The sequence below is a fragment of the Ursus maritimus genome, unplaced genomic scaffold, assembly GCF_017311325.1.
Source record: "Ursus maritimus isolate PB19 unplaced genomic scaffold, ASM1731132v1 scaffold_14, whole genome shotgun sequence".
Classification (NCBI taxonomy): Eukaryota; Metazoa; Chordata; class Mammalia; order Carnivora; family Ursidae; genus Ursus; species Ursus maritimus.
Genome location: NW_024423786.1, coordinates 52,296,932 through 52,358,989, shown reverse-complemented (window position 1 = coordinate 52,358,989; position 62,058 = coordinate 52,296,932). Strand labels below are relative to the sequence as shown.

General features: G+C 51.8%; 2 protein-coding genes across 2 annotated transcripts; one reads left to right on the top strand and one right to left on the bottom strand.

The window, feature by feature from the left end:
* The first annotated feature begins 3,472 nt into the window (after positions 1-3,472).
* Positions 3,473-4,723, top strand: ACTL9 (actin like 9). The gene has a single exon (XM_008711298.2). The coding sequence runs from the start codon at positions 3,473-3,475 to the stop codon at positions 4,721-4,723; it is 1,251 nt and encodes a 416-aa protein (XP_008709520.2).
* Positions 4,724-22,599: 17,876 nt separating this feature from the next.
* Positions 22,600-40,172, bottom strand: NFILZ (NFIL3 like basic leucine zipper). The gene is made up of 3 exons (XM_040629450.1): positions 40,075-40,172; positions 24,255-24,348; positions 22,600-23,926 (listed from the first exon to the last, which is right to left on the bottom strand). Exon 3 carries the CDS (start codon positions 23,910-23,912, stop codon positions 23,052-23,054), a length of 861 nt encoding a protein of 286 aa, XP_040485384.1. The 5' UTR covers positions 23,913-23,926; positions 24,255-24,348; positions 40,075-40,172; the 3' UTR covers positions 22,600-23,051.
* Positions 40,173-62,058: the final 21,886 nt, after the last annotated feature.

The following is a 62,058-nucleotide window of genomic DNA, read 5'->3' as shown; positions in this document are numbered from 1 at the left end:
AAAGAAAGAAAGAAAGAAAGAAAGAAAGAAAGAAAGAAAGAAAAGGAATTTGAGAATGTTGAAGACCCAGACCAATGGACCTCCACTTGCTTCACATTAAGATCTCCCGGGAGATTTAAACAATCACCCCTGCTTAGTCTCCATCTGCAGAGCTTCTGATTCAAGTCTCAGGTGCAGCCAGAACCAGGATTCTTTTTTAAGTTCCTCGGGTGCTCCTAAACTGCAACCAAGATTGTGAACCCCTGAGCCAAGGACGTAGCAGAAAGCCTGAGAAGCTGGTGGTCTTGGATGCCCTTACAACGTGACTCCCTGCGACCACAGACGCAGGTGGAAGGCGGCGCCTCCCACGCAGGTTTCAGATAAGCCCAGTGCACAGATCTGCTATCTGGATGACATGTGTGCCAAAAAATGCCCTCTCAAGAGAAATGGCCATCTAAATCCCTGATTCCACTGCAGAGCTGTTCAGATGTTTCCATACTGGTTGCCCATACACACAACTGAAGTGCGCAATACCTGCAATTTGCGTAAACCTCACAAAGGGTGATGTACCCGCCACTGACCTAAACACTTCACAGATACCTCGTCCATCCACCTAGCTGCCCTTTGAAGTCAGTACTATTATTACCTCTAACTAGCTGATGGGGAAGCTGAGGCACAGAGAGATTTAGCAGTTGGCCTCACTATAAAGTGGGGGAGCCAAGGTTTAGACCCCAGCAGCTGGGTCTAGATCTGTGCTCTTGACTACGTCATCGCCTTTCTGCCTCTAACCACGATGCTCTCTGTCCTGTTTGCTGCGGTGGCCAGGAATGGAGCATCAGTCAGAGGAACCTGAGGCCAACAGGTCCCAGTCTCCATTTCTACTGTTTTGGATAGATCTTAGACCTCCCAGTTTTCCAGACCCACACTCAGTCACTGCAGTATCTCGAAGATCTGGGCTCAAATCCTGCTTTTGTGTCATCCCAGCTGTGTGACTTTGGGCAAATGACTTCACCTCTCTGAGCCTTTATTTCCCCCACTGGAAAACAATGAGCATAATAACATAAAGATGCAGTGAGAATTTACCTGACACCCCTATTCCAAGCTATCATCTACCATCCCTCTCATTTGCCATGTTGCTTCTTTAAAAGGGGGGAAATGTTAATTTTTGTCTTAAATGGCTGTAACCTGAATTCACCAAAATACTCTTTCAGGGGGCCAAGAGTCCATCCTGCAGATGTGTTAAATGAGGGGGGATAATGGAAAGAGCCTCCCCTTCTGCACATGGCTACATCACTAGCAGTACCAAAGGCTGGGCTCCGAACACTGTCTATTCAATTCTTTATGTAACAGTTCATCTGAACTAAACATGTCTTTCTAACATGCTGATGCTTCAAACTCTATCACAACCTCACACTCATTGCAACAGCTATAATTAAAAAGAAAAAAGGGGGGAAAGGCAAAAACAAGTGTTAAGAATGTGGAGGAATCGGAACCCTCTATATTGCTAGTGGGAATATGAAATGGTGCAACCATTATGGAAAAGAACATGATGGTCCCTCAAAATATTCTGACACACGCTTCAACATGGAAGAACTTTGAAGACGTTATGCTCAGTGAAATAAGCCAGTCACAGTAGGACAAATACAGTAGGATACCACTTCTAGGAGGTCCCTAGAAGAGTCCCGTCCACAGAGACAGAAAGTAGATGGTGGGAACCAGGGGCTGGGGGACGGGGTGGGGAGCTGGTGTTTCACGGGGACAGAATTCATTTCTTGCACGCACATCATCCAAAACAGGGTGCATTTGAGAGGAAGGAATTGTCTGAACTCAGGACAGCAGGTTCCACAACGGATCGGGAGAGTTGCCTCAAAATTCACTTCTGGTGGTGTTAAGTATCACCTGTTAGTTAAAACAAATAAATTAAATGTGTGTGTGTGTGGTGATAGAAATTGCCAGCACTAGTGCTGAATATGTCACAGGAATATGGAAGTAAGTAGGCTTCATTTCCCAGGTGTGTCCAGATTTAATCCTGGCCAGAGTTTTTAACCAATTAATTAATTAATTAATTTTGTGTGCAATCTCATTCTTGTTTTTGGAAGTGTTCATTTACTCAGCTATTTACGAGAGTCCATGAACTTCCCCACCCCACCTTTATTGAGATGTAATTGACATTTAACATTGTGTGAGTTTAAGGTGTACAATGTGTTGATTTGATATACCTATATATTGTAAAACGATTACCATTAAAAATAGAATAACCAGGGGGGCCTGGGTGACTCAGTGGGTTACGCATCTGCCTTCGGGGTCCTGAGATCAAGCCCCAAGTTCGGCTCCCTGCTCAGCAGGGAATCTGCTTCTCCCTCTTCCCCTCCCCCTCCTCATGTTTCTCTCTCAAATAAATAAATAAAATCTTTTTTAAAAATAGAATTACCATATGATCTGGCAATCCCAATTCTGGGTATATACCCAAGAGAATTGAAAGCAGGAACTTGAAGAGTTATTTGCACAACCAGGTGCATGGCAGCATTAGTCACAATAGCTAAAACGTGGAAGCAATCCAAGTGTCCCTTGACAGATGAATGGGTAAGCAAACTGTGGTATATACACACAATGGAATATTATTTAGCCTTAAAAAGGAAGGAAATTCCCTAGTTCTGCCTGTCCCTCTTATCTTACTGAAAGCTCCTTTTTGGATCCCACAAAGCCCCGGCCCACCAAGGGGAAGCAGAAGAAATCCCCAGAGGGAAGGCGGACACCCCTTTCATCACCACCACCGTGTGGTAGAGAGAAGGAAGGGAAATCAGAGAAGGCTTTCAAGGAGAGGTGGTGTCTTGCCCAGATTTGAAGAAGCAAATTCCTGCTCTGTGGGAATGGGGCAGGGAGACCGTTCCAGCTATCCGGAAGAGCAGAAGGGTCAAAGAGCACTAGAGGGATGTCTGTGTCTCTCCTTGCCCCGCCCCCCACCCCAGGCAGGCTTCTGTTTCCCTTTAGTAAACCAGGAAAGCCACACCAGCTAGGTGACCACCTTCCGATTAATATTCTAAGGGTTAATATTTTAAATTAATTTTAAGATTAAATTCTAAGGAGGGCTGTGACTAGCTCTCCCTTACTGCACTATGAAGAGCTTCAAAAGGAAGCACCAAGAGAAGGATTCTTGGGTCTTACTGGGCTCTGGGTCAGGGAGCTGGATCAGAGGTCTCTCCTCAGGCACCCTCTAGCCTCCTCCTCCAAATTTGCCACTTTGGGGGAATCCAGAATAGATGAGTATTTGGGCGCTTTCTGGGGCAGGGAGGAGCTCATCCTCATCCCCTCCCCTGCATTGTGAAATCTTCTGAAGGGGACAGCAGGCAGGGTGATGTCACAGACCACTGGCCAGGCCCCTCTCCCTGCCTCTGCCTGCCCCTGGCCGGCCTCGGTCCTTTCTCCTCACACCCCTGCACCCCAGAGGAAAGCGGTCAGCCTCGCCAAGCAGCTTACCCAGCTGCGTGCAGCCATGGATGCAAATCGGTCCAGTTGCGCAAAGCCCCAGCCCTCCCCAAAGGCCTCCAGGCCTGGCGTGAACCCCAACTCAATCCTGGTGAACAAGACCCTGCAGCAGGAGCCCCCCAGCATGGTGGGCGACAGGTTGCCACCAAAGACCGGCGCGGTGGTCATCGACATGGGCACGGGCACCTGTAAGGTGGGCTTCGCGGGGCAGGCCCGGCCCACCTACACCGTGGCCACCATCGTGGGCTGCCAGCCCAAGAAGCCGGCCACCAGTGGGCAGCCGGTGCTGGAAACTTTCATTGGCGAGGCCGCCCGCACACGCCCAGAGCTGACCCTGGTGCAGCCGGTGCGGAACGGCATCGTGGTGGACTGGGACGCGGCCGAGCTCATCTGGCGCCACCTGCTGGAGCACGACCTCCGCGTGGCCACTCGGGACCACCCGCTGCTGTTCTCCGACCCGCCCTTCAGCCCCACCACCAACCGGGAGAAGCTGGTGGAGGTGGCCTTCGAATCGCTGTGCTCCCCTGCCATGTACGTGGCTTCCCAGTCGGTGCTGTCCGTCTATGCGCACGGGAGGATCAGTGGGCTGGTGGTGGACACCGGCCACGGGGTCACCTACACGGTGCCCGTCTTTCAGGGCTACAACCTGCCCCACGCCACGGAGCGCCTGGACCTGGCGGGCACGCACCTGACCGCCTTCCTGGCAGAGATGCTGCTCGGCTCGGGCTTGACGCTGGGCCAGCAGGACCTGGACACGGTAGAGAACATCAAACACCGCTACTGCTACGTGGCCGCCGACTTCCTCAAGGAGCAGGCCCGGCCGGAGCAGGAGTACCAGCAGACCCTGAAGCTGCCCGACGGGCGGACGGTCACGTTGGGCAAGGAGCTGTTCCAGTGCCCGGAGCTGCTGTTCAGCCCCCCCGAGATGCCGGGGCTGGTGCCTGTGGGTGTCCCCACTATGGCCAGACAGAGCCTTCACAAGGTGCCCCTGGAGGTGCGGGCCGACGTGGCCCAGAACGTGCTGCTCTGCGGGGGCTCCTCGCTCTTCCAGGGGTTCGAGGGCCGCTTCCGGGCCGAGCTGCTGCGCAGTCTGCCCCCCGAGGCCCACGTGGTGGTGGCGGCGCAACCCACCAGAAACTTCTCGGTGTGGATCGGGGGCTCCATCCTGGCCTCGTTGCGCGCCTTCCAGTCCTGCTGGGTCCTGCGGGAGCAGTATGAGGAGCAGGGGCCCCACATAGTGTACCGCAAGTGCTACTGACCCCGGGCGGCGGCGTGGGGGCGGGCAGTAAAGCTTCTGGTACCCTGTCGGCTCTGTCCTGCCTTACGCCAGGGCCCAGCCCTGTCCACTCCTGGACTCACCACCCAGACTCGCTTTGGGTTCTGACCCCACCAAAACCTACCTCCCAGACATCCTGATTCTGCCCTGCCCTGACTCACCTCCCAGGATCCAACCCCAGAGACACCCAGCTCCAACTCCCAAAACCCACCTTCCCCACGATCAACCCACAACACACCACCCTGTCCTACCGCTGTCAAATCCACCTCCCATGATCCCTCCCCAAAAGCACTCTCAGGCTGGGACCTCTTGCCAAGGCCACCTGCAAGACATCCCCAGATTCTCATCCCCTAATCTCACCTCAGTGATCTAAACCTCCCCCAAGTTTCCCCACGGCTCTAAGCCCCCAGTGCACTCCCTCACTGTCCCTCAAGAACCCTTGCCCATCTCCATGACTGCTCCTCCCCAAGGAACTTGCACCAGGTGCTCCAACCCTCCTTCCCAGAAGCTCTCCATGAGTGCTCCAACCCCTAAGTGCACCCTCAGAATCTTCCCCTATTTCTAATCCCCCTAAACATACCCCCAAGAGCCACTTGCCAAGACACCCCTAGTTCAAGTACCCCAAATCCATCCCCTCAGTGGTTTCCCCTGTCTGCTTATCCAAAGTTCTCCTATACCCTGATATTCTGAGCATCTCCCCACAAGCGCCAAAACTTCATATCAGCCACAAAGACCCAGGTTGTGATCCTCAAGGGTCTCCCCTAAATGGCCCATTAAAGGATCCTCCAGTGCCAAAAGCCCATCTCCCAAATTCCACCGTCCCCCATAACTCTGCTGTCCCTGTATGATTTGTTCTCCTAGATTCATCCCTTCCATCCCACACCCACGCCCTATACATACCCCCCACAAAGAACAGTATGTTTGAATCCCCAGGCCCCCAGGACAGCCCCACTGCCCTCAGCTCACCTCCTTGCTCTGTGTCTTCTGCATGGCCTGCCTTACAATGCACCTCCTGTCCCCTTTCCTCAGCCCTTCAAACCCTCCCAGGAAGGTTCCAGTCCCCAGGACCATCCCATGATCCTCACCCCACTAATCCCTAGGCCCTCTCCTGTGTCCTGACCCCCCAACTCCCTTCCCAAAAACACTCTTCTAGGGTTCCCCCATGATGGACACCCAGGACATTCTACCCCAGTGTTTTCAGACTCCCCAGAAATCCACCCCCATAATCAGCCCCCCCCCAGGGCCCCATCCCATTAGTTGAGACACCAATAGCCAGTGACATTCCTGAGGGCTGCCCAGCCTACCATGACCCCGGGACAGATACCCCAGATGGGGGCTCAACCTGGACACTGGTTCCCTCCTGCCCCCCACACAGGTCCCCACGGAGGCTGGACATTCTCCCCACAAGGCATCCTGGGTCCTCTCTCCTTCCTCCAACCTTGTCCTTGGCTACCCTGAGCCCCTGCTGGAGGGGCTCTGCCTTCACACCATCCAGCACAACCTAAAGAATGCCAGGAACCCCAGCCTGCAGCCTGGACACGTCCTCCCAGCTTATCAGTGAAACAGGCACAAGCTGCCAGAGCTCGTCTGTGTCCACACTGGGTCCTCGTCTCCCTCCGTCCAAGGAAACATTCATTCATACACCCAATCGGTCAGTATTTACTGAGCTTCTCTGTCTCTGTCTCCCTGAGTCTCTCTAACTCTATTCTTGGTTTTTATTTGCTCACTTGGATACCGCTCTCTCTCTCTCTCCCTCTCTCCCTCTCTTTCCCCTCCCTTGTTCCCTCCCTCCTCTGTCTGACTCACCTGCCAGCACTCTTCTTATGCAGGAATTTTCAGGAGGGGGAACTCATTTATTTGTGGGGCACTGAGACCACCACCCCCTCTCCATCCCAGCATCTGCCATCAGACAATGCAGGTCAGCAAGAGCCCTAGTTATCCCCACCCACCGTGTCCCACTGTGTCCTGGAGACTAGACAGGGGCTCCGGTCCCATTCCTGGCCAGTGAGTGGTCCTCAGCTGTGGGGACGGCCCCCTAGTCAATCCAGGATCTCCAGATCCCAAACATTCGGTGTTGGAGCCCCTTGCCTCACCTCCTCGCCAGGCAGGTAGCCTCAACCGGTAGCCTAGGCAAGAACCCCCAGGAGGTTACAGGTAGTGAGGCGGAACCTCTCACTTTTCCCACAAGGGGGCACCACCTCCAAGCTCGAGGCACTGCGAATGCCATCACATTTAGAATCGCAAAGACTGCAGCAAGCCAGTCCTCCCCAGACCTCAAGCGAGACCCACCCCACACAGTGGTGTCAGGGCACTGCCAGCCACACTCATAGAAGGGATGTGGGACAGGCTGGGTCTCTGATGGTACAGGAAGTGAGGAGGATGCAGACAACCCCCCCACACTTCTGGGCTGCTGGGTGGACTCTCATTTAGATCAGGCTGAGGTCCCCCAACCTTCCCTGATGCAGAAATTTCCTCTACAACCCTTGTGACATGTGCCCCTCCCTTTTGCATACTCCCAGGGACAGGGAGCACACTACCTCAAGCCTATTGTTAGAAATCTCACCTCCTCCCTGGAGTTGTAGGTAAACCTCTGCACTCTCTCCCTGGCACCCCTGCCCCCCAGCGGAGCGCTGAGAGCACCAGAGACCCCTCCCCGTGCCCACACACATCCCTGGAGTCCGCTCTTCCGTGTGGATCAGGGGCCCCATCCTGGCACAGGCTGTGTGCATTCCTGTCCTGGGTCCTGTGACAGCAATACAAGGAGCTGGGCCTCCATGACATGTACTGCAAAAGTAGGGTTTAAGGAGACATGTGTGTACCAAGTTGACACGAGGGGGACCTGTGATGGTTAATTTTGTGTGTCAAATTGGCTGGGCAATGGTACCCAGATGTTCGATTAAACACCATTCTAGATGTTGCTATGAAGGTATTTTTTAAAGATTTATTCATTTATTTGAGAGAGGGGTGGGAGAGAGAAACTCAAGCAGACTCCACCTGAGAGTGGAGCCCGACGCAGGGCTCTATTCCACAGCCCTGAGATCACGAGCTGAGCCTAAATCAAGAGTCAGATGCTTAACCGACTGAGCCACCCAGGTGCCCCAGTGGAGGTATCTTTTTAGATGAGATTAAGATTTAAATCATAGACTTTGAGTAAAACATCATCCCCGCAGTGAGCCTCATCTATTCAGTTCAAGGCCTTCAGAGAACAAAACTAACCTCCCCCAAGAAAGAAGGAATTTTGCCAGAGGACTAACTTCAGGTTCAAACTGCAACTCTTCCTGGGCGTCCAGCCTTCCAGCCTAGCCTACAGATTCTGTGTCAACTTCCACAATCCCGTGGCCAATTCCTTAAAATAAATCTTTCACTTCATATGCATCTTCTTGGTTCTGTTTCTCTGGAGAACCCCAAGATACATGCCAAGCCCCCTTCCTACCTCAGGACTTTTGCACTTGCTATGCCCTGTACTCAGAGTGTTCCTTCTCACTTCCCATCTGATCAAAGGTAGCCCCTTTCTCAATACGACGCAAGGCCCAGAAGCCATAAAAGGAATGATTAAAGCAGTTGACTTCATGTAAACATCAAAAAAAAAATCTGCCAAGTGAAAATCACCCTGAACAAAGTCAAGACAAATGACAATTTTTTTTTAGGAAAACAAATGATACACAATTTTTAAATGAGAAATGGAGAAAGCTACAATTCATAACACAAAGGGAAAATGTCTGTAATATGTCAAGAGCTCTTGGAAAGAATCAAGAAGAAAAATGCTACAACAGTTAGCAAAGGATATGAACCTTTAGCTCACAGAGAAAGAAAGGCAAATGGTCCTTTGACCCAAGAGAAGAGACACAGTCTCATAAGGGAAATGAACATGAAAACTATACTGTGATACAATTTTTAACCCATCAGATTGGCAAAGATCAAAAGGCTCGAGAACGCCCATGTTGGCGAGGCTGTGGGGAAACTGGCATCCTCTTACCTCGATGATGAGGAAGGAAGCTGGCACAATTCCAATGCAGGACAAGTCTCAGTAACTACCTAAATGACAAATGCCACACCTTCTGGCCCAACTATGGCCCTTCCAAGAATTTCTCCTTCAGAGACAATCACGCGTGTGCAAAATGAGGTGAATGCAGTTATCCCTTGTGCGTTGCAACGCTTAATGGTGGCAAAACGTGGGAAACAACATTTTGTGTTTCTGGTATCGTGTGGCCATCTAGTACAGGTTAAATAAATCACCCTCGAACATAGAGGAATACTGCCCGACTGTCAAAAAGGAACCCCAGCGAGCTATGTTCACTGACACGAGGTGATTACCAACATCTATTTTGAGTGAAAAAAAGGCCCCAAAGGCTATGTTACTACCATGTATGGAAAAAAAAAAAAAACAAGAATAAATGAGTATGTAGAGATTTGCTTGAAAATACGCGGAATATCTCTGGAAGATTTCATGAGGAACCTGCATGGTGTTTGCTTCTAGAAAAGACTTTTCCAATGTCCCATCCTAAGGGGCAATCACTTTTAGACATTTTTTCCTAACTGTCCCCCATGAAAGCTTAACAGCACAGATCAACTCTGTATCTGTTTGCATTTCTAAGTGTATCTATGCCTTATACACGAAAACACATTCCCCCCCCCACACCCCCAACTAAATTTTACCTCCTTGGGGGCAATATCACCTCCACTTAGGGTTGATGCTCGTGGGAGGGTAACCTGGGCATCAAGACCAGAAGGGGACTTCCCACTGCCCCCCCTTTGGAAGTATTAGAACTTTGAATCATGTGATTATTTTTTAAAAATATGAATGTTTCCTCTAAGGTCCTCTGGCATCCACCCAGAAATCTCCAGCAATGATCATCTGATTTGTTTGATCCTTGTTAAAAGGTGGCATCACCCCCTGGGGCATAAGTTCCAGGTCCCCTCGTGTGTCATGCACCCAGCATTCAATCGAGTCCAAGAGATACCTGTTGAATGACCGAACAAAGGAGCCAGGATTTCAGCTGAGCTTACAGGAATCCTACATAGGGGTCCCTCCCTCTCATTCTCTGGCATTGGAGTCAGACAGACATAATTCCAGTCACGCCTCCTCACATACTATATGACCATGGACTAGTGACCTGACGTTTCTGAGCCTCACTCAACATACCGGTGAAATGAAGTGATTATCAGTGCTCACTTCAGCGGGGAGCTTTATAAGGATTACGCACGACGAAGGTGCTCTAGGAACTATGGGAGGACACTTCTGAAATTGCCGTTGTCTTTGGGGCTGCAGGGTGGGGGTGTTTCACATTTACTCTAGGTATTAACGTATCGTTAGAAAGTTCTACAGTATGAATGCCTCCATAAAAATAATTTCTTAAAACCATTTCGAGTAATGCATAAAATGAACTTAACATGCTCAGTACACAGTAGGGGCCAAATAGATGGCTGCTGTTTCAACTAGAGTGTGCCAAAGACAGACCCCAAGTCCTCCATCCAGTGAGCCAGCTGGCCACCGAGGACCCAGAGACCCTCCTCCAAGGGTTTGAGCAAAAAGAGGATCCACCCAGTCACTGCCAGGGCCTCACCCCGGGTCTGCTCTTTGGGGTCCAGACCCTCTGCTCTTTGGGGGACCCAGGGGAGGATGTATTTGGAGGAGGTGGGGTCATCCCACCAGGCAAAGTACAGACCGGGCGGGATCAGGGTGAGGCCGGCGAGGGACACAGGGCCGAAAGGCAGCATCAGTGCTTGTCTGTGTTTTAAAACGTGACAGCTTTGTTCATCAGGGTATTATTTGGCATGAATTTTTTTTTTAAAATATTGCATTGAAGGGCGCCTGGGTGGCTGAGTCACTTAAGCGTCCAACTCTCGGTTTCAACTCAGGTCATGATCTCCAGGTCATGGGACCAAGCCCCATGGCAGCCTCCACACTCAGCATGGAGTCTGCTTGAGATTCTCCCCTGCTCCCCCTGTCCCTCCCCCTGCTTGTGCACTCTCTCACTCTCTCTCTCTCTAAAATAAAATAAATAAAATCTTTTTTAAAAATTGCATTGAGGGGTGCCTGGGTGGCTCAGTTGGTTAAGTGCCTGCCTTTGGCTCAGGTCATGATCCCAGTGTCCTGGGATCGAGCCCCATGTCGGGCTCTCTGCTCAGCGGGGAGCCTGCTTCTCCCTCTGCCTGCTGCTCCCCCTGCTTGTGCGCTCTCTCTGTCAAATAAAAAAATAAAATCTTTTAAAAAATTAAAATAAATAAAAATAAAAATTGCATTGATGCCAGGGGCTGGGGGAGGGAGGAATGGAGAGTGACTTAAGGGGTATGGTTTATTTTGGGGTGATGGAATGTTCTGGAACTAGATAGTAGTGATGGTTGCACAGCCTTGAATGTACTGACTGCCACGAACCAGTACATTTTCAAAAGGTGAACCTTGGGGTATGGGAGACAATCTCAATGTAAAACACTGCTTCTAACGATGTTTACCTTATAAGACCTAGGGATCTAGCATGCAGCATATGAATCCAGAGAGCAATATCGTATCATAATCACCACACTTTCTGAGAGACTAGAAAACCACTGAAAAGAAATGATAATTATAGAACCCAAGGGAGGAGCTAATTCAGACTACAATAGCAATCATATTACAATATATAAATATATCAAATATGGTATGCCTTGAATTTACACAATGTTATATGTCAAACACGGGTCAATTAAAATAAGAAACATTATGTACTTTGATTACTGAGATTTCGGGTGCCCCCTTAAATTTTGCTCAGACGAATGCCTCACTTGCCATGTCCTAATCCCAGCCTTGTGGATGGAGACACCATGGAGGTGGTGAGGGGCTGAGAATGCCTGTCGGCTTGCGTGAGGCTGGCCCAGGAAGGAGAGACCGGAAGATCGGGCTCCTGAAGACCGCGGCCGCAGAGCCTGCTTCCCACGGAAACCAGGAAATCACACACACCCCTGCCCCCACCCACACTGGGGCACCTGCAGCTGCTGGGCCCACCCTCACCCTGGCACAGAAGAATTAAACCCAGCGCTGGGGGAGGAAAAGTGTAATTCCCAATAGACAGGGATTTCTGGCTTGAGCAGAACTTTTCATACACACTCACACCTATAACCTCACCCTCACCTGTCACCTGGGGCATCCTGAAACTTTGCACGGACAGATGGGGCTGCCAGATGTGGGGAAGAAAAGGGAAGGAGGGCTGGGCTGGGTGACAGGGTTCAAGATAAGTTGCTAATTGATTCCCCCAAAATGCAACTGATGCCTGGCTAACCAAGCCACTGGACGGTGAGTGGAGAAGGTGCAGCCAGCCCAACTGGTTGGCTGCTACCCCAAAAGGGGCTCATCTTACCTCCTGGGCCTTTCTCTCCACCCCCTTTTCCCCAGCCCCATGCCTCCCACATAGGCCAGTTTGCCACCCTCTCCACCCCATGGGCACCCAACATCCCCACCTTCCCCTTCAAGTCTGCCTTCCTACCTCAAACCTCAGGACTCTCTTCTGCCAGAAGCAAATCTAACCATGTCCCTCTCCTGCTCAATACCCTTTGCTGGTTCCCCAGAGCCCTGGAGCTAAAGGATTTTCCCAGAACCCCACTGACAGCTGGACCAAAGCCCTGCTAACCCCGTAGGGCCCCCCACTGCACTCCCCAATGCATTCCATTCCCGCATGCCTCAGCACTTCCCCACCCACCTCAGGGCCTTTGCACGAGCTGTCCCCTCCACCCAGAACACTTTCTTTCCTCCTCTTCCCTTAGTTGATGCCTATCCCCGCTTCAGATCTCACCTCTGGGAAACCCTGTGTGACCACTCAGGTGGGTCAGGCCCACCAGCACCAGGCTTCAGTCCAACCTAACATTTATCAGGCTTTTACATTCTATCTGCATGTGTGACCCAACCATGTTGGCCTCTCCCAGCAGACTATGATTCCAGGAAGTAACTGGAACTGGCAATGCAGTAGGTCCTCAGCCACACTTACCTGCTGGTGATATCAGAACTTTCTGCCCAGCAGAAAAAACAGACAATAAGTGCAAACAGAAAGAAGAATTTCAGTTGGTGAAAAATGCCCTGAAGGAAATGCACCAGGGCGGTGTGACTGGTGATCACAGGGGATCTGAGAAGATGAGGGAAGAGCATTCCAGGCAGAGGGAACCACAAGGGTAAACGCCTGGAGGCAGGACCAGCTCAGTGTGTTTGAGGAGCACAGTAGAGTGAGTGAGGGGGAGAGAGGAGGAGGTGAGAGCAGGGAGGGGATGGGGCACGTGGTGAGGGCCTTAGAGGCTATGACAATATTGAACTTTACCCAAACTTTGTGACCTTAGAAAACAGAGGAGGTTAGGGAATCCCCCCACCCTTTGTGTTCCGGGAAACTGCCTACTGCAAGGAACACCCTCCCATATGACTTAGATCAGACTCCGGATGCTCCCTGTGATGGTTCATTTTATGTGTCAACAGGGTGCCCAGATACGGCCAAACATGATTCCAGGGGTGTCTGTGAGGCGAGGGTGTTTGGGGTTGAGAGCGACATTTAAATCAGTAGGATGCATAAAGCAGATTGCCCTCCTGAATATGGGTGGGCCTCATCCAATCGGTTGAGGGTGTGAATAGACAAAACAATGACCCTCCTCAGAATAAGAGAGACTTCTACCTGCCTGATAGCCCTCAGACTGGCTTACTGGCTTTGGTTCAGCCTTCGGACTCGAACTGAGACCCAGCTCCCCCTGAGTCTCAAGCCTGCTGATTCACCCTGCAGACCTCAAGTCTTGACAGCCTCCATAATCACATGAACTAACTCCTTATAATAAAGATATATACCAGGCTATAGATATCTCTCTAGATAGACATAGAAATCGATGCTTATCTGTCTATAGATCTATCTAGATAGTTATCTGTAGCCTGGCATACATATATCTATCTATATCTACTTATAGATTTCTAATAGATAAAATATATATATACACACACGGAGACATTAAAGACATATAATGTATAAAGATACCTGTAAATATCTATAGATCTAGATATATCTCTATACATCTATAGGTATGTGTATTATATAAATATTATACAGATTACAGATCTATGTAGGGATAGATACCTATCCAGCTGTAGATATATGGAGAGATAGAACAATGGAACCACAGACAGACACGTACATACATACAACATCTTATGGCATCCCATTGTTCCTGTCTCTCTGGAGAATCCCAATGCAAATGTCCTTGTTTATCTATGACAAGGTTTATCTATGACAAATTCCTACTTTGCCTCAGAAGTGATCAGCCGAAGTGCTTGTCCCCTCTGATCCATCAGAACACGATGCTTGTTAACCAAACTTTAGTTCAGCCCCTTTCCTTCCCCCAGGGCCCTGAGTTTAGGTGCTCCTCACCCAAGCCAGCAGACAGGCCTTCCAGAGAATAGGCTGGCCCCAGGGGGACACCCTCTGATCCGTCTCCCAACAAGCGGTCTCTCCATCCCACCTTCCCACACCTGGTTCTTGCCGGCCTTGTTCGCTCCTCTCTATAAAAGAAAACTGCTTTGTGCCGAAGTCTTGAGAGGCTTGCAGACCTCGTGGTCAGAGAGCTCACTCCCTTTCCTCTCCCTTGTCCTTTTGAACAAAGGCTCTTCTGCCCAAGCCCAGATGTGTGTTTCATTCACAGCTGCAGAGAAGGCCTTGGATTTTCTTTCTTTTTTTTTTTTTTAAGATTTTATTTATTCATTCGACAGAGATAGAGACAGCCAGAGAGAGAGGGAACACAAGCAGAGGGAGTGGGAGAGGAAGAAGCAGGCTCATAGTGGAAGAGCCTGACGTGGGGCTCGATCCCATAACGCCGGGATCACGCCCTGAACCGAAGGCAGACGCTTAACCGCTGTGCCACCCAGGCGCCCCTGGATTTTCTTTCTAGGAGCCATAGGGAGCCATGGGAGGACTGAGAGCAGGGACAAGACACATCAGGGCCACCTGAGGAGGTGCGAGCTGGTGGCCAAGTTGGGAAGTCGGCAGATTCAAGCTGCATTTTGGGGACGAGTGGGCAGCCTGACTTAGAGGGAGGTCTCTGGAGGTCCCAAAACCTCCAAGAGTGTCACAGTTCGTGGCTGTAACAGCCAAGGAAGGTTACTCAGCATCCAGGGGAGTAAAGTAAGCTTGGGATGGAGGGTGCAGAGTGAGGGTTCCCAGGAAAGTCTTTCAACAGGAAGGCTTAGAAACACAGAGCATCAGACTGGGGAAACTGAGGCACAGGGCCATGCCACGACCATTAGAGGCCAGTCAACACATCCATGGCAGAGCCAAGATTCCAACCCAAGTTCCCTGCCTCCCAACCCCAGCTGGTCCCACTGCTCTCCCTGTTTCTGTGGAACTGGGATTCGAATGACCCCTGGGTTTGAACAGGGGGACAAGAGTGAGCTCATTCTGAGTGGAGGAACAGAGAGGGTAAAGGTGCAGAGGCTGGAGCAGGGAAAGTAAGATGATGCCGGAAGTGGATAATAATAGCAGCTAGCATGTATCAGGCCCTCCCTACCTTCCAGACGCTGCCCTAACCACTGTCAGGTGTGACCTCTTGCACTCCTCCCTCTGAGGTAAGAACTCTTCTCTCCATTCTATGGAAGGGGAAACTGAGGCCCAGAGAGGCAATGTGAGGCCTCAGAAGCAGTGCAGAGCGCTCTTCCTTCTGTCTAGAGACCGGGCTGGGAGGGGGCAGTTCCCAGCCTTTGCCCCCATCACAGCCCCCACCCAGGCCCAAGACAGGAAGACAGTGGCCAGGACAGCCCTGCTAGAGGGTGGGGGAGGAGCCAGTCCAAACCACGGACAGGATTTCTCAGAATTTACAGTAGAGGGAGGGGAGGGGAGGCTGGGGGAGCCCCCAGGGCCCGCAGCAGTGGGGAGAGAGGGGGCGTTGGGGGGCCCACACCTGTGGCCTTATGGGAGGGGCCCCACTCTCCTCCCTGCTCCCACTTCTTTGAGCCTTCAGCCCACCTCACCCCCTGCCACATATGGGGAGACTGGAGGGGACCCCTGCACTCCCAGGCTCTAAACCAAGTGTGCACGTGTGTGCTACCCTCAGGTCCCGAGCACACACGTGCAGTCAGGCTGGACTGTGAGCATGTGAGTCATCCCCACCCGGGCAGACCCAGGCTTTTCACCCCGGTCACCCAAGCGCCCCACAGGCTGGGGCGGCAGGGCTGCCTCCCCCCAGCCCCCTGAGGGCCACGTGTCCAGGCTGGAGTCCGCCTGGAGCATCTCCCCGTACATCCCCTCTGCATGCTGCACGGGTCCCAAACCTCTCTCTGCCCTCCCAGCTCCCAGATGCCCCCGTGTCCTCCATCCTGCACCCTCCGGGCATGACAGGCTCGCTGGCACAGTTCTAAATGGACGTGATATTCACACAACATAAAATTCACCATCTCACACTGACCAATTCCGTGGCATCTGGTGCAGTCACAAGGTTGTCACCTAACATTGTCAGCGTCCCAAAGGAAACGCCGTACCCGGTACACAGCCTCCACCAGCTCTCCGCGCCCAGCCCCTCATAGCCACCAACTGCTCTCTGTCTCTGCCGATTTGCCTATTCTGGATATTTCGTATGAAGGAAATCACACAACATGTGGCCTTTGAGGATTGGCTCCTCTCACTCATGTTTTCCGGAACTCAGTTCAGATATCCTCCAAGAGAGCTTCCCTGGCCTCCCCCAAGTCCCTGACTGCCCCCCTCCTGCTCTCAGCTCACAGGCCTCAGCAGCATCTGACATAACCTGTACATCTCATTCATACTCATTCACTCAGAGTTTGTCCATCTCCTTCTCAAAAGGACAGGCTCCAAAGGGCAAGGAATTGGTTTCATTCTCTCTGGGAAGTCCTGAAGGAATGAATACATGAATGAATGAATGAATGAATGACCCATGTGACATTCTCCTTCTCTTTTGTCTCCCTCTGCCCCAAACCATGACCCCTGATTCCTTGTCAAACCTCGATTCAATTAGACAGTATTTATCATTCACCTGAGGCTCCCTGTCCCCGTGCTGCCTTTGTCCTCCAGGCATGGACAGGCCATCACACCTGGTGACCCAGGATTTAACTGCAGTCTAAGCTGTCCCTTGGAGAATCAACTGTTCCTACCCAATTCATTTATTCATTCAACAAACAAGCATTGAGCACCCACCATGCGCAGGGTCGATGTAAATAACCAGAGGCATATTAGAGCAGGTGTTCAGGGAAAGCCTTTTCTGAGAAAGCAGCATTTGAGCAAAGACCTGAAGACGGAAAAGGAGAGTCATTCAAAGACGCAGGAAAAAGCATTATAGCAGAGGGAACAGCAAGTGCCAAGATCTGGGGCAGAAAAGGACTTTGTGGAAGAGAAAGTTGGCTGGGAGGCTGGAACAGTGATAAGGGGTGAAGAGGGGTGAAATGGCCCATTGTCTACCACATGCATGACATTAGGCAAGGTGGGTAACTGCTCCAAGCCTCAGTTTCCCCATCTGTTAATAAGGATAATAATAATGAAGCCTTTTGCAGAGGGCAGATGAGACAACATTCAAGGTGGCCAAGAAATGAGCCCACTTGTCCTGGGCAACAGACCCCTGGGATCATGGTCATTGTGGGGCAGGTGTAAACCTCTACCTCCTTCTCACCTCCTGGTTTTGCACAGCTGTCCTCCCCACTGTCGCCAGCCAGAGCCACCTTATCTCCGGATTATCCCCAGCTCTTCCGGTTACCGACACATGACCCCACCTCAGCTATTCCTGGTCACTTCCTCGCTGCCCTCCCCCATCTCAGCAGTCCTTCGCCTTTCCGGTGTCCCACACACAAGCCTGACGGCCTGTCCTCCCATGTTTGTCCAAAGTGGTGACAGTGGAAGCCAGAATGATTCCTCCTCATGGAGCAGCTTTACCTGCCCGCCCCTCAGGTCTCAGAGAGGGTCAGAAACAGGGATGGGATGAGCACCCTGGTTCCAAGGGAAGGTGGCATGTGACTGCCCATGGGGAGATGAACTACACTGACACTGTGGTCAGTCACCCCCTCTCTCAGACAGTGAGCCAGCTCCCCTGTGCTTATGTGGTGGGTTTATTTATTTTCACTCAGCCCCACACGCCACAGGATGGAGTGGGGTGGGAGGAGGGACAGTTACAGCAGAAATACACTCAGAAACTCCCCGGCACCCCCATCTCACTTACAGAAAAAGCCACGACCCACAGTCCCTGCATGAGCTGCCCCCTCGCCTCCCATCCTCACCTCCTCCTTCTCTCCCCCTCGCTCACTCTTGCTTCACCCCCATGGGCCTCCTCCATGTTTCTCCCATTCACAAGGCAGAGTCCTGCTCCAGGGTCCTTGCATAGACTGTTCTCTCTCGCTTAGGCAGTGATCTTCCTCCAATACATGCATGGCTCCCTCAAGCCTCTGCTCAAATGTCACCTTCTGGGCAAGAGACGGGACCTTACCTCCCTGTCCCAATTATTATAACCCACCCACTGCCCCATCTCCTAAGCCCTCTGCCTCTTTTTTCTCCATGATACTTACCACCAAGGATTCTACTTTTCTTGTTTATTTATCTGTCTCCCCAGCTAGGCTGCCAGCATCACGGAGGCAGGAACCACAAATGTTTTGTTTGCTGTTCTTTCCTGTGCCTTGAACATTGTATAGGATCAAGAAATATTTGCTAAGTGAGTAAATTATTTTTTTTTTAAGTAGGCTCCACACCCAGCATGGAGACCAACGTGGGACTTGAACTCATAACCCTGAGATCAGGACCTGAGCTGAGAGCAATAGTTGGACACTTAACCAACTGAGCCACCCAGGCACCTGGAGAAAATTAATTTTTTTAATGAATGAATGAATGAACAGTTTTTATGGCTGAACCATAAGTTAAGCCCCGAAGCCCCTGGTGACCAAAACAAAACTGAAATAGGGTTAGTTACAGTCTCCATGTGGAAAAACAATCCAGTTCCCAGAGGAAGGCCCTGTGCCAAGCCACACAGGTACTTCCCCTCACTTAATCTCTATAGGAAGCCTCTGTGGGGTGAGTATATTTGGAAACCCCATTGACAGATAAGCAAGGGAGGCCGGATGATATGCATGAGACCACCCAGCCAGGACGGGGTGCTGCCCAGCTCCCAAACCCAGCTGCTCACCACTGCACCATCTTTTCCCAAACGGGTCTATTGTAAGAATCACCCAGGTGCTAATAAAAAGTACATATTCCAAAGCCGCTCTCCTGGAAAGTCTGATTCAGGGGGTTAATAACTAAACAAGCGTCTCTAGGTGATTCTTCTGATCAAGGAAGTTTGAATAGTGGCACTTCATGCAACAGAATGAGAGAAAGAAAGAGGCTGATCTAAATATTTAAGTGTGAAAAGCAAAACTTGAAAACATTTATAGGAACATTTAAGAAACTATGCCTATGACCTTGAGACATGGAAGGACTCTTCAACAAGACAAAACAATGTACAAACCATTTAAAAAGACTGATAAATTTGGATACATCCCATCTTCCAACTTTTGTTGAAAAAAAACCCACCAGGAATAAAAGGAAAAGACAAGTCAGGTGAAAAATCTGTGATGTTCATATGTGATCTGGAATATATGAAGAGCTCTGAGAAATCAATAAGAAAAGGTAAATATTCCGACAGAACAGGCAATTCATAGAGGAGGAAATCCAAGTGGCCAAAAGATTTTAGCAAAGATGTTCAACAGAGGAATGCAGGTTAAACCATTTTACACCCTCCAAATAGGCAAAAATCGAATTGCCCATCAAAACAAGTGTTGGCAGAACACAAACTTCCTCTACACTCAAGGGATTGGCAATGCCACTCTGCAGAGCATTTTGGCAATATCACGGCTGAAGACAAGCTCCCCTAGGACCCACAGTTCTACTCCTGGGGATACACCATCAGCAAAGTATGGCCAACAGGCCATACTGGCCACACCTGTTTTGGGAAATAAAGTTTTATTAGAACACAGCTACACCCACTCGTTTACATATTGTCTATGGCTGTTTTCATGCTACAAAGACAAGAGCAGAGTAGACACAACAGTGGCCGTCTGACCCACAAAGCCAAAAGTATTTACTCTCTGGTCTCATACAGGAAAATTTGCCAACCTCTGCTCTGGATCGATGCTTCTCAAACTTTAACATGCATGTGAGTCTCCTGGGGATTGCATTAAAATTCAGGTTCTGGTTCAGCTGTTCTGGGAGGAGACTGAGAGTCTGCGTTTCCAGCGGGCTCCCCAGTGATGCTGGGCTGCTGGTCCGTGGACCATGATTGGAGTAGAAAGGATCCAGGTAACACAGAGGTCAGCCATGATGTGTCTGTGAATCCTTGATAGACAAGACAGAGAAACGTGTCCTCATCAGCATCTTCAACTCCTTTGATCTCTGCCGCCAGCAATCACCAACCATGTGGGCAAACTTGCACTCAATGTATACTGCACACACTCTACGTGGGTCAGACATTCCTGAAGCAGGAAGGGAATTTCACGCATTCATAGCCAAAAAGATCTCTCTAGCCTTCACGGATGGGTGAAAGAGGAAACATAACGTGGTTGTACAATCTCCTAAAATTTGGTCCCCAAGTCAACCAAGAGTGTGACAGACTAAACTGAGGGGCTCTTGGACACCCCAGGGTGAGATGTGGCACTAAAGTTCTGATAGCAGCAGCTCCCTGGAAGGCACATGGAAGGTTGCCAGCTGCCCACTGCCTCTCGGAGGGTAGAGGTCACACCTGTGGTCCCAGAGCCTAGCACAGGAGAGTAATCAACATGACTTGGGTGAATGTTCTAGATGTTTATGCAGGTTTCCCCTTGCAAACACTTCTGTCTGGAGCACCATTTCTCTCATCCAGTTTCTGTGACACATAGGAGCTGAAAAATATATTCGTTGAAAAAATATGTATTTGATGATTGAAGAAACGTTTCATATTCAGTTCCAAGAGTCATCATATATAAATAGCATTCACACACACAAAAAAGAGCCAGACCAGAGCAAAGGAAAGAATTTTAAAGAATGATTGGGTATTTCCCCTGTAGAGAGCACTACTCTGGGGCTGGAACGTGAGAGCTTTTTAAAAAGGAAAAAAAAGGAGGGAGTTAACATTTGTTGAACACTTGCTGTGCATAAAGTGCTATGCACACAATAAATGAGATTTAACCTTCTAAAGCTATCTGAGGGGTGTGTGGTGGTCTCTTCTTTGGAGAGGAGGAAACGGAGGCTTCTACCATGCCAGCTACCTCTGAGAAGAGGGAGGGAAGCAGAAGGGGGTTCTGAGCGGCCCCCCACGGCAAGAACAAGATCAGAGTGGAAGTGTGCAAGAAGCAGGTTTTGACTCTAGAGGAGTGGTGACGAGTTTTAGAGGAAGTGAGTTCTCCATCCCCAGAGGTATTCAAGTAGACTGGATGAGCACCCATCAGGAGACTCTGGGGGTCTCTTCTGATGTGGAAAGTCTATGATTTGCTTTAGACAGATTCATCTCTGGGCTTTTCCAACTGGGGCTGGAAGGTTAAAGGGGGCCTGAGTGACCCAAGAGTGGCCAGCCCCTGCTCCAGTGTCCACAGCACATGAGCGAGCTGGTCCCAGACACCTCAGACACCCCAGACACCCCAGACACCAACCAGGTGGCACTGTCAAGAGGAAGCACCAAGCCACCCACATCTCCCAGCAGTGGGGTGCTACACAGCCACCCCAATCTCCTTCTTCCCTCTCCCTTAAGCATTTGTAATACCCCTCTGGTCAAAGCCAGAGCTTCGTTAAAGGCCGTTGTGCAGGGTTAACCACAGCTGTGCGGCACCTTTGTGTTGGAGGTCAGCTCCTCTGCACCCTCAGTCTCTGCCCTCCCAGCTATGGGCATTGGCTAGGGAGAAGAGGCCAGAGTCTCTTCCTCCGGGAAGCCCTCCTTCCTGACTCCCCAGGACAGTCTTGGGAGACAGTAGTCTCTAAGCCAAAACCAAAGGCATTGGATATCTCCCACCTGCCTCTGCCCGGGGCAGTGATGACCAAGCCTCCCCTGGCTACAGTTGTGACCAGCAGGAAGGGAGGCCTCGCTGGGCCCTCATTCTCTGTTCCCACTGGACGGCCAAGCACTTGGCAGGGGAGGGGATTACCTTACCCAGTCCCAGCCTAGAACCAGAACCAAGGAGTGAGCAGGTGGAGAGGGGCCGGACAGTGATGCGTGGGTTCCCCAGGCTGCCCAGTAGGAGCAGTGCTCCTGGCCGGCACACATTTGTGACTGCGATAAACCCAGGGTGACCAAGAACAGCCCAGCCCCTGAGGTTGCTGGGGGTTGTGCTTGAGGCCCAGTGACCCAGCTGGCCAGGGGCAGCCAGGCCTGAGAGACTGCATCAGCCCAGAGGAGTTCTCCCCCTACCCAGTTCTCCCCATAATCAAAGTTGAGGGCTTTTTATCCAGAATCTAATAAAAGCTCTGATTTTTTTTTTTCTAAAAATGTGGTGCCTGAGTGAGAAACCGGGGAAGGAGGGTCTTTGATGAGCTCTGGGGCTCCAGGGTCCCTGGGAGAGCTTTCCAGCAGGGGTCCCTTCTCCTGCCCACCTGGGAGTGTGTGTGCTGGGGCTGACAGGTCCTCAGGGGCTGTGGGCAGCCAGAGAGAGAGAAGAAATGGACTCCCACCCTACCCCCAATATTGCTGACCTGTTCCATTAGTTCAAGACCCTGACCCAAGACACAGAGGAAGCCATCTGAACTGGGTGAGACTGACTTCCTAAGCAAGCCCCCTAGGAGAGCCCAAGACACGAGGATTCAGACACCCTGAGACATTGACTCCTCCTTCAGCAGGACCCTCAGCATGTCTATCCCAAACCCCCACCACTAGCTCCAGAATAGGAACCCCAAAGCCAGAGGGTGTCTTCACACTTGTTGCTAAGCTGAGCACAGAGGAAGGGTCCAGAGTTCATGAGTGTGTGGGTGAGGGGGCAGGTGAATTGTGAAAGTAAATGGGTGAGGGAATGAATAAATGAATGAATGAATGAATGAATGAATGAATGAATGAACAGATGAGCATGTGAATGAGTGATTAAATGAATAAATGAAGGAAACAGGGATGGATGGATGAAAGTCAGGGAGGGAGAGAAGGTGAAAGAAAGGAAGGAAAGGAGGGAGGGAGGGACTACCCAAAACACACATTTTAGGCAGGATGGGAACCAGGATACGATCCAAGATGAAACCCCCTCCCCTCCTCCCAGAGGCCTGGACACTGAAAAACAGACCCCCTCCAAGGCCCTTGCCCAGCCCAGGAGCTGAGTCAGGGGCAAGCCACTCATCTTCCCCAGACACACCCACACTCAGTCCCAACACCCCCTTGCAGGCCTGGCCCTGCCCAGGGGAAGCCCTCAGAGGGAGCCCCGGACATCCCCCCACCCCGGAGGTACCCTGCCCAAGGCTTGGGACTTGATGCGCAGTTTGTGGGGCAGGGAGGGCTGAGGCAGACCCTCAGGATCGTTCCCTGGGACAGGATAGGCCACCCCAGGGGACAACTCCATGGGATCAGCAGTGGGTGTCAGCAACACATCTGAGGGCCCAGAGGCCTGGTAACCAGAGGCCATGGGTGACCACAGCCCCCAGAAGGGCCTGAGCTCCGGTCTGGTCCCCCCATGCCCATCCAGGAGGTGACAGCTGAAGAAGGCAGCCGGGAGGGCAGCCTGCAAGGCCATGTCCATTCTCTTGGGGGTGGGGGGAACAGGGTCCTGGGGGCACCTGGGGGAAGCGGCCAGACCAGTCCACTTGTGAGCCAGCAGACAGCCCCGGCATCCTGGAACCCCCGTGTCCAGAGCGCATGGCCTCAAACGGCAGCCATGGGAGCCAGGGAGGGAGGAGAGTGGCTCGACCCTTGGCCGAGGGTCTCCAGTCCAGGGGGGCTCCCACAGCAGCGCCTGCAGGGGCAGGGTCCGGGAGCCAGCAACGGAGGGCAGAAGGCCAAAGCGATGCCTGAGCGTCCACAGCTCAGCCCTGAGCAGAGCGTTCTCCTCCAGCAGCGCAGCCAGTCTGCCCTCGAGCGCCGCATCATTGAGACGCCGCTTCTCCCGGGATCTCTTGGCCGCTTCATTGTTCTTCCTCCGCTTCTCCCAGTAAACCGTGTCCTTCTTCTCTTCGGGCATGAACTCCCGCTGCCGCCGCACAACCAGACCTCTGGCCCGCAGGGTCTTGCTGCGACTCTGAGATACAACCGGGAGGCCCGAGAGACCCACGTCCATGGCTGCCTGGGGTCCTGGGGAACGGAGAGAAGTCTTGGACAGGAGGCGGGGGGCTGACCTGGATGACCTTCCCTCTAATTTACCCTGAGACCCCACCGTCACTGATGGGGGAGGGCACAGGTGGAGTGGGAACCCGGCTGGAGACGGGAATGGATGGGAAGAGAGGGATGTAGTGGAAAGCGAAGCTGGTGGGGTGGTTTGGTGCCTGACAGAGCAGCGGGGAAGGCTGCCATAGAGGCCACGTGGCTGGAAAAGGCTTAAGAGCAGACCACAATCTTTATGGAGAGCTAGTAGGGCACAGTATTCTCAGGAGGAAGCAGGATCCTTCCCTGGGGTTCTTACCACTGAGAAGGTCAGCTGACAAGCTAAGGGTTCAGTTCAGTCTGAGTTCCAGGGTAAGGTCCTTGGAGATTCAGAGGGAGAAAGAAGGCTAAACCTGGAAAGAAAGAAAGAGTGTCCATGGTGTTAAACTGAGCCAAGTTGGAGTCAGAAAATAAGCCACTATTCATCTGAACTATCCCGAGGTTGTGTCCCAAGATCTCCTCAACATGTGGCCAGAATTTTGCATCTGCCCATCCATCCATCTACAGACCCATACATTCATAAGGTGACCTATTCACCTGTCCACTCACTCAACCGTCCATTTGTTCATCCCTCTACCCAGCTACTCAACCAACTCACCATCCATCCATTTATCACTCAACTACCCATCCACCATCTCATTTGTCCATCCATCCACTCATTCAAACATCCACCTATTCCCCATCCAATTATAGACTCATCTGTACATCTACCACCCACATGCTCATCCACCTAACTGTCCATTCAGTCACTGATAGATTCATTTGTAAAAATAATACTGTGCCTGCAGGTAACAAAAGAAAAAATAGACAAATTGGACTCCATGAAAAAAAAAATCTAAGGGGCGCCTGGGTGGCTCAGTCGTTAAGCGTCTGCCTTCGGCTCAGGGCGTGATCCTGGCGTTCTGGGATCGAGCCCCACATCAGGCTCTTCTGCTGTGAGCCTGCTTCTTCCTCTCCCACTCCCCCTGCTTGTGTTCCCTCTCTCGCTGGCTGTCTCTATCTCTGTTGAATAAATAAAATCTTTAAAAAAATCTTAAATTTCATGCATTAAAAGATACTGCCCATAAAGTGAAAAACAGAATGGGAGAAAATATTTGCAAATCATATGTCCTGGTAAGGGAGTCATATCCCAGAATATACAGAGAACTTCTACAACTCAGCAACAACAACAACAACAAAAATTCCAAAATGGTCACAGAGCTGAAATAGGTCCATAAGCAGACAAGATGCTCAACATCACTGATCATTATGGAAATGCAAATCAAAACTACAATGAGGGGGCGCCTGGGTGGCACAGCGGTTAAGCATCTGCCTTCGGCTCAGGGCGTGATCCCGGCGTTGTGGGATTGAGCCCCACATCAGGCTCCTCTGCTATGAGCCTGCTTCTTCCTCTCCCACTCCCCCTGCTTGTGTTCCCTCTCTCGCTGGCTGTTTCTCTCTCTGTCGAATAAATAAATAAAATCTTTTAAAAAAATAAAAATAAATAAAAAAAAACTACAATGAGATACCACTTCACATCCATTCTGATGGCTACCATCAAAACAAGACAGAAAATAGCAGGTGTTGTCTGGGAAGTGAAGAAATCAGAACCCTCATACACTGTTGGTGGGAAAGTAAAATGGCACAGCCATTGTGGAAAACAGTATGGTGGTTCCCCAAAAAATTAAAAATAGAATTACCCTATAATCCAGGAATTCCACTTCTGGGTACACACCCAAGAGAAAGCAGGGTCTCAAAGAAATATTTGTCCACCTATGTTCATAGCAGCCTTATCCATGACAGCCAACATGTAGAAGGAACCCGAGTGTCCATTGACAGATGAATAAATAAGCAAAATAGGGTCCATCTATACAGTGGAATATGATTCAGCCATAAAAAGGAAGGCCATTCTGACCCCTGCTACAACGTGAAAGGACCTTGAGGACATTGGCTCGGTGAAATAAGCCAGACACAAAAAGGCAAATGCTGTAGGATGACACTCATACGAGGTACTTGGAGGAGTCAAAATTATAAAGACAGAAAGTAGAATGGTGGGTGCCAGGGGCTGAGAGGAGAGGAAAATAGGGAGTTATGATTTAATGATTTAATGATTTAATGAGTATAGAGTTTCCAGCTTACAAGTACATGGTAGTGATGGTTGTACAACAATGAGAATGTATTTAAAATCCCTGAACCGCACACTTAAAAATGGTGAAGACAGTAAATGTTATAATGTGTATTTATACCACAATAAAAAATTTAATAACACTAATGTAACTTTACTGAGTGCCAGGCATCTTGCCGTCCATATATTCACTCATTGGTCTCACTTCCTCCACACTCAACTTATCCATTCCTTCACCTATCTAATAAGTATCCATCCCTCCACCCCAAGCCTTTCACAAATCCATTCACTCCTCTGTATTTTTACCCACGGGTTCATTCATCCACCCAAACACCAAAAATCAACCCATGAGAACTTGCCATGTACCTAGTTTTGAAGAACCAGAACATGAAGAATAGGGCTGGAAAAAAAGAATCAAAATCATGAGACTCCAAGCTCCTAGGGTTGGGAGCCAGAAAAGATGCCCAGGGTCCCAGGGATACTCCAAGAATGGGGAAATATTAGCCTCAGCTCAGTGTCTCATATTGGTTTTCCTGAAAATTCTAACTCAAGCTCTGGGCTCTATCAACCTCCTGAGTTCCCTGAACCTAGGATGTCCTCACCTTCCATGGTCCTGATACAAAACAGGTGGAAAGAAAAAGAGAAACCCCAGAATAAGTCATGCGGATTCTGCCTGAGAAGTCACAACAGGCTCCAAGAAAGAGTAGACATCAAGAGCTGGCATCCTTGCTCAGAAAACCTATGACTAACCTTCATGAGGGCAGGTGTATGTCCTTGTCTACCACTGTATCTCTGGTGCCAAGTGCTGTGCTTGTAGACAGTAAGTAGCTAATAAACATTGTTGAATGAATGAATGAATGAATGAATGAATGAACAGATGAATGAAAACAGAACTTTGTTCACAGAAAGAAAATATTTGGTCCTCCTAAAATAAGACGAAATCAGAGAAGGAGGCAAACCATAAGAGACTCTTAACCCTAGGAAACAAACTGAAGGTTGATGGAGGAAAGGGGGGTGGAGGAATGAGGTAACTGGGTGACAGGCATTAAGGGGGGCACATGGTGTGATGAGCACTGCGTGTTATATGAAACTGATGGGTCACTAAACTCTACTTCTACCTCTGAAACTAATGAGAGAGAGAGAGAGAGAGAGAGAGAAAGAGAAAGAAAGAAAGGAAGGAAGGAAGGAAGGAAGGAAGGAAGGAAGGAAGGAAGAAAGAAAGAAAGAAAGAAAGAAAGAAAGAAAGAAAGAAAGAAAGAAAGGGAGAGAGGGAGGAGAGGAGGGGAGGGGAGGGAGGGGAGGGGAGGAAAGGAAAGGAAAGGAAAAGAGAGGGGAGGGGAAGGGAGGGGAGAGGAGAAGAGAAGAGAGAAGAGAAAAAGAGGGAGGGAGAGAGGGAGGAAGGAAAGAGAAGGAAGGAAGGAAGGAAGGAAGGAAGGAAGGAAGGAAGGAAGGAAGGAAGGAAGGAAAAGAGAAAGGAAGGGAGAGAGAGAGAGAAAGAGAGAGCGGGAGGGAGGGAAGAAGGAGGGAGGGAAGGAGGAAGGAAGGAGAAAAAGAGAGAAAGAGAGAGGAAGGGAGGGAGGAAGGAAATATTTGGCCCTCCTTTTAACTGCCAGTCGAAAATCATGAAGCCTACCGCATTTCCCTTTTTGCTTTGGTCACCGGGAAACTTAGCACTCAGTTTTAAGATAAACTGCAATAGCCTTCTTGATTGAGAAAGCAGTTTTTCTTCTCCAATGTTATTATTTGAATTTAGTCTTTTGCTCTGTGCTAACAGCGCTTGGCCTTAGTGTCTGTGGCTGCATAAGATCATTCAGATCACGTATAAAAGAGGATCGAGGAATAAGCCATCAAAAACAACACTCCTCAGAACTCTGACCATGATTCTAAGTCCACATTTCCCAAAGTATGTTGTCAAGAATCCCAGTGCCAAGGGTGCTCTGCCAAAAGAAAAAAGAAAAATACAATGCATTTGAGAAATACTGCATATCTTATTCCCTATATAAGAATCATTAAAGGCCCTGAGAAGTCCTGCAAAAAAAAAAAAAAAACCACACACACACATATTTAACCTTTGTTTGATTTAAAGGTTCTCAAATTTTTTTGCCCACAAAATATTTACTTTACAAAATACCTTGGAATGCATAGTTATTCATTCATTCATACAACACAGTGCCAGGTCCTACAATGGTTACTAGGGCAATAGAGGAAGGGTTACTGAGGTCACTCACCTGAGTGGCCAAGAAGTCCTAGTCACCAGAGAGACTCCCGTGCCAGTGCCTGGTACTCCCTCTGAGAAATCCTGGCTCCTGGGGGTACTCCAGCACCAAGACCCAAGACCTCCTCTGAAGCCCAACAGGCATTTGGGCCCCCTGCCCACCTGCTGGTGCTTGCTGCCATGGGAGGCAGCCCCACACTGGCCCATGTCATGTGGACTAGAGAAGCATCTGCAGTCCGTGGACCCTGAACCACAGGAGCCAAGTGGGGAGCCCTGGGTTTGCACCTGCCTACTGCTCACACCTGGACTTTGTTCCTGGCAGCCAGACCACCTAATACAACCTTGTTCAGGAGGCCAAGTTCACTGACCCCTTTCAGATGTCAAGGCCACCACACCTTCTAGAGAAGAAAACCAAAGCTCAGGAGCTTACATGGCTGTCCTGGGGATACTCAGCAAGTTCACAAATAAGTCTGACTTCCCTCCCATCTCCTCCTCCCAACATGGTAAGGGCCACCACCCACTCTAGCCCCAGAGCCACTACTGACACCCCTGGCATCCTCCTCTCCTGACCCCATTCACCCCACCTCCCACCAGTTCCCCATCCATATGGGCACGCACCCCCTCCACGCTCACCACAGCCCTGGCCTCAGCCCAGCCGTCTCCTAGCCCACCTGGCCCCCACCCACCTCCAAATCCACCAGCAGCCCAGAGGAGTCTTTTCCAACCCTACTTATCCTCAGCTTGGAGACCTCTGCGGTGTGCTTATGAAAGTGCGAGTATCTTAGACTCCTGAAAACAGTGCTCATGTGGACCTCAGTTCACCCCCTTCCCCACCCTGGGGTCAGGGAGTAAACGGAGGAAGACACTGCATGAATGTTTTTTGGAATGAACCGATGAATGTCTGAGTGAGTATTTGAATAAATTAATGAGTAAAATGCAAGTGAATGAATGAGTAAGCAGATGAAGTAATGCTCGAGAGTCAGGGGCCCTGAGAGTGGGGTACGGCAGCCTGAATGAATCCTCTCTCCCTGCTAAAGGGCTGGGCCGGGGCCTTCCACTGCCAAGACAGCTCTTCTGAACCCCAATCAAGACAAGCCCCTAGACAGGCTCTCGCTGAGAGTCTCTCATCCCACCAGTCACAGCATCCTCCTGCTGCCCACCTGGCCCTGTCGGGGGCCCTCAGATGGTGTCCTGACCACCACTCCAACTTCAAGGCTGCTGGCAAGAGCCCAGGAGTTGTGCACCCGTGTGGAGCCTAGCCCAGGGCCCTGGGGCCAGCGTCCAAAGGCACCATCCTGGCTCAGGGAGAGAGGACAGAAGAGAAGCGCAGGCAAGCTGAGAGACAACTGGACCAGGGGCCAGACGGGCTAGAACAGGAGGGGATGAAGTGCAGGGGTCCCCTAAGACCAAGTCAAAACCAGCAGATGCCCAAAGACAGCAAGGGCTGATGGTCAGGTAGAGGAGGGACCGGGGGCTCTTGCGCCAAGCCAGTGAGGTAGACAACGGCTAGTCTCACTGTGCAGCTCCCTTCCTGAGTCCCCCCTCCCTGTGGCTTGGTCTGAGCCCCCCTAACCACCACCCCCCACCTCCACAGGAACCCAAAGGGAGATGGGGCAGTAGATAGCTCGGTTGCCTGAATTTATTTAGAGAAGATGCAGCAAGGGCTGGGCTGGGCCTTCCTGTGGTCGCTGAGGAAGCACTCAATGGAAAGCAGTGAGTCAGGGGCACTCCTGTGCAAAAGCCCGCAGCAGCGGTGAATAAGGAAACAGGAAAAGGGTCTCCCCCAGAGACGGCCCCAGCCAGTTCCACCCCAGGCCCATCAGCCTCCACCGCCTCCCTGACCCATGGCCATCAAAGCTCTGCTTGGTTTTCTGGACTGACGGGGAGCTCATTCACTGCAAGTCAATCCACTGCCAGGCTGTGTGAGCTCTCACGATCAAGGTTTTCCTGGAATGGAGCTAATACCCACCTTTGCCAGACCTTTCCCTGTTAGAATTCATCCTCTCTGTTCATGAAAAACTCCTCCTCCCTTTGGCCCCTTTGATGGGTTGACGCTCACATCCCCCCAGCCCCTACTCCGGTCTACTTTCCTCAAAGGAAAGCAGCTATGTTTGTTGAGTACCTACTAGGCGCCAGGCACGAACAGTGTCTCACTTTGCACTTACCACCACTCAGAGAACAAAGTTTGGTCATCACTCTCACTTGACAGATGAAAAGACAGAGGCTCTGAGAAGTCAAGTTCCTGTGTCAGCATGGCCAGAAGGCAGGTGCAACGGGCTTCGGGGCTCCCACCTTTCTAACACACCAGATTAAACCTTCCTGGCTTTCCCCACTCCTTCCACTGAAGACACAGTTTTGAGTTCATTTAGAACCTCTGACGGGTGGAGATCAGTGTCCACAGAGGGAAAAAGGATCCAGAAACCATACAGCTAACAATGGGACAGGGCTGAGATAAGCGCCCATGCTGTCGGGATGATGCAATGGATGGACAGAGTTAAGACCTTAAGCCTGCTTGAACTGGGTTCAAATCCTCCTTCCTAGCTAAGTGCATTTGGGCATGTCACATCACTTCTATGAGCTTCCAATGCCTCCTCTAAAATGAGGAAAATAGTAGTACCTACTTCATTGGTTATGTAAAGAATAAACAAGATCCTGGGCGTTAAAAGCCGGTACATAATAATAGTAAATGATCCACATGTCTACTTTTTATTTGATGGTGGTGGTGGTGATGGTGGTGGTATTAGAACCCTCTCCCACTAGGGCTTCTGCCGAGCTGCTCCCATTGTTATTTATGTTGAAAATACCTGTGAGAACCCTGAGACCACTCATCACACTGAAAATGGACTTCCTTTCAACATAGCGAGCCAAGTACACACTGAGGCCTTCCCATTCCTCCCCAAACACTTAGAAATGACAGGAAAACACTAACTTGAATGAGGCACCAAAGAAGTGCCCTATGACAACGGTGTGCCCACCCATATAAGTACAGGGCCCCTAATACATAAGATCAAAAGCACACATTCTCAAGAGACTCTGACCAAGGAGAAATATCCTGAAGAGATGAGGAATTCATGAAGTTCCCACATAGTCTCCAACTGGGAGAATTTACATCAGAGGAAATGGAGATCATTGGCACAATCTGAAAGGAGTTCTGCAATGAATAGATTGAGGGACTCAAAAAGATAAAGGATGGAATAATAGCCATGAAACAAGAACAGGAGGTTATAAAACAAAAACAGGTAGTTTTTTTTTAAAGAACCAATCAGAGCTCAGATATGAAAAATATAGTTGCTAGAAAATGTAAGAAATAACTTGCCTACCAGAAGGGGAAAACAAGACCCAGAACTGGGAAAGATTCACATGGGATTTTAGTGGCAGAGACAGACCCAGAACACGGAGCCCAGATTTTAGAAGCCCAAAACTAAGGTCAAACTCAGGAGCTGAACCTTGGGGCTGTTTGTGGAAACACTCTTCCCAGGGTGTCCTATGATTCCTTCCCCCCCACACACACTTTCTTGGGTTTTTTTTTTTTTTCCTTTTTTCCCCTGTATTTTAATGTTACTGTTGAGCTGGACTTCATAGCTCCTACCTAACAAAGAACAGAGTTTCCCTCCCCTGACTGGTCAGGGTGGGAAAATGGGTATGGAGAAATGGCCAGCGTTCTCCTCCAAAATTAGAATTGAATTAAACAGAATCTGAATGTTAAAGAAAGGAGTTGACTGAGTAAAACTAAGAGAAATAGCCAATACTTACCATGAGATGCAGGACAGATGACTTAACATCTTTGAGCCTCAGATTCCTCAACTATAAAATGGGCTCAAGGGACCATGTCACATGCAGATGTTTTGGGAATTAAATAGAAAGTTGTACGTACAAGACACCTGGCATATCTAGGAGGTATCACATGGAACACCTCCCTGGAGCTCAGCAACACTCTTTTTTGAGCCCATAGAAACCCCAGATGAGGGCAAAGCTACAGTCACTTGGGCCACAAACAGAGGAGAGAAATTTAAAACTTTGAAAGGACAAAAAAAAAAAAAAGGTGAGAAAAAAAGATGAATCAAAGGAGAGAGGATAGGCTGACTTACAAATCCCCCACCTACGTGGTCAGAGGGCAGCCCACAAGCTTTCCCTTTGCTCCGTGCTTTGAGGGGAACTAAAAATGACCACAAACTCTCCAGTGGGTGTAAGCCTTCTTAATACTCACAGGCAAGAGATGACATTTGTGTGGTCAATGCACACCTGGAAAAATTGTTCACCCCCTTCCCTAACAAGAGAAATACTCATTTGTTTTCATCTATGCAATGAGATACCAGTTTTTTTCTGGCTGAAATTGGCAAAGATTTAAAAATGATAAAACCCAATGCTAGCAAGGATATGGTGAGATGGGCACTTGTGTACCTAGAAGGCAAAGGTATAAACTGCTTCCTGGCAAAGCAATTAAGCAATATGAAACAAAGTTGGACTCATACCCTGTTTAAGGAATGAGAATATCACTGCTCTCCCACCTGGATCACTATTCCAGCCATCTTCCTATTCTGGCCTCAGGAGCCCTGGTATCCCTCCTCAAACACACCATTCCAGCTACTTAGAACCTCTTTTGTTTCCTGAAGAGGTGTTCTCTCACCTCCACATGCTGTCCCTTCTACCTTAAACTTTCTTCCACTTCTCTCACCTCTTCCCCAGCCAAATCTTACTCATCCTTCAGGACTGAGCATAGATGTTACCTCCTATAGCAAGCCCACCAAACTGACCCCTCTCAGCTAAGCAAGGAGCCTCTTCTGGGCTTCCAGCATCCTGTGGGTTTCCACCATCACCATGGTGATCACTGTGGGCCTATGACCCCCGTCCACAGATCTCCAGAATAGGTACTTGATAAATAACAGGAGTGAAATATTTGAAAAAGAGGGTGTGCTGGGTGTGCTCTGTGTGGCCCCAGAAGGTTGAGCCAGGACCACAGATTAGGGAATAGAGATGCAGGTTGGAGTCAGAGTCTGACGTTTTCTAGGGGCGCCTGGGTGGCTCAGTTGGTTAGATGTCCAACTTAAGTCATGATCTCGGGGTCATGAGATTGAGCCCCACATCAGGCTCCACGTTGAGCATGGAGCCTGCTTACAATTCTCTCTCCCTCTCTCTCTGCCCCTGCCCCCCCACTCATGAGCACTCTCACTCTCTAATAATAATAATAATAATAATAATAATAAATAGTGAGCTCACTAACCCAGTAGAAGCTGCCTCAAGAGGTAATGAGCTGCCTGTCACAGGAGGTGTGCAAGCAGGTGATTGGAAACCACTTCTCTTGCTCTGACTTCTCCACTCTTCCCTGCCCAGATTCAGGGGCCCAGGAATGAAGAAGATGCCCTCCTCCCCAAGTTGTTCCACGTGGCTTTCCTCTGACTCAGAAGACTGCCCAGGGAGGTCTATGGACCCACAGAGGCTGTTCCCACGGAGCTGATACAGCCCAGCCCATTCCTCAGAAAGGCCACAGAGTCCCAAGAGGCTGCACTCTCACGGGGTTTGGGGAGCCTGATGGAGCCTTGGGCCCTCTCACTCTGAGAAAACCCCTGCCTCATAAAAGCCCCAGTGAAACCAATCTCTAAAACCGAGAACCCTCTGTGGGAACTCAGATTTCAAGGGGAAAATGCAAGGCACTCTGGGACTGCGGCGAGCCCTACCCTCTCCTCTGCCCCCTCCCGGGGCCCATGGAGAGGAAGCCGTTTGTACCTCTGTGCCCAACCCACAAGCCCAGCTAGAGTCCCAGATTCAGGACCAGACTGATAGGCAGGAAGGGGGTGGGGCAGGCGACAGGGTATCTGCCACCCGTGCTGTGATAATGACACACTGCATGGCCTTAGACAGGGGCCAGCTGCTCTCTGAGCCTCAGTCTTTCCACTATCAAATGGGTACAAGATTGGTGCCTGGGTTGGTAAGTAACCCAGGTACGTGTTTAGTCTGAAAACATAGTAGGTGCTTTGTTCTCAAATTCCCTGAGCTTCAGGGAGGTCCCTGGGGCTCATGGGGTCTGATCCAATGGCAGGACGGTGCCCCCCAGGAGCGCTGACCTCCTGAAACTGACCAGGAACAAAATTCATTTCAGGGACTTTAAGTCTACGGCTCCCAGCCACAAAGATCCCTCAGGCTCCACCTCCCCCTCTATCCAGCCCAAACCAGAACAACCCCCAAAAATGAGAAGAGCCCCAGATCTTGGGGGCCCAGGCAGACTGGGGCCCAACTGCCTGGTGGACGTCAAGGCCCCCTAACCAGCCTGGAGGTGGTGTCACCAGGAAAGGGTGAGAGCATCTGGCCCCCATCACCACCCAGACCCCAAGGAAAACAGTTCAGAGGTGCCCCCTGTCCAGCCACATCCAGGACCCAGCCCGCCCCTGCTCCCACTCAAGCCCCAGGTCTCTCTTCCGGGCTGAGTCCCCAAGTCCCCCCAAAGGTGTCCATACACCATCCACCCACACGTCTCATCAATCCTGCTCCAAGCCTCGTGGCTGTGACTCCTCTCGCTCACTCCGCTCCAGCCACACGGGGTCTCCTCCCTGCTCTGCCAACATTCCGGGCACGGTCCTGCCTCCCGGCCTTCGCACAGGCTGTTCCCACTTCCTGGAATGCTGTTCCTCCAGATACTCACATATGGTCCCTCACTCACCACCTCCAGATCTCTCCTCCTCCGCACGGTCTGTCCTGGCCGCCAGGTTAAATCCCCGCTCCACACACACCCCTTCCTTGTCTCTCCTTATCTTGCTTTGCGTTTATTCAGGGAACTCACCACTCCCTTACCTTTTAGTTACTGGCTGATTGATTTGCTTAATGTCCATCTCTGCCACTAGAACACTAGCCCCTGAGGGCAGGGATGGCACCTCTCAGTGTCCCGGCACCTAGAACAGCGCCTGACACACAGTAGGTGCTTCATAGCCATTTGTTGAGTGAATGAATGAACGTGAACAATATGTCAATTCCCGCAACTTCTCTGGGAGGCAGGTTGGCCTTCTCTTGCCACAGAGGCTCAGGGAGGTCACACGACTGACCACACAGCTGGGCCTGGAACCTGGGCAGCTGGACCCCAGAGACCACCTTCTGGAGACCTGAGATGCAGCCAGAGGCATAGCAGACCCCAAAGGCACCTTGACACCAGGACGCAGCTCCTGGTTCCAGATTCGGTGCCCAGGGAGCCCCAGGGCCTCGGGCTCCTTTCTGTGAAATGGGCCCAGAGCACTGAGAAAAAGAGCTTCCGGCTCTGGGAGCCCTGCCCTCCACCCCAGGGGTGGCTGTCCCTCCTCCGTCCCCCGGAACTACACTCAAAGAAACACCCTGCTTTCCCTGCGCCACCCCCAAGCCTGGAGTACACCACCATTGCCGGAGACAGGCAGGGCCTGGACCCCGTGACTTCTCTGGGTTCCTGAAACACCCACCAGCCTCAGCCAAGCCCTTTCTGGGGGCCCAGCTCTGCCTGTGCTAAGCACTTTATAGACACTCTCTGCCAGAGGGATCTTCTCACCACAGATGATGCCGCTTTCCAGCCCAGAACCCTCAGCGGATCAAGACCACGCTCCTTCGCCCTACCCATGAAGCCCCCACATGGGGGGCTGGCCCCCTCTGTGCTCCAACCACTGGGACTCACCACGGGGCCCTGGTACCTACGGTCCTGCTGTTTGGACCGCTCCTCTTCCCCTCCCCTGGTTTCTCACTCTCATCCTCTGATTGCAACTTCTCTGAGAAGCCCTCCCGAGCTTCCCAGGTGCCCCTACTCTGCGCCCAGTGAACGTCAGGTGTTCCCGCTTCTTAACATTTATTATCCAGGTAATTTTACATTCACTTGTGTAACTTACTAACATCTCTCTTTCTCCAGTGAGGCCAAGACCCGTGTTTCTCCTCCCCAGTGTATCCCCGCTCCAGGTCCTGGCATGGAGCAGATGCTCAGTAAATACTTGAATGAATGATTGTGCTGGATCCTGTATCGCCCCCAGGCTCCCATTCTACAGGTGAGGAGACTGAGGCTAGCTCCCGACTCGTCCTCTTCACAGCCTGCCCCCCACATCTCCCAGGCAGCCTCCTACCCCCACGTCCAGCTCTGGGACAGTGGTTCGGACATTTGTCAATATTTGGGGTCATATTTGGTTGTCATGACAAGGGGAGAGTGGGTAGAGGCCAGGGATGCTTTTCAACACCCCTCAGTGCCCAGGACAAAGGATTATCCAGCGTGTGTTGGAGAAACCCTGCTTTAGGAGAAGTGCCCACATCCTAGCCTGATTGATAAAGACCGGCTGGGCCGGGGCCCTGGGGCCATTCAATCAGAATGGGTGGCAGCTGTGACACAAGGTCCCAGGATAGCTTTCGCCTGGACCCAGCGGCCCCTGTTCCAGCTATTTAAAAAAAAGGGAGGGGGGGAGGCACCATCAAAAGACACTAACCACAGAGCAAAAAGACAACCCACAGAATGGAAGAAAATATCTGCCAATCATAGATCTGATAAGGGGTTAACCAGAATATATAGAGAATACCTACAATTCAGCAAGAACGACCAAGAAAACAAAAAAACAAAAAACAAACCCTCAATTAAAAATTGAGCAAAGGGCCTGAACAGACATCTCTCCAAAGGAGATATCTAACAAAATAAAAATTATTAAAAAAAAAAAGGAGATATCTAATCAGCCAATAAGCCCATGATGAGAGGTCTGATATCACTAAACATTCGGGAGGACAGCTGGCCCTCGGACAGTGCAGGTGTGAGTAGACACACTCGGGTTCCTTCATAAACACCATCCTGGGCTGTCAATGCACTTTCTCTTCCTTATGATTTCCCTAACAACACTGTCTTCTCTCTGGCTGACCTCACTGTACGAACACAGCCCGCGATCCATTAACACGGAGACCAGGCATTCATCGACTCTTGATGTCATCACGCAGGCAGCCGGCCAGCAGCGGGCTGATCGTAGGGTTTGGAGAGCCAAGCGTGGTATGTGCATGTTCGATTGCCGGGGGTCGCGCCCCCAGCTCCCGTGTTCAAGCGTCAACCGTACAATGAGATACAGCCTCACACACGTGAGGACACTACTATCAAAAAAAGAAAAAAAAAACGAAAACGAAATCAAAAGCAGAAAATCACCAGTGCTGGCAAGCATGTGGTGAAACTGGAATTTTCAGGCATGGTCAGTGGGAATATAAAATGGTGCAGCCCTTCACTGTGGAAAACAGTACGGGGGTTCCTCAAAAAACTTAAAAATGGAACTACCATATACAATCCAGCAGCTCCATTTGTGGGTCTACGCCCAAGATAACTGAAAGCAGGGACTCCAAGAGGTGTGGGCACACCCGTGTTCACACAGCATGATTCAGTAGCTAAAACATGGACGCGGCCCCAGTGTCCATCGACACATGAACGGATCAACATGACTGATCCATTGACACACTGGAACATTCAGCCTAAAAAGGAAGGACGTGCCGACACCTGCTGCAGCATGGATGGAGGACGTGTGCTCAGTGCAATAAGCCAGTCACAAAAAGACAAACACCGTCTAAGTCCACTGATACGAGGCCACCAAAGTAGTCAGAGACACGGACAGAAGGAGATAGTGGGTGCCAGGGGCTGGGGGTGTCTGGGGGGGTTGGGGAGTTGGTATTTAATGGGGACAGAGATTCAGTTTGGAAAGATGAGAAAGTTCTAGAGACGGATGCTGGTGACAGTCGCACATTACGGATGTATTTAATACCACTGAGCTGTATACCTAAAAATGGTTAGGATGGCAAATTTTATGTTATGTGTATTTTACCAAAGTGGAAAAAAAAAAAAGGAAAAAAAGAGGGAAACACTGCAAGTGGCCATGTCTGGAGCATGGGCCAGCATGTCTGCAGAACCTAACACATCCAGCCCTCCAGGGCTCCCGCCTCTCATAGCATAAAAGCCCAAGTCCTCCCCAAGGCCCAAAAGGTCCTGCATGACCTGCTCCATTCCCTCCCTATCCTCCTGCCTCCCTGTCTCCTCCCTGTTCACTCCACTTGGGCCACAGGGGCCTCCTTATTGTCCCCTCGACACTCCTGGCCCCGTCCTGCCCCAGGGCCTTTGCACAGGACATGCTCTCTGCCTGGAGTGCCCTCCCATTTCAATATCTGCATGGCCAATTCCCTCTCTCAATGCTCATGAGCCTCTATGAAGGACAGGGTTCTTGCACCCTCCCAATCCCCTCTACATCAGACTTGAAGTTTGGGGAGCAAGGCCTGACCTAGGCAGTGGGTGGTCTCTGAGATACAAACATCCAGGTGGTGTGCACCAAGTGAAGCAGTGACTTCCACCCTCAGGGCCAACCACGGGTGGGTGCGCGGTGTCTCACCTGCTCTTCCCATCTGAGCAGGGCCCAGAGGCCCTCAGGCACGTGCTGCCCCCAGATGGTGGGCACAAAGCAATTGTTCGATAAACACGTGGGTGTAAGTGCATTGTGGAGGGACGGAGGAGAGACAGAGAGGAAGAGAGAGAGATGCAGAAAGAAACAGAAAAGGCAGGAAGGGCAGAGAGGGAAGGAAAGAGGGAAGCCAGCAAAGAGAGAGAGAGCAGATAGCCACTAACCCACGAAGGACAGCCCCACACACGACAGACCCCAGCGAAAGACAGCCAGAGGTCTGTAACCACGAACTGTCTGCACAAATGCTCACTCCCATCCTCACGGCCACTGGAACCTCACAGCACTTACACTGGACCCCAACAACCCCCAGATCTTTACCACCAGTGCATGCCCACAACAGTCAGACCCCACAACAGACAGACCCCGAGCACACACACTCACAGGTCTGCACAGCAGCTGGACCCATCTAACCACCACTTCCCGGAACACCGTGGGACCCCCCCCCCCAGTGACAAACCCGACCCTCCCCTACAGCCAGACCCCTAGACGACCACACCACAGCAGACCCTCCCAGATCCCCACACACCCTCTTCTGAGACCTCAGCCTTCCCCCCAGTGCCGCCCCCCCCACACACACACACCAATGGGTATAGTCACCCATAACGACCAGCACTATCAGGTCCTTTTCGGGGTTCCATAAAGCCTGTACTTTTTCACCCCTAAGTGCTAACCAGGCGACAGCAGCTGTCCTCAGACTCCTGATGTAGGGGACAGGGGACAGGTATGGGGGCAACACCCAAAGAAGGAGCAGAGAGGAGGGAGCGGAGGTGGGGTGCACAGGGAAGGTGGGCTTTGGAGGCGGTGGGCTGCAGAGAGAAGGCAGCCGCTGGAGGGCCCCCAAAATAGACGCAGGCATTGGGGACTGAAGCCACATGCTCCCACCCGCGCCTGTGTGAGGCCTGGCCCTGGCCGCCACCCCACTGGCCAGCCCTTCCTGTCCCGTCCCCAGGGCCACGCAGGGTCTCCCTCAGGGCAGCAGGGTCTGAGTAAACAGAGCCCAAGAGAGGAGAGGACAGGCCCCTCCACGTCGGAGAGAGGCCTGTTCTCCCTCACCCAGCCCGGAGCGGGGCTTGGATGAGGCCACAGAGGTGTGACAGACAGAGACAAAAGAGACACACAGGTAGGAAGACACACAGAGAGAATCCCAAAGAGAACCAGAGACCCCGAGACACAGGGAGAGACACACAGAGAGAGATCTAGGGCAGGAAAGCTGGAGGGAGCAGAAAAGACTCAGAGACAGTATGAGAGAGACAATGAGAGGGACGGAGACGGGTGGGGGAGGGGGCGGAGGTCTGGGTGAGGGTCCCCGAGGTTCCCCTGGAGCCCTGGACTTCGGGCAGCCCAGGCTGGCCTCTACCTGCACACGGGGCTCACTTCCCAGGTCGCCGTTTCCCCAGCAAGTCCTGCGTGAGCCACGAGCCACGCCACCTCAGCTGCACGGGGCCTCCAAACTCCTCCGCGGTGGAGGGAGTCACCAGCGCTTCCGTAAAGGTGACACCCCGGCCCCCAGGCTGCAGCTCGTGGCTTTCCCTGCAGAGCTGTCCCCATCGCCTGCTGTCTGCCCAGGGAGCAGGTGCTGTGGGCTGGCTCCAACTCGGGGCGGGGGTGGGAGGGCGCTGGGGTGCAAACAGCCCCACCAGGAGGACACAGAGGGAGGGGGACCTGCTGGCCTCACCACTGGGGGCCCAGCAAGGGGGGTGGTCTGGATGGCCAAAGCTAGAGCATCTCCTCCCACCCCCACTAAAACCCTTCTAGAAAGATCAGAGGAGCCAAAAGAAGGGTCCCTTTCTCTCCTTCCATGTGAGGATGTTCTCCTGCTCAAACACCCTCTGTGGCTCCTCATTGCCTTTCAGATTTTCTAATTCCTTGCCCTGGGCATACCCTCCCTGCCCGGTCTACCCAGCAGAGGAAACAAGCACAGAGCATTTTGGAATGTGCCCCCAGGGGAAAGTGAGACTCAATCTTTAACTTCAGTATGAGTTTTCTGAGTGGACATCAGTAAATGGGGATGGAAGTTATTCCAGGCAGAGGGAACAGCACATGCAAAGGCTTAGAGGTAAGGACCACATGGATATGTTTGGGGGGATCCTGGGAGAGATGGGTCAGAGCTGCTTATAGGAAAGCCCTCGCACATGGCCCCTGGACGTGAACAGACTGCAGGGGCAGGGTGGGGGGCTGGAAGTGAGGAGCAGCCTGAGGCACGCCCCACGTGCTCTGCCCCCCACCTTACCCTCTCCCCACTGGATTTGAGGAAGATTGACGCCAAAATGGGATTGAGCTGGCCTTGATTTGGGAACAGCGGCACCTGGTGGGCATAATGTGGAACTGCACCCTCCTTCGTCGGTTCATTCAACCGTCGTGGTTTCGTTGATTGCAAGCCCAGCCACGTTCCCGGTGTATTTGACACCCAGATGGGGTCATCTTTTAATTCCCCCTTCCTACAAAGTAAATTCACCTTCAGCAATAATCATGAAATGAAAAATTATAGTAGCCACAAAATAAATACAGATGGTGAAAACGTAATGTCCAATACGAAAACACTTTATGTAAAAAGCGGTCAGTAACTAAGTGAATTTTAATAAAAGTGCAAAGGGTACACTTCGGTAAGCCACTAAGCTGTACCACTGATGTAGCAGTTTACTTTCTTGATTCATTCATTAGTGTTAAACCAAAGAACAATTTTTTTTAAAAAAATAACTTTTCTGCACTTTAAATACCTTACAATTTTATCAATTACACCTCAGTAAAGCTGAAAAATTAAAGAAATAAAAAGAATAAATTTCCCTTTTTGAGACATCGCTCAAACTCAGCACTATAGTTCATGTATGAAATAATATTTACACTTACTTGCCAATGAAAAATATTGTTTCATGGTTCGCAACCCTTTGCTGTTTTAATAAACACAAATAAAATCTCCAAGTGGTCACAGAAAAATACAAAATGATAATTATTACTATTAATAATATCATTATTATTATGTGCTGCCTCCATGATTACTAAGTGTTCTGAACTGTTCTAATCATTTTACACATAATAACCTTTATTCCTCATCCAAACCTGTGAGGCAGGTACTATTGTTACCCCATCTTACAGAGGAGGAAACTGAGGCACAGGGGAATCAACATAATGGCTCAAGGTCACAACAAGGAAGGGATGGACTGAGGTATGAGCCTGCAGGGCATGTGTTCTTGACATCTGGGCTCTATTGGCCTAGACTGTGGTCAGGAGGAGGGTGCCCTGAGGACATGGCTCAGGTAACCAGAAGGAGAAGAAGATGGGAAAGTCGGGCAGAAGGAACAGCAGTGGTGGGGGGCAAAGTCGGGATAAATTCGGTGATTTGGTGGAACAGAGAGGAAGCCTATGGGACTGGAGCTGAGTGAGGTGGGGACAGCAAGGGGAAATGAGGTAGGGATGGCAGCAGGGGCTGCCTTGCATAGAGCCACGGGGTCCCACTAAAGGCTCTACACAAGGGAGGAATGACTCTGGTTTCCTCTCTCTTGCTGTGCTGCCTCTGGCATCACCTGGAATCAGCCAGAGCCCCTTTGGGTATAAATGACAGGAGCAAGAGGCTGGATCTCACACAGGATGAGGCATCCAGGCATCCTAGCTCTACCCACCCCAGCTCTGTGGCCTTGAGAGAATTGCTTTCCCCTCTCTGTGCTTCGGTTTCCTTATCTGTGCGATGGGGATAATAACAGGACCTAACTCAGAGGGTTGTTGGGAGAATTAAATAGGTTAACCCATGTTAAGAGGTTAGAATAAGGGTCTGGATGTAGCAACAGCTACATAATGTCATGTATCATTATCTTCATTATCACAATAAAGATGAAAGTCTGACGGCTGCAGGTGAGGTTTGATCCAGGAGCTCACAAGATATCATCAAGGCTCTGGTGTCTTCCCTCTGCTATCCCAGGCTGCCTGGGCTTTATGTCCTGATTCTGCACAGCTGTTAAAGCCCCAGTCCCAGCCCTGTGGTCCACTACACGGTCACTGCCATTTCTCCCATCCTCAAACCACGCTGTCTAGGGCCAAATTGATGGTCTCTTCCATTTGACCCAAAGAAGGAAAAAAAGCGGGTGAGGGACGTGAGTCCCCAGAATCCCCAGCAAGTCTCCTTGCCTCTCATTGGCTCTGAGGGGGTTACATGCCCACTCTTGAGCCAATCGCTGTGGCCAGAAAGATGAGGTAGTGTCCGGGAGCTGGGGTTGGAGCCAATCACAGCTGAGGATGGGGGGGCACAGTCAGAAAAGAAATTCGGGGTCCGAGCTCTACTTCAGCTGCCCTGATAGGTTCCGTGCTGGAGTCCTGGAGAGTCTCACACCTTGACTCAGTTCCCCACTCTGCTCCGGCCCCCACACTTCGCATCAAGTTGATTCCAGAGCAGAGAAGTGAGGGAACCAGCCTCCCCTTCCTGGGGATCACTTTGGGGCATTTATTCTCATTGATACCCCCTAATGACCCACCCCCTTTCCGAGTTTCCACCCTCGTCCCCCTTGTGCCGGGGAGGAATGAGGCCACTCACACAGGACAGGGGCTGAGTTTACTTTGGCCTTGAGAACTTGCTGTCTGGGGACTTGTAGGGTCTTCCTTCAGTGGCCAGAGGAAGGGGGTTCATCAATGTGAGGAACACCCCTTCAGCGCCAGAGGGACCCGAAAATACCAGGGCGGGACCAGGCTACACAGTCTGTGTGAGTCTAAAAGGACCTGTCCTCTCCGGGTCTTCCTCCACCCACATCCATCCTCCCCCAGGGGCGGGTGTGTGTGCGTGTGTGTGTGTGTGTGTGTGTGTGTGTATAATTGGTTCTGTCCCCCTGGAGAGCACTGACTGATAGAGAGGCCATCTCCTTTACTTCTGCCAAGCTTGGTAGAGGAGAGGAGTTGACCCCGGCCAGAGCGAAGGCCCCAGGTGTTAAGGGGAAGCAAAGAAGTTTAAGCCTAGGGCGCCTGGGTAGCGCAGTCGTTAAAGCGTCTGCCTTCGGCCCAGGGCGTGATCCTGGCGATCCGGGATCGAGCCCCACATCAGGCTCTTCCGCTATGAGCCTGCTTCTTCCTCTCCCACTCCCCCTGCTGTGTTCCCTCTCTCGCTGGCTGTCTCTCTGTCACATAAATAAAATCTTTAAAAAAAAAAAAAAAAGAAGTTTAAGCCTAGGCAGGAGGGTCTCCAGCCCAGGCAGGCGGAAGCTCAAACACTCTTATTCTTGGCCCCCTGTCCAAGTCCCTTGGGCCCCTTGGCCTCGATGGCGGAATTGTACCCGTCTACCATCAGGAAGTCTGAATGATCCCCCCACCCGTGGAGGGTAGGACCTAGTCAAGTCAGGCCACAGTCCACACCCCCAGAACCTGACCACAGGAAGGGTGTCAGCAAGCACAGTCCTTAGGGGGTCAAAAAATCAAGTGGTGCCGTGTTGGGTTACTGGGTGACAAAGAGACTCTTAGGCGTGAAAGCTCTGGGCATTAGCCATTGCCGTGTCAACCTAACAGAAGTACAGCTGTTGATGCGGATGGGGGGGTGTTGGCTGCTGAGGACTAGGGAACAAAACTCACTGGGTGTCAGGGCCACACCGCACCGGGGGGCCGGCCGCTGAGCGCAGGACTCGGGCATACATACCGGGGGCTGGGTGCTGGTCTGCCCTGTCCAGTATCTGGTGGAAGCTTGGTGGGCTTGGCCAGTGGGGCGCTGGGGGATTAGAGGAACAGGCTGTGGATCTCCGTGAACCATGCAGAGTGTTGGAGGCAGGCCCCGTGGGTAGGTATTGGGGTGTTCTGGGTGTTTTCCGGTTGCAGCTAGTTAATAGAGGCTGGAGAAGGGACATACTGCCCAGTACGGTGTCCATTTGTTGGACCATTTTGGTGTTTGGCTGCCAGACCTTAGGTGGCGGCCAGTACCTGGGACATAAAGGGAGCAGGTGTGTTGGAACACCCACACGTCACATGACTAGGGACAGCACAGCAGCCTGATTGGGTGAGCCCATCGCCTGTCGTCTGATGAGAAGTTGGGGTGCTGACAGCGGTGGGAGTTGGGACGTTCATGTGTTGGGCCAGAGGTGGGGAGTCTGCAGGCAATGAATGTTGGGGTGCTTCAGTGTCAGCCTGAGTAGCGAGTTATTGGCACCGGCTGATGGGGAAGTGGGACTTGAGATGCTGGGGTATTCCATGCCCTGACTGTTGATACCACGTGTGGGATAACAGGACGCTGACTTGTTCCGAGTATCTCAGGGTCAGCGTGTTGGACGCCAGCTGTTGGGAGACGGAGATTGCAGATGCTGGCACACGAAGGTTCTGGAAGCATCCACAGATTGGGTGTGGGGCTTGGCCCACATACTGCAGAGTTGTGTATGGATGTGAGAGAGCCGGAGGTGCTGAGAGTGGAGGGCGAGGGCCTTAGGGTGGGACTGCACCGGCCAGAGTTACGTTGGGAAGCAGCTGATCGGGCACCAGGCACCTCGGAGAGCAAGCTTGGACTTCCCACCCGAGGTCCAGGGGTGGATTCAGCCAGTCCCTTTCCCCGACATGTAGACCCACCAGCTGCTCGTGAGTGTGAACATTTGGGGCAGACACCCTCACCTACCCTTCCCACCCAGCCCTCGCCTGCCTTGTAGGGCATCCAGCCATAAAAGGAGGCTTCACCGTTGGTGACTCAAGAAGTCCAACTGTCACAAAGGCTGGACAAGGGGGGACTTAATGCACTTCGGTGCACACCCATGGACCAGCCCATCCCCACCTCTCTGGAGATGGGAGGTGCTGCTAGGATGGGACACAGGTGCACTCACTAATGTCAGCACCCAGTGCCTGGGAGAGGCCAGAGTGACCTTGGCATTGCCTGGCTGACAAGCAGGACACCCGGAGCTGCTAAGAGAGTAAATCCTAAATGTTCTCACCACAAATGCTATGGTGGTGTTCGGGGTAATCATTCTGCAATATACAAGTGTATGAAAGCATCCCATTGCACACCTTAAACTTACACAATGTTATAGGTCAATTCTATCAAAGCTGGGGAAAGAAGAATGGGTACAGATTAAACTCAGGGGGGAAATGTAAATGCGTAGCAGTTGCTGGTGGATTGAAAAACTGAATCATGCATCCAAAAAATATTTTTAATAAAAAATTCATTTGGGGGCACCTGGGTGGCTCAGTTCATTGAGCATTCAACTCTTGATTTCAACCCAACTTACCTGGTTCAGAAGTGGATCTTCCATCGGAGTTGAAGGTGTCCATCTATCTCTGAAGCTAAAGCTCATGGGTCGACAGGGCCCCAGCTGAGGGGACCCCCTGTGGCCACCATGACACCCACCGTCTTTGGAGGACTCCACAGGGACAGTGCTGGGAGGGGGCCCTCTTCAGCTCCACAGAGGTCCCCTCCCCTCCATCCCAGTCCCTGCTGGGGTCAGGCTTCATCTCCCACCCACCCAGCTCCATCCCGGAGCCCCCACCTCTGAGATGCCCACCTGAACCATGGGGACCACCGTGGATGGATAGGTCAGGAGTCTGAGACAAGGAGCCTTGGGGGAGGCGAGAGGGAGAGTGACTGGCGTGGGGAACAGGATCTCCCCCACCCAGCCCCTGGAGACTCACCTGAAGTGGCCAAGGCGCCGTCACCAGGCAGGCCTTTACCATCTGGGGGCAGGGGAGGCCGGGCAGGGGCTCCTCTCTTCCCATCACAGCACGCCCCTCGCCCAGTGCTGGACAGATGGGAGAGCAGGCAGCTTGGCCCCTCGGGAATGCACCACATGCCCACCTGGTCCTGACCGACGAGCTTTCAGCATTGATTGGGGCAGCACAGGCATGTCCTTCTCTTTCTCGATGGAGGAGCAAGGGAGGGGCTGTCACCCCTGCAGCCGCCTGGACTCCCTCCTGCAGTGCCCCCCTTCTGGGCCTCAGTTTCCCAAGCACACCTGTGGGTTCCACACACCAGAGGCAAGCAGCAGGGACTGGGGGAGGCAGGGCAGGCTCCACCCAACCTCCAGACCTCCAAGTACCAGTTGCAGAAAAGGAGGGGACAAGGGAATGGCAGTGTTCATAGGCAAACACTCAGTTGTCCATAGTAGCCATTGGCCATCCACAGCCAGACACCTGGCCATCCATGGCAGGCCCTAAGCCACTCACAGAGGGACAACACTGCTTCCCTCGCACGGGCTTGAAACCATTCTCTTGGAGAAAGGAAGGGAGTCATTTCCATACCATTAGTTTCTTGTGACCATTTGTGACCATTCTAGGGCTCACCGGGCTAACGAGGTGTCCGCAGGCTGTGTTCCTTTCTGGAGGCTCATTAGGGTTGTTGGCAGACCTCAGTTCCTTACAGTTGCAGGGACTCAGGTCCCGTTTCCTAGCTGACTGTCAGCTGAGGGCCATTCCCAGCTTCGAGAAACACCTGCACGTCTTGGCTCGTGTCCTCAGCTTCAAAGCCCACAGCAGCAGGCCAAATGCCTGTCACCCTTCAAGTCCCCCTCCCCTTCTTCTGTGTCGCTTCTGTCCCAGCTGGGGAGGGTCCTCTGGTTTTAAGGGTCCACGTGGTTAGACTGAGCCCACCCAAATGATCCAGGATCACCCCCTCAACTCCAAATACGGAACTGTTATCCCATGTACAGAATTCCTTTTGCCATGAACATGGAGGGGATCATATTCAAGGCTCCAGGGATTCCGTGCACAGTTTGGGGGCTTTTGTGACTGCCACACACACGTGGACAGGGGTCCATGGCCAGCTCACCGGGGACCTCCATGTGAATCAGAACCGGTCACCTTGCCGTCGCGGTGCACTTCAAAGTCACCGCCGTAGACTGACTTGAGCGCCCTCTGCTGGACAGCAGTCAAACCAAACGTACAAATCCACCGCGTCCCTGGTGCGAAGGAAGCCCCTCAAAGCCTGGGCCTTCGGGCAAAGATAATCTGCACCCTCGCCCAAAACATACACACAGACCGACTTGGAGATGCACGCCCACTCCCCCACATCCCACAGTGAAATCGGTTGCCCTCTCCCACCGAAGAGTTTTGTTTTGAGTCATTGGTGCAAGGGTCGAGTCTAGGGTTCAGGGAAGATTTCCAGCTGAGGAAGGAGGACAGGTCATCCTGGAGGGGGGAGGAGTCTGTGGACTTTGTGGGCAGCTGGTCACAGTCACTAAGGGTCGCACTCAGGGTTCCAGAAGGCTGGTGGACGGTAGACCACAGGAAGTAGCCTCTGGGATGGCACACGGCCTCAGAGCTGCAAACCCTCAGACAGGGCTCGGGCTGCGCTTGTAAACCTTCATCCACTGCACTAATATTTAGTGTTAGCCTCATGCCAGGTACTGTTTTAAGGCAAATGGTAGACAAGGCAGACACGAGCCCACCTTGCCAGTGGGCCTTTTCTTAAGCCAAAGGACAGAGAAATAGCCCCAAAATTGCCATGGCAGGGGACAGGAGGGTGGCTGTGTGACCATCCCATCCACCCCTAGACAGCATGTTCCACTGAGGACAATGCAGTTCCCAGGCTAGCCCACAATGGTCTGCACAAACCTTAAGGCAGGTGAAAGGTGGAAAGGTTTGGAAGGGAGGAGGGAAAGATGGGAGAAAGCCGGTGGGTGAGGAAGAGAACCCCATGACAAAGAAATGTGAATGTCCCATACAGAGGAGGTCCCTTTCCATAACTAGACTGGGGGGCTTGCCTGGAGGTTATCGTCTCTGATTCTAAGTTCTCTTCTTTTAAGAAGTAGAAACACCCGGGGCGCCTGGGTGGCACAACGGTTAAGCGTCTGCCTTCGGCTCAGGGCGTGATCCCGGCGTTATGGGATCGAGCCCCACATCAGGCTCTTCCACTATGAGCCTACTTCTTCCTCTCCCACTCCCCCTGCTTGTGTTCCCTCTCTCGCTGGCTGTCTCTATCTCTGTCAAATAAATAAATAAAATCTTAAAAAAAAAAAAGAAGTAGAAACACCCATTAGGGTCAAAACACTCCACGTTTAAAGCTGATAACTCAATACCCAGCCACTCACCAACAAACATGGGGCCCCGAGAGACCGTGCCTGACACCTCCGAGACCGTGCAGCCCCAGCCAAACCCCCAGCTAACCGAAGTCCCATGAGGGAACCCAGGCATGCCCAGCAGAACCACCCAGCTGAGCCCAGACTGCCAACCCACAGAATCAGGTGTTAATAAATGATGGTTGGTTTAAGCTAGTACATTTTAGGGTCTTTTGTTACACAGCTAAGGCGAACTGATACAATGTTCAAACACACTCTCTTTAGAAGAAGACACACCCACTTGTGAAAGACCAGCCAGTAGTTCCCTGACAATAACCACCCGGACACAGACATTGTGTGGTCAGTGCCACACATTCTATTTTACCCACCACAGATGCACTAGGTGGCAGGAATTGTGTGGTTCAAACTTCTACATAAGCTAGAAGTTCAGGCTAAAGAATCAGCCTGTGTCTCCACTTAAAAATATATATATGTTATTGGGACGCCTGGGTGGCTCACCTGGTTGAGCATCCAACTCTTGATTTCAGCTCAGGTCTTGATCTCGGGGTCATGGGGTCAAGCCCCACATCGGACTCCACGCTCAGTGGGGAGTCTGCTTGGATTCTCTCTCTCCCACTCCCTCTGCCCCTCCCCACTTCTCTCTCAAATAAATAAATAAATCTTTAAAAAAATATATTATTATCTCGATTTTGCAAATAGGGAAACTGAGGCACAGGGAGATTACATCTCTTGCTGGTAAGGGGTGGAGCCAGGGTCTGCATCCAGTTCTGACTCCATGGTCAATTGCTGTGTTGAACTGATGCCTGGCTCTGTCACTGTCTGTGTGACTCTGAGCAAGGCACTATGCTCTTGTGACTGTTTCGTCTCGCATCAAATGAGAGAACCAAAGTAAAATCAGACATGCTCAACCTGGACGGGGCAACCATGGTGCCCTACCACTGTCCAAAATACTATCTGGGTAAATATATTTGGGGGGAGGGGGCAGGCACTGAGTCAGAAGTGGTCTGTAGATTTGGTTAGATTCCCCAGGTGAGGGGCGCCTGGGTGGCACAGCGGTTAAGCGTCTGCCTTTGGCTCAGGGCGTGATCCCGGCGTTATGGGATCAAGCCCCACATCAGGCTCCTCCGCTGGGAGGCTGCTTCTTCCTCTCCCACTCCCCCTGCTTGTGTTCCCTCTCTCGCTGGCTCTCTCTCTCTCTGTCAAATAAATAAATAAATAAATAAAATCTTTAAAAAAAAAAAAAGATTCCCCAGGTGAGTCTGTGATCCAGCGAAGGTTAAGACATACCAGACAATATGCGACTGAAGGCCCATTCCGAGGGTCCAGTTTCTCTTCAAGTCCACACCAAATGCAACATGACAATTATTCAGAAACCAAGCCAGCCTCACAGAGAATAGTCCTGGGTATGATTCAGTCCACATCACAGCCGCACTGAATTGTGGCCAAGGTTAACCGTGACCCTGGTCTCAATTCCAGGCTCGAGCAGAATGCAACTTTCTGACACACCCTGCACCCTGGTCTTGGAACTAGACCAGTTCTGGGCTTTTCCCCACGTGTCCTGACCTGCCCGGGGAGGTTCCTCTCACTCCTGCCCCGAGAGAGTTCCTGCCCCTTCAACTTTGACCCCTGAGCCCTGACTAGCCATGCCCCAATAAAGCAGTCAGTGGTTATTACAGGAACTACCAGAAGAATCTATAGCAGATTCTGTCTGGAGCAACCCTTGACTAGTTTTCCAGGAGTCTGGCTCATCATTGTAACTGTTTCTGGTCTCAATGTTTCCCCGAGGGGGAAGCATCACTGTCTTTCACAACTGCTCACCACCAGCCCCGCTGTCGGCTCCGTGCCGGCTCCTATCTCCCCCTGCCTCAACTTCCCACAGCCAACCCCGGTCCTCCTACCTGCCTCCAAGTCTCCAAGCCAGCTTGATGTCAAAATCACCTACAGCTGCTCCCGGGCATGGCCCCGGGGGGCCGGAGTGCAACTCCTCTTCTCACAAGAACCCAGTTCACTTCAAGCTGGTCATGAAGTTTGCTGGGTTGGACAAGAGGCATGCAAACTTTTCCTTTGGGTAGTGGAATTTTTGTCAAGCAACGTCTTACAGAAGCTTGCCGCGGAAGTTCACACAGCGGTAAAACCGTCAGGACGGAGGAATCTTAGGGAGGGCGTCGCACCTTGCACAGGACCTGCAGCCAATGGGGTCCATACCCCCGCGTGGGTGGTCTGGAGGAATCAGGAATACAGACTGTTTCTCCACGGGGCAGGCCCCCGCTAGGTGAGTGAGAGCAAGGGTTCAGCGGGCAGCAACTCAGGCCAAGAAGGAACCATGGGAACAGAGGCCCTGGGAATTTGCAGACATCTCGGGGAGGGCACTGGGCTTCCCGCAGGTCGTGGGAGAGAGGCAGGCGCCAAATCTCCGAGGCCCCAGTGACCCCAGCTGACATCTGGATAACATCTGTTATGCAAAAGAGCCCGTCCAAGCCAGAAAGCAGTAACACCAGCAGGGCTTTCAAACACCCAGCAGTTTCTTACATAGCTTTAGAGAGATTCTTTCACAACAACAAACTCGCTAGCAGTCACCCTGCTCCGCTGTGGTTCGGACACACCCCAAGACCCACATGTCCACCACACAGAACAATAACCTACGAGTAATGTATGTTTAGTAAGCCCCAGACACTGTGCTATCACTTTACACGGATTAATTCATATAATTCCTATAACAAATCCTTGGGGTAAATGCTATTATCATCATCCGCGTGGAAGCCAGAGGGAGCTGCTTCCACGCCCTTCCATGCGGAAAAGCCAAGCCCCTCCCCACAGCCCACAAGGCCCTGCAGGCCCTGCCCCTGTCACCTCCCTGCCCTCACCTCCGTCTCTCCCCCTAGCTCATTCTGCTCCAGCCCCACAGGCCTCCTCAGGCCTCCTCCCTGTTCTTCCAACAAGCCAGGCCCAATTCTGCCCCAGGACCTTTGCATGGGCTGAAGCACTCACTCCTCACCTTGTAGGACTCTATCCAAATGTCACCTTCTCGGGTAGGCCTCTCAATCTAAAACTGCAACCCTCCCCCATGTACACACCCGCCACACTTACCACCATCTGACATACTGTAGATTTAATTCTTTCTTTATTGTTGGCCTGACTCACCAGAGCAGGGATCCATGACTGTTTTGCTCACTGCTGCTACCTGGAGTCGTGCCCAGCACATGGTAGGTGCTCAGTAAACATTTGGTGGATGAGTGAATCCACAAGGAAAAAGGAGACCGAGGCAGGAAAAAATCGGGCAACTCATCCAAGGCCCAGGGTCTTAAGTGGCAGAAGCCAGATTCCAACGCAGGCGGTCCGACTCCGCAGTCTGCCTAACCACTGTGCTCCTCTTCCCTGAACACAACCGCGGACACCTCCGACAAATGTACACAAAGGCTAGCCGGGCGTGCACAGGCACACACTCACAAACGCAAGCAACCCCCTGAGCCGGGAGCGGCCCACGGACTTACGCAGGCGCACACCGCCCTACACTCAGCCTCCGGGCTCCTGGCCCCAGCCCTCCTCCCCAGGCCCCCAGACCCCAGGCAGAAACCAGGCCTTGGTTTGCACCCTGGGGTAATGGGAGCTCATCCTCCTCCTGCGTCAGGCTGTTGTGGTCCCAGGGTATCCGCTCGAGGGCCCTGGGGTCTGGGCTGCTGATGACCGGTTCCAGCGCGGAGCCCTGGGACAGAAGGCCAGGGAGAGTCGCTGGCGTGGCCAAGGGCACAACGACGCGAAGCCCCTCCCCATCTCCCGGGCCCTCTCAATGGGCAGCGTCCCCTAGGGTACGTGGTGCAGGCTGTTCCAGACAGTCCCCGCCGTCTCCGTGACCCTTCCCCCACCCAGACCTGCACCCCAGCCCGGCCCCGCGCTTCTCCAGCTTCCAGGTCTGATACAGCTGGCCGCGCACGGTGGCACGGCCCAGGCTGCAGAAGAGCACAGCCTCCCCCTCACCGCCCTTCCCCCTTTGCCTCCCATCTCCCTCGAGCCCAGGGAGTCCTCAGGCTCCTCCCTCAGTCCGAGCCCCGCCCCCTCTCGGCCTCGGGCGCACCCTCAGCTTCCCCGGCGGGTGCACAAAGTCAGCACCAAGGCATCTCCCAGGCTGTGGGAGAGGACCCCCAGGCCTGGAGCCCACGCCTCCGAGGCCTCCTGGCAGGCCCCGCCCCCGCCTCCTGGGAGGGCGCGCCAAGGCCTCTCTGCCCCATGGCCCCTCCCCCCACGCCAGCCCAGGCCCCGCCTCCTCTCCCGCTTTCTAGCGCCATGCACGCGGTGGCTCAATGCATCCTGGCACAGGCTGGCGAAGACGCCGGGTTCCCTCTGGCCATCATGGTCCCTGTCCTCCCCATGGGTCTCTTCTGCCCCTAAGCCGCTCCGCCACCCTCCCAGTCCCCGCCCCAGCCCAGACCTCTCCCTCAGCGGGCCTCCCCAGAAGTTACCACCCGTGGCGCACGCATTGCGCCCACCCCTTGTGCAGGGTGCTGGCAAGGTCGGATGGCTGGAGAAGTAGGCCAGTCCTCTGAGCTGGCGCTCCACGGGGAAGGGGTGGGAGCGCACGCGCGGCAAGCCCGAGAGCACCTCTCTGCCCCGCGATTGGAGGGCCTGGCACTTTGGGGAAGGGCAGGCCGGTCTTACCTGCCAGCCCAGGCGCTTCTGGGCCTCCACACGAGCGAGATGCCGCAGGGGAAGAAGAGCAGGTGCGAGCCCCACGTCCCAGCCACCTCCCTACGCCCAATACGCCCCCCTGAGTCTCACTGGACCCTGATGACACAGAGGAGGCTTTGGGGTACATGAACCCCTCCCTGAGCCCCGTCCATCGGGGGCAGAAGTAGCAGAGCAGAAGGAGCTGATGGCAGAGAGCCTGCTTTAAGCCAGAGTCGATTTGGGGAGGAGCCCCAGTCTGCTGGGCTCAGATCTAGAACCCCCAAACCCACCTCTGGCTCTTCAGAGAGCATGTACAGAGCCCCCAGACACCCCACTGGGCCCACCTTGCCCCCCCCCCACCTGGAACCATTTGTTCCCTAAGCAGACACGTGTTGAACACTCACTGTGTTTTAAACCTGGTATTGGAGATGGGGGGGGCAGGGAGAAGGCAATCATAGCCTCTGCCCTCTTGAAGCCAACATCTCAGGTGGGAGAACGGAGTGTGATGAGCAAGTTAGAGCCAAAAAATAATGATGGATGGAGATAAGTGCTGTAAAGGAAATAAACAGGGACTAATGAGAAGACAGGCGCCTGTGGCTGGGACGGTCACCCTCTCTGAGGAGGTGGCATGTGAGCTCAGATCCGAAGGATGGAGGAGCTGGCCCTTCACACCGCCAGGGGAGAGCAGACCAGGTGGAGAGCAGTCTCTGCCCACCAGTGGGCATTGCTGCACAGCCTTCCTTTCTTTCTCTCCGCTGATCTTCCCCTTCAGCCTTAGAAATTCCCTATCATCCTGAAAACCTCTTCCTTGCACCGCTCCTCCCCCATAATGGCCAAGTTTCTAGAAACCATGAGCTAACCTGAATGTCCATCAACAGCGGGTTGGAGTGAAACGTGGGATTGAGGGCTGGAATGGAAACAGGTCCACTTCTACTCGTAGGAGAACAACAGGACGTTTGTATGATCCAATTTGAGGGCGAGGTGATCAAACACACTAGATATCTAAATAGATATCTAGCTAGGCAGATACCTGAATATTGACGACCTCCCGCTTTCTGGGGATGCTGCTGATGTTCTCTATCTTGATCTAGACTGAGTTACACAGGTGTCTGCATTTCTCAAAATACAGGGAACGTACACTGAGGACGTTATCTGTTTCTAGCAGGGGAATTCCAACCCCTCCCCAATAACAAAGAAACAGAAAATATTGAGCTCCAGGTAGCAGTGTGCATACTGAAGTGTTTGTGGGTGACTGGTATTGATGAGGCGTCTGAATAGCACCATTAACTGGCAGGTGGAAGGAGAGGGGGAGGGAGGGATGGCTGGAGAGATACGTGATAAAGTGAATAACACAGCATGTTCACTGCAGAATCTAAGGGCAAGCAGGCCAGTGTACAATTCTTTCCCTTCCTCCGTACGTTGGAAAGTTTTTGCAATGTCGAGAACATTTGTCTCCCCACAGCAGCCACCAGTCATTTCTCTGCTAGGGTGAGCCCAGCGGGTTCCCCCTGGTGCAGATCTGTGTTGAGAAAGGTCCTTTGGGGTCTATCTTGGCTGTGCAATGAGAGTATGAGGAAGTTTCCATAGATTGAGGTGGGCTGCTGGTCTCCTGGGTGCCCGGGGACATGCAGGGGTGGGGCTGGGGCCGGGACATGGCGGGGGGGAGGTGGGGGGAAGAGAAGGAATTGGAATTAGATGAGGTCTGGGTCAGATTGGCTAAAAGAGGAGCCAGAATCTTCATTTTAACCAGATCCACCAGGGCGCCTGGGTGGCGCAGTCCTTAAGCGTCTGCCTTCGGCTCAGGGCGTGATCCCGGCGTTCTGGGATCGAGCCCCGCATCAGGCTTCTCTGCTAGGAGCCTGCTTCTTCCTCTCCCACTTCCCCTGCTTGTGTTCCCTCTCTCGCTGGCTGTCTCTATCTCTGTCAAATAAATAAATAAAATCTTTAAAAAAAAAAAAACAGATCCACCAATTAAAAAAAAAATGGGCAAAGGATCTGAACAGACACTTCTCCAAAGATCTGCAAACAGCCATCATGAAAAGGTACTCAACATCAGTAGTCATTAGAGTGCAAATCAAGCCTGCAGTGGGATAGCACTTTACACCCACTAGGATGGCAGAGTCAAAAAGTCAGATAACAGGTGTTGGCAAGGATATGGAGAAATCATAACCCTCCTACACTGCTCGTGGCGTGCAAGGTGGTGAGCTGCTTGCAGGTGCCTCAAAATGTTCAACATAGAGTTTCCTTATGACCTGGAAATTCCACTCCTAGGTATCTACCAAAAGAATTGAAAACAGGTATTTAAAAAAAAAATACATGTACAGGAATGTTCATAGCAGCACTATTCACAGTAGCCAAAGGTAGAAACAAGCCGATGACCATGGATGGATGAATGGACAAAGGGTGCTACGTACATACAATGGAACATTATCCAACCATGTAAAGAAGGTACTGATACACACTACATGTGGATAAGCGTCGAAGTGTTACGCTTGGTGAAAGAAGCCTGTCACAGAAGATCCCATGTCCTATGATTCCATTGTTATGGACTATCCAGAAGAGGCAGATCTATAGAGATGGAAAGCCTAGGGCTAGGGGGCAGGGAATAGGAGGTGATTACTGGTGGGCATACGGTTTCTCTGTATGGAGATGAAAATGCTCTAAAATTAGTGGAAATGGTTGCACAACTGTGTGAATTGTGCGTTCTTTTTTTCAAGATTTTTATTTATTCATTTGAGAGAGAGAGACAGAGAGAGCACAAGCAGGGGGGAGAAGCAGAGGGAGAGGGAGAAGCAGACTCCTTGCTGAGCTGGGAGCCGGACATGGGGCTCGATCCCAGGACCCAGAGATCATCACCTGAGCCAAAGACAGATGCTTAACCATCTGAGCCACCCATGTGCCCCGAATTGTGCTCTTTAAATGGGTGAATTGCATGGTGTGTGAACTATATCCCAAAGCTCTGTGTGTGTGTGTGTGTGTGTGTGTGTGTGTGTGTGTGTGAGAGAGAGAGAGAGAGAGAGAGAGAGAAAGGGAGGGAGGGAGCGAGAGAGTCGGGACTCCTGGGTATTCATCCAAAAGAAATGAAAACTTTACGCTTATTTAGAAGCCAGCACACAGATGTTTATAGCAGCTGTATTGATAATTTCCAAATTTTGGAAAGAACCCAAATGTTCCTCAACAAATGAACTGGAAAGAGGTGGCATAGTCACACCACAGAACACTCCTCAGCAATAAAAAGGGATCGTAAAATACTGGTACACCCCCATCAGGGGTGAATCTGCAGTGTGTTCTGCTGAAGGAAAGTAGCCACACTTCAAAAGCTGCTTATGGGATGATTCCACTTACAGTATATTCTGGAAAAGACAAACTGTGTGATAGAGAACCCATCAACGGTTGCCAGAGGCCGGAGAGGGGGGCAGACTCATATCTTGACTGAGGTTGTGGTTGTATGGCCGTATGCATTTGTCAAATATCATAGAGTTGTACCCTAAACTGGGTAGATTTTACTGTATGTGAATTATAGCTTTTTTTTTTTTAAGTAGGCTCCACGCTCAGCATGGAGCCCAACGCGGGGCTTGAACTCACAATCCTGAGGTCAAGACCTGAGCTGAGACCAAGAGACGGATGCTTAACTGAGTCACCCAGGTGTCCCACACCTTAATTTTTTTTTTAATGAAAGCAAAAGATCTGGAAGGAAAAGACACAGCCTGCAGTAAAAATCATAGCTGAATAAAAAAGGGGTGTCCATGCTCCCCAGATCCACTTCCTTCCCCTGTCCTCTCATCCAGCCCTGAAGTCCCTGCTCCCTTGACTGGCTGAGGCAGATGACTAAGGACCCCCCTTGCCCCGTTCATCCCCCTTACCCTCCTTGTTGCTAAGTCCCATGAGCGGTGAGCGCTGGTGAACACTCTTTCCTGCTTGAGACTCAACAGCTCTCTCTTGGGTCCTTAACACTACATCCCCAGTTTGCCCCTGCATCTCTGATGACTCAGCTCTGTCTCCTTCCCAAGTTTTCATCCTCTTACCTGGGCTGTCCTCCTGTCCATGGCTTCACCAGCTGCCAACATGTGAACCACACCCATTTCTACCCACCCACCCAGATCTCTTTCTAGAGGTCAGTTTGTGCTGACATCACCTCCTTGGATCTCCACAAGCTATTCCTAATAATATTTTTTTTAAGATTTTATTTAGTTATTTATTTATTTGACAGAGAGAGAGAGACAGCCAGCGAGAGGGAACACAAGCAGGGGGAGTGGGAGAGGAAGAAGCAGTCTCCTAGCAGAGAAGCCTGATGTGGGGCTCGATCCCAGAACGCCAGGATCACGCCCTGAGCCGAAGGCAGACGCTTAACGACTGCGCCACCCAGGCGCCCCGCTATTCCTAATAATATGACCTTATGACCTACATACAGATCTGGCTCTTACTATTCCTGTGGTTGGCTGAACCCCGAGTCTGTTTCTCACATGACCTGTGCTCTGGGGTCTCAAGGTACTGCCTGGCAAGTCCGCCCTGGGCTGTTCCTTGCTCAAGAACCTACTGGGAGATTAAAGACCTAACTTTAAGAGCTAAAACCCTAAGACTCTTAAAAGAAAACATTAAGGAAAATCTTCATGACGTTGAACTTGGCGAGGATTTCACACATATAACATCAAAAGCACAGGCAACAAAAGACAAAATAGATAAAATGCACTTCATCAGATCAAGAACTTTTTGCATCAAAAAGACACTATCAGAGGGGCGCCTGGGTGGCTGTCAGTTAAGTGACTGACTCTTGGTTTCAGCTCAGGTCATGATCTCAGGGTGATGAGAGCGAGCCCCTCGACGAGCTCTGCCTTCAGCACAGAGTCTGCTTGTCCTTCTCCCTCCCCCTCTGCCCCTCCCCCAGCATGCACACATTCTCCCTCCCTAAATAAATGAATAAATAAATAAATAAAATCTTAAATTAAAAAAATAAAAGACACTATCAAGAAAGCAAAGAGAGGGGTGCCTGGGAGGTTCAGTCGGTTAAGCAGCTGCCTCTTGGTTCTGGCTCAGGTCATGATCTCCCAGTCATGGGGCTCTGTCCTCAGCAGGGAGTCTCCCTGGGACTCTCTCTTTCNNGTCGTCTCCCCACTCAAGCACTCATGCTCTCTCTCTCTCTCTCTCTCTAAAAATAAATAAAATCTTTTTTTAAAAAAGCGGGAAGGGAAGAAATAAAGAAAGAAAGAGGCTCCTGGCCTGCTCAGTCAGCGGAGCACGGGACTCTTGATCTCAGGTGGTGAGTTCGAGCCCTGCATAGAGCTTGCTTAAATTAATCGGGGCACCTGGGTGGCTCAGTCGGTTAAGCATCCCTTGATTTTGGCTCAGGTCATGATCTCAAGGTTGTGAGAAAGAGCCCTGTGTCAGGCTCCATGCTCAGCACAGAGTCTGCCTAAGATTCTCTCTCCCTCTCCCTCTGCCCCTCCTGCTCAAGCTCTCTAAAATAAATAAATAAATCTTTAAAAAGGAGGGGCGCCTGGGTGGCTCAGTCAGTTAAGGGTCTTCCTTCAGCTCAGGTCATGATCCCAGGGTCCCGGGATCAAGTCCCACTTCAGCGGACTCCCTGCTCAGCGAGAAGCCCGCTTCTCCCTCTCCCTCTGCCTGCTGCTCCCCCTGCTTGTGCTCTCTCTCTCAAATAAATAAATAAAATCAAGAAAGAAAGAAAGAAAGAAGAAAGAAAGAAAGAAAGAAAGAAGGAAAGAAAGAAAGAAAGAAAGAAAGAAAGAAAGAAAGAAAGAAAGAAAGAAAGAAAGAGAAAGAAAGAAAGGAAGGGGGAAAGAAAGAGGGAGGAAGGAAGGAAGAAAAAAACCCTACAAAATGGGAGAAAATATTTGCAAATCGTATTCTGATAAGGGATTAATATCCAGAATATATAATAAACTACAATTCAACAGCAACAGAATCAATCCAAAACTCGTCCAAAGACTTCAACAGACATTTATTTGTCCAAAGATGTGCAAATGGCCAATGAGCGTGTGAAAAGATGTGCAACGCTGTAAGTCATTAAGGAAACGCAAACCTAAACCACTTCACGTCTACTATGAAGCCCAGTTAAAAAGAAGACGGAGGAGGAGGAGGAACATGCCAGGTGTTGGCAAGGATGTGGAGACACCGGAGCCCGGTGCACAGCTGCTGGGAAGGTGAAGCCCAACAGCTGCTGACGAGAACAGCTGGGCGGTTCTTCAAAAACTTACACTGGGAGCTACCACGTGACCCAGCAACGCCACTTCCGGGCACCCACCCAAAGGGGACTTTTGTACGCAACAGGTAAGCAAGCGGGTATCTGTACACAGTTGTTCACAGCAGCGTTCTGCACAACGGCCGAAAGGTGGAAACCACTCCGAGTCCACTGACGGATGAACAGATCAATGAAATGGGGTCCGTCCATACAAGGGAATGTTTGTTCCCAGCCTTAAAAAGAGTGACACTCCGGTGTGTGCTATGACGTGGACGAACCTGGAAAACTTGTAAAGTGAAAGTAGGGGCGCCTGGGTGGCTGGGTCGGTGAAGTGTCTGCCTTCGGCTCAGGTCATGATCCCAGGGTCCTGGGATCGAGCCCCGCATCGGGCTCCCTGCTTTGCGGGGGAGACTGCTTCTCCCTTTCCCACCCCTCTGCTTGTGCTCTCTCTGTCTCTGTCAAATAAATAAATAAAAATCTTTAAAAAAATTTTTTTAAAAAGAAGCCAGACAGGTTCCCAAAGGACACATCCCGCAGGACCCCACTCCCAGAAGGTCCCCAGGGGAGTCCCGTCCACACAGACAGAGAGGTGCTGGTGGGAGCCAGGGCTGGGGCAGGGGTGGGGAGTCCGTGCTTCCTGGGGACAGAGTTTCTATTTGGGAAGATGAACAAATTCTGGAAACAGATGGTGCTGACAATTTATGCAACATTGTGAATTACTTAATGCCACTTAAGAGCCATACGCTTAAGAATGGTTAAAATGGTTAATTTTATGTTATGTAATTTTACCACAATTGAAAACAAAGCAAGAACCTACGACAGCCCTCAGCCCTCTGCCCCAGCCAGCCTGGCCTCTGCACCTCTCTCCTGGCACACCTCCATCTTTCTGCCATGCTGCGCCCTCCCCTGGGTGCACCATCTCCACTCCCCTCCGCCCTCCCAAATGCTCAAGCCCGGCCCTGCAGACTGGTAGAGTTGCTCCCCACTGAGAACCAGGGCAAGGCAGTGCAGTGGGGGCTTGTCCCAGGACCAGAGAGGGATGGGAGTAGCTGCAGTTTGGAGAGCTCTTCCCCACGGCGCCAGCAGGTGCAGCGGGGGCAGCCAGAGGTGGTGAGGACAGAGAATGGCAGGGGGCCGAGCCTGGGAGCCCTGTCAAGGGCCCGAGGTCAAGGTGTCCTGGAGACCATGCATTTCCTCTGCTTTCTCAATTTTGTCCCGGTTTGCCCATCCTGCTGGCAATGCCAAGGACAGCAGTCATAATAGCAACCGCACTGCAGGACAGGCCAGCCCAGGGGCAGCCAGCCCCCATCTGCCTCGGCCTCCCTGGGCCTTGACAGCCTGTGCCCCTCAGGGACACACAGGGACCGAGGCCTGGAGGGACCGAGTCCCCGGGGTCCCCACAACCAGAGGCGCCAGGAGAGGCTGGAACGGGGCAGGGGGGGCCGGGGGTGGGGGGAGGTGGAAGCTGAAAGATCAGCGGGCTGGCTCGCTAGAGCCACTGCAGGAGGGGGCTGGGCCGAGGCCGGGCAGCTAGACCGAGGGGAAGCCAGGCCAGCGGCCCATGTTTACTGTCGGAAGAGCAGGGCCAATCTTCAGCTTCCCACTGTGACCCTGGACTTGGGCCCCAGGGGTGATCAGATGTTTCTCTCCTGAGCTAAACTCTGGGCTTCATCCCAGGGGACTCCACACGCCTTCCCAGAAGACACGCTCACCTCGAGAACCCCCAGAGATCCAGGGACATTATCCAGCCCAGGAGTCCTGCCTCTCCATCCCCCATGTGCCCGTTCATCCCGCCAGCCCAGCCCCCAGTCCTGCCTGGGCTGACCCCATCCAGCCTCATCCTGAGCTCCTAATTTGGCTGCCCAGAGTTTGCAGCCCCACTGGGCCACCCCAGAGAGAGCCGTGGGACACCAGCCTTGTTTTCAGTGCCCAGGTCCTGGGAAGAGGAGGAGGAGGAAAGCTTTGATGCTTGGCCAGGAGGCTCAGCCTGAAATTCCACCGTTCAAGTTTTCCCGTTGGGCTAAAGCAGTGTTTCCGTGATCTGTTCCAGGAACCCCTAGCACCCCGAAAGTGCTTCAGAGGGCCAGAAACGTCAAGGGGGCAGATACGTTCTAGAGAGCTGTGCAAAACACATGAGCCTATGAAAACGTCTGAGATGACCTGCACAGAACAACCCCATTGAGCTTTGCTTAATCCCCGGTTTGGCCACGGTTCCCTGCAACGTGCTCTGAGCATCCAAGGCCCCAATTAAATGCCCACTGTGAGAGCCCAGAGGGGCGATGGGGGCAGTCAAGCTGCAGAGGGAGTGAGTCAGTCTGACTGGGGGGAGGGCGGAGACAAGGGGGACACAAGCCGGGCCTGGGGATCTTGTATGCCACCCCCAGTCAGAGACCAGAAATGTCCGCAAGAGCCTGGAAGGGGATCCAGACTTCCCTGCTGCCACCTGTTCCTTGCTCCTGCTCCTGGCTCTCTGATCAAACCCCCAGTCCTCCACCCAAGTCCTCAGATGTCCCCCCCCCCCCCCCGCCCC

Bases quoted from the DNA above. Each gene is read 5' to 3' on its own strand.
- NFILZ (XM_040629450.1), bottom strand. From the start codon at position 23,912: ATGGACGTGGGTCTCTCGGGCCTCCCGGTTGTATCTCAGAGTCGCAGC.
- ACTL9 (XM_008711298.2), top strand. From the start codon at position 3,473: ATGGATGCAAATCGGTCCAGTTGCGCAAAGCCCCAGCCCTCCCCAAAG.